The sequence below is a fragment of the Gracilinanus agilis genome, chromosome 1 (assembly GCF_016433145.1).
Source record: "Gracilinanus agilis isolate LMUSP501 chromosome 1, AgileGrace, whole genome shotgun sequence".
Classification (NCBI taxonomy): Eukaryota; Metazoa; Chordata; class Mammalia; order Didelphimorphia; family Didelphidae; genus Gracilinanus; species Gracilinanus agilis.
The window spans coordinates 157536873-157608961 of NC_058130.1; positions in this window are offsets into that span (position 1 = coordinate 157536873).

Below are 72089 nucleotides of genomic sequence, written 5' to 3' on the forward strand. Positions count from 1 at the left end.
CCTGAAGCCGTCTTACTTGCTGCGTAGACCTCAACAGCAGTCAACAACCATGCCCTAAAAAAACAATATCACAGATTCGTTGTGCAATTATTATTTTAAGTCGAGTTCTCATTCATCTGCTGTCCTACAGTAGCTTTTATTTTGTACTATGTATAGATGTAGTTGTTAAGTGTTTCTAGTGTCTCCCCTCCAGAAATGATAAAGGAGTACATTTCCTTCCGTACAGAACCTAAGCATCTAGGTTAACATGTAGGACTGACTTAGAGCATCTTGTTCTTAAGAAAAGAGATTCTCAGACTCCTTGAGTAGTCCATTCTAGTACATTTGCAAATCACTGCTGGGAAGCCTTTTCTGCTGCAGTAGAAGGGAGAGAAATATCCTTATCTTCTGCATAGCCCTTCATTTCTCCATCCTTACTGACTTCTCAGCACAAGTGGCTTGTTTTAGCTTCTTTAAAAACTTGTCAGTTTAGACACTAATGCTTGTTAATAGAACAAAATTGAATTCTTTGTAAATACCATTTTGTCCTTGTTTGTATACACCCTCTGTGTGTATTTCAGAAAGAATAAGTAGATGTGTGTGTGTGTGTGTGTGTGTGTGTGTGTGTATGTGTGTAACATGCAGACTGCAGGAACTTACTTAATGTTGTCATTCTCCTTCCTGTCAAGTCATTCTAGGACAACCAGTTCAGTGAATAGCATATTAGACCTGGTGACAGGAGGAACTGAGTTCAAATTCGACTTCAGAATTAACTAGCTATGTAATTTTAGGAAAAACATTTAAGATCTGTCTGCCTCACTTTCCTCATGTGTAAAAAGGGCATGGCAATTAGCAACTATTCTCTCAGGATTGTTGTGAGCATAGAAATGAGATATTTTTAAAGCCCTTTACAAGGCTTAAAGTACCAGATAATTTCTAGCTATTATTATTAAGATAGGTTTTTTTTTCCATGTCAAGAGGACTTGCAATTACGGACTTTTGTCACTTTTTCATTAGCATAAAAAAGCCTGTCCCTGCAGAGATCCTAGTGGCATTTCAGTTTGCAGCTGATTCCCTCCTCTGATTATATAATGGTGCTGAAGTCTCACTCTTCTCTATAGTCCAATTAAACTCATGTTCCTTGTCCATAGATTCTAGATCTAATCCATGATGGTTGTCATTTTTATCAAGGAGATTCAGACAATAAATTGTGAAAAGATTCCATCTCATTCAATACAAAAATTATTTAAAAGAATCTACCACATACTTCTACATGAAATATTAAGACACATTTAAACAAACAAATAAGCAGACCCTCTCTTCAAAGTACTTATAGCTTGTTGTGGTGACAGAACATGTAAATAGATGACCACATAAACAATGACTTCAAAAGAGAGAGACAGAGACAGAGAGAGAAAGAAAGAGAGAGAGACAGAGACAGAGAGAGAGACAGAGAAACAGAGAGAGACAGAGAAAGAGAGACACAGACTGAGACAGAAAGACAGGGATAGACAGAGGCAGGGAGAGAGAGAGACAGAGAGAGAGAAAGGGAGAGAGACAGAGACAGAGACAGAGGTAGGGAAAGCAAATGTTAGTAGGACCATTAGTCTGGAAAAAGAATTAAAAGCTCTTTAAATGTCAATGTGAGGAATTTTTATTTTATCCTACAAATAATAGGGAGTCATTGAAAGTTCTTGATCAAGGGCATAACCCAGTAAAACTTACATTTTTGAATCACATCAAATTGATCCACACAGCTGGGGGAAAGCAACAACTCATAACTCATGACAGCACAGTGTTGTCTTATTTAAATCAAACTCAGAAACTGAAATCTATTCTAATGTAAAAGATGTTTTAGAAAGGATTTTTGAGAATTTTCTAGAGCAAATCTGGATAGTAAAATTAAGAAAGTAGTCTAAGACTTGAACAATTTCTTGTCTTGCTTAGCCCATTTCTTGGAAATCACTTCTGTTCTTTTTCTATAGACAAAAGCCTCATAAGGAAACTGAGGTTTCTTTCATCTTTTTTCTTGGCCTCCTCCAAGAAAACAAAGGGTTTATCTTTCTTCATTGGGAAAATTAATGTTTCTATGAGGGTTATTTTGATTCTCAAAGTTGTATTTAGAATAGTTCAGCTCTGCTACACTGTTTCTTATTTTGTTTTCACAAAGAAATACAGAATTTCAGAGTTGGAGGAGAGATCATCTAGTCCACTGTATATCTGAATAACAATCCTCTCTACAACAGAACAGAGAAATGGTCCATTTGAAAACTCTCTAGTGATGAGGAATCCAAAACTTCCTAACTTATCCAATTTTGCTTTTGGATAGCTTTAATTGCTAAGCATTTTTTTCTACAACAAGCCTAAATTTGCTTCTTTGAAATTCCATTTATTAATGCTATTTCAGCCTTCTGGAGCCATGTGAAGAAAATTAATCACTCCTCTCCATGACAGTCTTTTTAATCATTAAGTGTCAAACATGTGGCCTATGGCCAGCTCCACATAGCCCACAATGATCTTAAGTATGATCCAAACCATATTAAAATGTAATTGGGAAAAATTTAACTAAATTAATAAAAATAAAATAAAACATAGATAATATGATATTTTGAAAATAAATCAATATGTATCCTGAATTGTTTCAGTTGTATAATTTCATTCTACCCTCTGAACGCCCACCCCTGTTTCTACGTGAGTATGACACCACCATTTTAAATGTTTGGACCCCACCCTTCTTTCCCTAAGTCTTATCTTTTTTACAGGAAACATTCTCAGCTCTTTCAACTGATTTTTTTTCTCACTTACTATTTGTGTGACTTTAGGAAGGTCACTTAACCTATCTAGGCCAAATTTTTCATGAGTAAAATAGAAGGACAACATCAATATATATGTTGATGGGATGCGAAGCTAAGTTGTCCTTCCATTCTTCTTGGAATAAAGGGGATTTTATTGATGACATCCTCTTGTTGAGGCTGTATGGCTGAAGGCTAAGGAATGCCACAGTCAGAATTTAAAGAAGAGTATCCTTAAAAGAGAGATGAGGAGGTTTGTGATTGGGGCAACTGGGCTGTAATACATTATGAATCAAGAATTAACACATTATGAACCAGAGAAGTAGTGTATATACCTCAGAGTCATGTGAGCCAGTTAACTAGAAAGAGCATGAGGTAATCAATGGATAATGGCTGTGTTTAATCACCATGTAGGTAAAATCAAGAGATCTTGGGGAAAATTCCTAACATTTTTTGAGTTCCTGGAGGGATCTATGGTAGCACAGGAGCAAGTATTACCCAGCATTAGAAAGAGTTGGATAGATTGTGATCTCACTGAAAGACCTTTGGAAATGAATTTGAAGATCCATAGAACTATTAAAGTATATTTCAGCAGAAATATTGCATTTGGTTCTGGGATCCTAGGGAGTAGTATACTCTTCTGAAGCATTTTATGGCCACCACAGGGAATTAGTACAACATGAATAGGTGGTTCCGGCCCACATCATGTTGCCACTGGGAATTTGGGCATTCTGACTCCTTGGACTAGAAAAATTCAGTTTACAATGAGCTTGGAAATGTATAAAGGATCATCCATCCCAAACCTTTTACTTCTTCCTATTCTTTGAGGATAATTTAGTTCTCACTCTAGTGAACTTTCACCTTGAGGGCAGAACCAAGGTAGAAATTTCAGGGAAAAAAGATTAAGATCCAGTGTCATCAGTCAAGGTAACCACCACTTACTAAGCACTTACAAAGTGCCTGCCATTGTGCTAGTGGAATCACAAAAAAAAAAGACAAAAGTCATCTCTGCCTTTAAGGATCTTACGGTCTAATGGGAGAAACAACATGCAAACAATATATGTTCAGTATATACAATATAAGGAGTGGGGTAATTTCATAAAAATGAGAACTAGCAGAATTGGAATGGACTGCCTCAGGATATGCTGAGCTATATCTCATTGAAGGTATATCCATTTGGGGGAATGCTGTAGCAGCCATAGGGGACAGGCAGCTAGGTGGTACAATTCATAGAGTGCCATTCCTGGATTCAGAAAAACTCATTTGTATGAGTATATATCTGGCCTTAGACACTTATTAGCTGTATGACCCTGAATAAGTCACTTAACCTTGTTTGCCTCAGTTTCCTCATCTATAAAATGAATTGGATTGGGGGCAGATGGGTGGCTCAGTGGATTGAAAGCCAGACCTAGAGACAGGAGGTCCTAGGTTCAAATCTCACCTCAGACACTTCCTAGATGTGTGACCCTGGTCAAGTTACTTAATTCCCGTTGCCTACCCTTACCACTCTTCTGCCTTGGAGCCAATATACAGTATTGACTCCAAGATGGAAGATAAGGGTTTAAAAAATGAGCTGGAAAAGGAAATGGCACACTGATAAGAAAATTCCAAATGAGTTCATGAAGAGTCAGCCATGACAGATGACTGAACAACTATAACAATGACAACAAAACAGAATTGCTATTTGAAGTAGACAACCTCAAAGATTCCTTCTAACAGACATTTGCATTTTTTGTGATCGTTCATAACTTTTCTCTCTTCCTCAAGAGATGTAGGTGGTCTATTCCGAGGGACTTAGGAGTCTGGGTTCATTCTGGCCGGAAGGGATTTGGGTGGGGATGCTTGTTTTCCTTTTAGGGCTAACCTCTAGTTGTAGGCAATGGACCTAAAGGGAGTCTTGATTTATATTGGGGATGATGTTTTGCAAATGCTTCCTCCATTCCTTCCTGCTTCACTTTGTTTTCCTTTCCTTGATTTTTGAAAGCCTTGGTTCTTTTCCTAAACTTTCTGTCCTGATTTCTTCCATTCCTTTATTTTCATTTCCCAAAGAGGATTGAAACCAGCTGCCAAAGCTAAGACTGTCCAGTAGCTACTGCTAGCTTTTCCTTTTTACTTATTCAACTAATACTTATTGAGTATCTATCATGTGTGAGGTACTATACTATACATGCTTTGATTATGTCAAGAACAAACAGAAATTCCTCAATTCCAGTATTTTTTTGTTTTGTTTACTATAATTAAATATATCTACACAAGGTCTATCTAGAAACCTCCCCAATTTGTTCATGCATCTACTAAATGTTTGCAGAATACCTATTATGTGCAAAGATACATATATTTTTCTTAAACATTTCCTCGGGGCTAGCTAAGTTCTTCTATTTAGAAATGGACAAACATCCTTGAATTCAGTGGTCTGTTCTTCTCTGGAAAGGAACGCTGTCCTCATTTGTGGGTTGTCAGTGTTTTAAGACTATTGCCCAGTGACCTCACAAAACCTATTTACACAGCCTGAAGTAGGTACTTGTAGTCTCCTTGAAAGTAGAGACTATTCATGTCTTTCTTATGGAGCAAATAACACTCTGCAAGCTGAGGACACATAATAAATGTTATATAATATTACAGAATTATTCATACACAGGGGAAACAGAAACTGGCATGAACTGCTACCTACAGATGCTGGGCTTTATTTATTTTTTTTCAATCAACCCGTAAGTCATTATTGTCATTGCGATGTTGGCAGGGAGGAGGGGGGAGGCATAACTGATATAGGGGATTGCCACATGGACCATTTTTGTGTTTCATTTTTGGAGTAACAAATGAGTAAAAGCTGGAATAATTTTGTTTCAAATGTCCCAACTAATAAGCTCTGGAGTTTCCACCCAGCTTTGCTCTCAGAAAATCATCACTGTATCTCAGCCCAGAAGTATTTCCATGTGCAATTAATTCAAATATAACATAAAAGGAACAGACTTCAAGATGAAAGGACAATAAGTCTCCACATAAACACATTAAACCACAAACCAAGGGCATAGTTTGGGTCTAGCCTTTGTCTTTCTGATCTCAGGATTTATCTTTTATTTGTGTTTTTCTTGGGCTGTTTTCAATGTCTAAATGAGTTGGAGGAAACATGATGTGCATTGGAGAGAAATGCAATAAAATAATTGAACATATTTCCTTTGTCTCTGGGTGAATTTACACTTGTACACACAGAAACTTTAAAAGGGCTGGGAAGGCTTCAAGAGCAGCTGTAAATTATTATCCTGTGGATGTTGGCATGCAAGGGCAGCTCACACACTAAGCTGCAGACTGGGTGTTCCAAGGAAATTGATGGTCCTCAGAGGCAGCGGAGAAGTAAGAATAGTTCATGGAGAGTAAGTCTGTTAAGCTCTCAAAAGATCTACAGAATGAACCAAACCAACATCTATCCCTTTATCAACAGGAGCTTCTGGAGAACCTTCCAAATTTAGAACCAGACAGAAATCTTGCAATCTGATGGAGAAGGAATTGGGGGGCTGCTATGGGGAGAATCAGAGAAAAAAGAAGTTTCTAACAAAGTTTGTAGGCCTTGTTGGTCACTGTACTTTAAAACTTGATTCTGGTGAAGAAAGGTTCTACATTTTGAGATTTAGCATACTAGAATCCCAGAAGTTCATAGCTTTCAGAGACAACAGAAATCAGCCAGTCTAACTTGGACTTGAGCAGAAATACCTGTAAAATGACCTTGCAGACTCTACCTGTAGATCACCAGAGATGGGGAACTCACTAACTTGTGGAGAAGTCAATACTTTTATGCAGTATTTGGTTAATACATTTTTCCTATTTGAAACTGAATTTCATCTCTTTGTTCTTTCTAATTTGTTCCTAGTTCTGCCATCTGAGAACAACCAAAGAAAGTTGAAACCACCTTTTACAATGCATTATTTCATTACTTTAGGATAGCTATTATTAATTCTTCCCACTGTAACACTTCCTTGCCTATAGCCTCCAGTGAGTCCCAGTATAACATGGTATCCAGGCCTTTCACCAGCCTGATTGCTTTTCTCTGGACATCCACCAACTTGTCAATGCCTTTCTTAAAGGGAAGGCTTTTATTTTGGCCATCTTCCATAAGGAAGGGATTTAAAGACATCTTCCATTCTGACCCTGAAAAGGCACTTTTGATGAAATGAAATTATGATATTTTATAAAAAGTCACCTAAGACAAGATCAACATACTTTTTGTTTTTGAAAAACCTGAACTAAGTACACAGCTGAGACCAGAGAGACGACTTCTAATTCATTATGTCTCTGATTGTTTCGATATGTAGGAGAGATGGTAAAGGTTCTTTATTTCCTTTTTCCTTAAACCCAGTACCCTTGCCATGGAATCAGATTTGAACTTGGTGTTTCTGCAGAGAGGAGGAGAAGGAGGTTTTTTCCAATCAGCATTATGATAACCTAAACTGGTCCAGGTTCTCCAATCGACAAGAGCTACGATCTTTACCAGGGACTAAACTCCTTGCATACGGAAGCTACCAAAAAATTAAAATTAATGAAAAACCTATTAATTTTTTTATTTGGTCAGATTTGATAAGAATGTTTATTAAAACAGAGCATGTAATGAATTTTGTCATCTAGTCTTAAAAACATTCAGTTCCTCGTTGGCAATGAACTGATTGGGTAACTTAAGCAATCCTCTGTGCAAAAGAGATGCAGACTGCCTTTCCCATTTTTTTTTTATCATTCACATCTATTCCTATTGTGTTGTTTCTTCCTTAGTATTATGACAGCCCCAAAGAGAAGCTCTTCATTCCATTTAGATATGATGCTAGATAATTGGACAAAAGATAAGAAATAGACATGTTAATGGTGTGGAAGAGACTTAAAATTGTAGACATCCAGTTCAACAAATCATATTTGTTTTAATAAGAGATCAACAATTCAGCAAACAATATTAAATACCTACTGTGCTGCTTGATACTATTTAGTCACAGTCATATAAATTTATTTCAAGACAGAGACAACACTAACAACTTGGAAATTCAATCAATTAATCAACAGGCATTTATTTGATATCTACTTGATGGCAGACAGTATAGTAGACATTGATGTGAAACAATCTGACCGAATAAATCTGAAATTCTAGATTTCATTTAAGTTGTGGCCTGGGATTCTACATGATTGTAGTAATGATGAACTGCATCTTATTACTTTTTTAAGAAGTTATTTTAAATTATTGTGCATCTTCCAATCACCCCCAAGCCTTTTCCTTTTCATGGCATTCAACTTATTCTAATATGGCAGGGTGTTCATTTCCTTGTGGTTGAATTTCTCTGGACATCCTCCAGTTTACCAGTACCCTTCTTTATGAGAAGGTTTTTGTCTTAGCCTTGGAAGACCACTTGAACCTACACATCAATTCACATGGTGAATCCAGCCTAAAGTATATCCAGTTATAAATGGAATAGAGGAGGCTTTCATGATCCTCAGTGGATGGAAGAGAAGTTTTCATAACCCTGGGGAGTGTTCTGCCCAGAATACTTTCTAAAAAAACAACACTATTGGAACACAGAAGAGCTAGAGCCTAGAAAAGTGTATTTAACCTGCACATTTTTTGGATGCAGAGGGCTTTTCAGAGTTTGAAGGGGGCGGAGGTGAGAGAAGAATGTTAAAAAAATGATTTCTATTTGGACTGAAATCTTATAGCTTAAATTTCTGGCCAGAGGGTTCTTGTGGCTCAGGGCTAAGCCTTGGAAATCAAGGCTTGATCATTGAATGAATGACCCTGTGGTTCCTGGAGAGCTGTGGGATTGAATTATGCTCTCTGGAGCCTCACAATCAGTGAGAGGATCATCAAATGAATGAAGCCAAGCAGTTTTGCTGTTGGCAAGGGCAAGAATGACAGACATCCCTTAATTCAATTAAAGGCACCTCCAGGAACCATATAATTAAATTATAACCACATTTATATAAACCAAAAAGTTGACTTTTGTTTAACTCCCAGTTCCCACTCATCTTTCTTTTTCCTTTTTACTAAATGTCCCATTTTGCTTGCATGAGCAAGTTTCCTGTGACTAGAGAAAAACAGGTATATACCCTTTGAGTCTTATAAATGGAAATGTTTAATTGGGTTAGGTGAATGACCTTCATTTATTGCATTAAGCCATGAATTTACACATGACCTTTTCTCTTTCCTTCCCCGTTCTCCTGTTCTTTCTCCTTTCTTTTCCCTTTCCTCCTTGTAACCCTTAAGGAATCAATTTGTGGGAACACAGGGTTGACATCATATACATGAAGTATACTATTTCCTCATGTAGTTTATTTCACTAAATCACTGATGTTGGGGAGCAGAGATTCAGAGGATTTAATATCAACATGACAGCTAAAGAAGACCTTTGGGATAGGCAATCTGGCTACTTTCACAGCAGAGGAAGCAGAGATTTGAGAGAGATAACTGATGAGGTCCTGGCTACAAGAGATAGAAAAAGAGTTAGGGATGCTAAGTAGAAGGATGGATGGAGGAAGCAACAAGTGAAAAGGGTGTCTTATACTAGAGAAAAATGGGAGCTATGTGGTATAGTGGATACAGTGCTGGGCCTGGAGTCAGAAAGACTTTTATTTCTGACTTCAGATCTGGGCTCAGACAACAGCTGTGTGACCTGGGCAAGTCGCTTAACCCTATTTGCATAAGTTCTTCATCTGTAGAATAAGCTGGAAAAGGAAATCGCAAACCACTCCAGTGTCTTTGCAAAGAAAACCCCACAGAGGATCATGAAGAGTCAGACATAACTGAACAAAAGCAACAAATACTAGAGGGAAACTATCCATGTTCTGACTCATAGCAAAATGTAAACAAAAAAAAATACATTTCTTTTTCAAGACAATGCCATTTTAAACTCTTGTGACAAGGAAAAATCATCAATATCAAATTTAACTATAATCTAATCCTTAATATAGAATAAAGAATTGCAATCGAGCCTGTGATTTCATCACTATAGGGAACTAAGTGGATGAAGAAGATGTCTCTACTAGTGAAGGTTATTCCCTCACTTGTCATTTTATAATCCTAGAGAGTTCCCTAGAGCAGAGGGATCAGCTAGGGGCTGACATGGGGCCCACAATACTTTTGAGTGTGTTCTAAAAGAGATTAAAATATAATTGGGACATATTTAACAAAATAAACTACAATAAAAGATATTAATTCTTAAAACTGAGTCAACATGAGGTTCAGAAAGATTCCTATGTATGGTTTGATGGCCCTATTTCTTATTTGAGTTTGACACCAGTGGCCTAGAGTCCTAAAAAAGTCAAGAGATTGCCTAAGAGTCACAAAGTCAATATGTGTGAGAGAAGGAACTTGAACTCAGGACTTCCTAACTTTAAGGCCAATTTACTATTCCATTATACAATGAATTAAATGGCTTCTTATGGTATAGAAGAGTATTGCAAACATTCTATTTTATGGGATCCACACATATTTTATTGATGTGAAGGTCTCCTCTCCTAGGGAACTATCACTAAGTTCTATTATTAGTTATGTAGTTAGTTTAAAGAATGTCCACACAAACCAAATAATGTGAGAATGTCTCCTCCCATCCCCATCTTTTTTTTTTTTTTTTAAAAGTTTATTTCATTGAAATTCTGGTTTCTTTGTTAAATAGGTGGTTATATTGCATCTGGTAAATACTGACAAATGACCAATAGATTAGATGTTTTAAATTTATAACTTGTTAGGTATTATGAATATAACACCAATGCATGGTTATAGAGCCCAATCTCCTTTATCTCTTTGTATTTCTCTGTCTCTCTTTGTTTTTCTGTCTTTGTCTCTCTCTTTCTCTCCCTTTCTGTCCCCAATCCCTTGCTCACCACTCCTATCAATATATTGATATTCACATGGCTGCAATGCACCCAATTGTGGTAGTGCTGGTATGGGAACTTGGGGAATTTACTTTTGCTGACAGCTCACAGCTGTCAGAATTTTCCAACATTCCTCATGTCTGACATATGTAGATCGGATGCAGGTAAATAAGATGGCTTCGACCATCATTAGTTGAATTGAATCTAATCTCTTTGGGGTTGCTTTTTCAGTGTTTCTTGCATATGACTGCTTTTTCTCCTATCTATTTTACACAAATAAAATAGTGCCATTCAGAAAGGGGCACCCCCTTACATGAAAATAAAACTTAAAGCAATGTTTCTAAATATTTCACATTTTTGGCCCAAGTACCTGATGAAATAATGGGAGTTTTTTTCTGATTGAACTAGGTCATGAATCCAGTAGAGAATAGAGGTCACTGTACCTTACACTGTATCTTGAAGGACAATTGTAGCTTCTAAGAAATGGCTTTGGAAGTCCTAGTCTTTGTCCTTAAATGCCATAGTTGAGCTCTCAATAAAATATGAAGTTGTTTATTTGATGAATTAGTCATTCTCTGAAGGGCAGAGGACCCAGCTTCTCTCCCTAGATAGCTTTGAATGTAATTCCTGTGTTTACTTTTCATAGTCTGTAGAGAACAGCTCAGGAAACAAAAGGGCCCTCTTATCATTCTTCTTAATATGGTCATTGAGAATCTTGAGGGATTTGCTTTGGTTTGACAATGTTTGCCCTCCTACAGTCCTGGTTTGTTTACTAATCAAACAATTCATGATCACCAATGAAAGACCCAAATGACCCAAATGACATCTACTTTACTTCCAAATTCAGTTTGTTTCCCTCTTCTTTTTTTTTTTATGAGGAGTAGTGTAGTATTATGGAAAAATATTACATTCAGAAGACCGAAGTTTGACTCCTGGCAATTTTATGGGGCATATTGAAAAGAGTTCTGAATTTGGACTCAAAAGACCTGAGTTCAAGTCCTGACTCTGTGACTTACAATCCATTTCACTTTTAGTAAATGATTTATCCTCGCAAGGCCTCAATTTCTTCATTTGTAAAGAGGTTGTAGATGGTAATTAAGAATCTTTCTTATTCCAAATATTATGAAACTAGGCACTTAGTTACTATATTCATTGGGAAAGGATACATAAGGGTAGCTAGGAAGTATAATGGAAAAAGTGCCAGCCTGTGGTCAGAAAGACCAATTTTCTCAAGTTCAAATGTGGCTTAAGACATTAGCCATATGACCTTAGGTAAGTTAATTTACCTTATTTGTCTCAGTTTCCTCATCTGTAAAATGAGCTGGAGAAGGAAATGAACAACTCCAATATCTTTGCCAAAAAAAAACACCAACCCTTAAATGAGGTTATGAAGACTTGTATATGACAAATGCAAGAATGACAAAAAAATTGGGAAAGCCAATTAAACTTTGTTCCTCAGTTTCCTTAACTGTAAAATGAAGATAATAATATTTTCATTACCATTAAGGTTGTTGCAAGGGGTATTCTCTAAAACTAAAATCATTATATAAATGTTAAGTTTCTTGTTATTTTAGAGGTGTAGAGATAAGTTAAAATGATTGATGGCAAAAATAGTTATGAGTTCCTTTTCTTTGAATAAGGCTTTCTTTACCTAAGAAGTCTTAGAAATCGTGGATCTCAAATCTTACTTGGATCACGGGAAGTCCCTGAAAAACTGACAAATGGCTAACCAGCCCTTTTTTCTTCTTTTTTTAAAAAAAAAATTTTAACACTTACCTTTCATCTTAGAGTCAATAATATGTATTAGCTCCAAGAAAGAAGAGTGGTAGGGGCTAAACAATGGGAGATGAGTGATTTGCCCAGGTGTGTGTGTGTGTGTGTGTGTGTGTGTGTGTGTGTGTGTGTAACAAAAATGCTCCTTTTCACTCTCAGACACTGAAATGCACACACACATATATAATCTCACAGCTAGGAAGTGCCTGAGGGCAGATTTGAACCCAAGACCTCCAAACTCTAGGTTAAATAGTAAATGTCAGGGAGTAAGGTATAAGAAGACTGGAAAAGTAAGAGAGGGTGGATAGGTCATGAATGACTTTAAATGCTAAAAGAGCATTTTGGATTTGATGCTGAAGGCGATAGGAAGCCATTGGGATTTATTGTTTGGGTATGATGGTGACATGATCAAGCCTGCATTTTAGGAAAATGACTTTAGTGGCTGAATGGAGGATGGATTAGAAGAGGAAAGACTTGAAAACTTAGGCAGAGGTTAAGTGATTTGTCCAGTGACGCATCACTAACTAGTAAGCATCTGGGGCCAGATATGAATTTAAGGCTTCTGAATCCAGGTCCAATTCTCTATCCATTATGCCATCTTGCTGCCTTAACATAGCAGGATGCAAAATACATCTCCTCCAGGTTAGGAATGAGCAAAGCATACGTTTTCAGATATGACCAATGGGTTGATACTGTACAACATCGATTCATTATTTTTTGTTGTCATTTGGTCATTCAGTGTTCTCTGACTCTTTGTGACCACATGGACCATAGCACACATCTCCCTTCTATCCTCCATTACCTCCCAAAGCCTGTCCAAGCTCATGCTCATTGCTTCCATGACACTTTCTATGCATCTGATCTCTGCCATCTCCTTTTCCTTTCCCCTTCAATCATTCCCTATCTGAATCCTTTCTAGTTAGTCCTGTCTTCTCATGATGTGGCCAACGTATATAAACTTTAGCTTCAGTAATTGACCTTTCAGTGAAGAGACTGAATTAATTTCTTTAAGTATTGACTGATTTGATCTATACTGGCCAGATTTGCCATAAGTTTCCTTCTAAGAAGCACTTTAAAAAATTCATGGTTGCAATCTCCATCTACAGTGATCTTTGAGCCCAAGAATACAAAATCTGACACTGATTCCATTTCTTCTCCCTCTACTTGCCAGCAAGTGCTGGGATCAGTTACCAAGAACCCATCATGCAGGGTTGTTGTGAAGATCAAATGAAATAATATTTGTAAAGTGCTTAACAAAATTCCTGGTACATAGTAGGTACTACAGAAATTCTTATCTCATCAAAGCAATAAATTGTTCAAGTTTAATACTTTGAAAATTCTTTAGGGTTTTAGAACATTTCATCATGTTCTCTCTTTACATATAGGAATATTTTTGTCTTCTTGGATGTTTATATCTTTACTTCTGTCTTTATTTTATCCATATTTGTGTAAGGAAAATTAATGTTTATATATTACCAACAATACTTGCTATTGGTTTTAAATGTATATTTTTTATTGTTTCAAAGAAGAGTATTTCAAAGCCTATGCATTTTAGATTTTGTAATATGTGTACTATCATTTGCAAAAGATATTTTCGTATCTACTAAATTAATCAAGTATTTTTTCCTGTTTCTTATATTATTGCTTATATAATTATTTTCTAATAAAGAAATAATCTTGCAAAGTCAAATGATTCCTACTTGGTTTTGATGAATTATTTTCTGTATATTGTAGAACAATGAGAATCTTATATTTAAGTTTTTTTTTCTGATGCACATCATTGATATAGGTTATACTTCTCTTTCTCTGTTCTGTTTTTCCGTTTTTCCTGTTTGGGGCATCACAACTGTAAGTAGCTCATAAAAATACTTAGAATAAATGTCATTTCTGTTTTTTGGGAACATTTTTCAGTTTAAGTATTAATTGGTCTTCAAATAATGAATACAGTTCTCTTGAAAATCCTTCTGGCCTTTTTTTTTTCTTTGACTACTCATTCTTGACTTGTTTGATTTCTTTCACTAGAATATGGTTATTTATATTAGCTATTTTTTATTTTGAATATTTTTGTAGATAATTATTAATTTTCTGTAAATTTTGTTTTGCTGGCATGTACATAAGTATAAAAGTTCTATAGTCTTTTTTGAGTTTCTATATTTTTCCTCTAATTTTCAGGATTTCATCATTTGTACTTCTTGTTTTCAGAGCCACAACATTTTTTCAGTTTTGGAAATCTGTGGGAAGGAAACTTCCTCTATCAGTGGAGATCAGCTATTCTTCAACTTATGATCTTAGTAAATCTTAGATCTGGTCATTGATAAGACTGAATAACTTTCAATGTCAATAGATTTCAGAAAAATCTAGAAAGACTTACATGAACTGGTACAAAGTAAAGTGAGCAGAACCAGAACATTATACACAGTGACAGCAATATTTTGGGACAAGTAACTGTGAATGACCTAGTTATCCTCAGCAATACAGTGATCCAAAACAATCCTAGAGATTCATGATACAAATATTTGCCCTTTGAGAAAAAACTGATGAAGTCTGAATGCAGGATGAAGCATACTAAATTTTACTTTATTTCTACTTTTTTTCACTTGTGATCTCTTCCACAAAATGACTAATATGGAAAAAGGCTTTACATGATTTCACATGTAAAATATATATTAGATTGCCCACCATCACTGGGAGAAGGGAGAGCTGAGAGTAGGTGATGGAGGGTGAGTAGGAGAGAGAATATTTGAAACTCACACCTTAAAAATATGAATATTAAAAATTGTTTTTACATGTAGATGGGGAAAGATTATTTTTTAAAAAATGTTTTGTTTCTGATTCCCACCTCCTCCAGTATGCCTTCCTTTCTATCCCACCTTCTCCCTTATTCTCTTCTCTTACTTTCCTATGGAGTACAAAAGATTTCTATCCCCACTTGAGTGTGTGTGTTCTTCCTTCTTTGAGCCAATTCCAATGAGAATAGTGTAAAACCCCTCCTTTCCCTACATGACCCATCTTCCCCTCCACTGTAAAAGCTCTTTGAAGCCTTTTTTATGTGAGATAATTTACTGAATTCACCTCTCCCTCCACCCAAATGCACTCCTCTTCCTTGTCTCTTCATTTTATTTTTTAGATATAATCTTTTCTTATTCAATTTATGTCTACATATAATTTTTCCAAATACCATAAAGATAATATATGTCTTAAAGTTACAAGTACCATCTTCCCATCTTGGGATATAAACAGTTTAACCTTATTTATCTTCTTATGATTTCTCTTTCCTATTTACCTTTTTATGTTTCTTTTAAGTCTTGTATTTGTGAGCCATATTTTTTTTATTCCACTCAGGTCTTTCCATTAGGAATACTTGAAAGTCCTTTATTTCCTTAAATGCTCATTTTTATCCCCTGTAGGATTTTACTCATTTTTGCTGGGTAGGTGATTCTTGCTTGGAGTCTTAACTCCTTTGACCACCGAAATATCATATTTCAAGTCCTTTAATCCTTTATTATAGAAGCTGCTATATCTTGTGTTATCCTGACTTTGGCTCCATATTTTAATTTCTTTTGGGGGTGTTTGCAATATTTCCTCCTTGACCTAGGAGTTCTGGAATTTGGCTATAATATTGCTTGGAGTTTTCATTTTGAGATTTCTTTCAGGAGTTGATCAGGGATTCTTTTAATTTTTATTTTATCAATTGGTTCCATCATATCAGGGCAGTTTTACATGATAATTTCTTAAAAGATGGTGTCTATGCTCCTTTTTATAATCTTTGTTTTTAAGTAGTTCAATAATTATTAATCTCTCCTGGATCTATATTACAGATAAATTGTTTTTTTCCAGTGAGATATTTCACTTTTTCTTCTATTTTTTCATTTTCTTTTGACTTCCCTTTAATATTTCTTGATGTCTCATAAAATCCTTAGTTTCTACTTGCCCAATTCTAATTTTTAAGGATTTATTTTTTCAGAGACCTTTTTTATACTTCTTATTTCATCTGGTCAATTCTACTTTTTAAAAGATTCTTTCCCTCATTGAATTTTCATATCTCTTTTTCCATATGACCAATTCTATCTTTTAAGGAGTTCTCTTCAATGAATTTTTATATATGTTTTCCTTCAATTCTGCTTTTTAAAAAATTATTCTCTTCAGTGGATTTTTGTGTCTCTTTTATCAATTGGCCTATTCTATCTTTAAGGTATTTTCTTTAGCATTTTGTGCCTCCTTTACAAAGTTCTCTACTTTTTTTCATGACTTCCCTGTATCAATCTCATTTCTTTTCCTGATTTTTCTTCTATCTCTCTTATTTGATTTTAGAAATTATTTTAGAACTCTTCTAGTAAATCTTTTTGGGCTTCAGACCAATTCACATTTTTCCTTGAGGCTATGAATACAGCAGTATTGACTTTCTTGTACTCTTCTGAATTTGTGTTTTGGTCTTTGCAATCTCCAAAGTAATTTTCTATGTTGAGTTTCTTTTTTTCTTCTCTCATTTGCTAGTCTTTTTTCTTGTATTTTAATAAAAAAAACTGTTACAGGTGGGCTCTGTTCCTGTGGCAAGAGGAGCACTTTTTGTGCAGCTGCCTTCAGAGCTAGTTCTGGGGAATCTATAAGTTTTCAGTTCTTTTAAGGTGGTATGATCTAAGGAGAGGTATGTTTAATAGCATCTCAGCCTGTGTTTTGGTTTTTGAATGACCACAAGCACTCTTTTCCACTATCCTCACCCCCTTTCTGGGGTCACACAGATGACATCATCTATTGCCAACTACCTGGCATGAGCCTGATCTTGACCTGAAGGCAATGATATTGTGAAGGAAATCATTGAGTGAATTGGGTCATGAGGATAGAATGGCAGCTGGAAACAGGCAGCAATAGAGTCAGGATAGCACGAGATAGGGGCCAGGGTGATGTCCCTTGCACTGTCCTCTGAGCAGCCCAGGCAAAATAGAAAGCCAAAGTAGACTCCCAAGACATGATGTGTGAGAGTTAATGGGTGGAGAAAATTTTTGATAAACCAAGGCAAGAGTGGATTTCGCTCTCTTCTCTTCCGTGATTGTTGCTGGCTGGACTTCCCTGTGAGCATGGCTAGGGGACCTTAATGTTGGCCACAGAATAGCAAGCTAAATGGAGCAAACAGGAAATTAACCTATCTCTCTCTCTTATTTTTCCATCTTTTTCCGCTACTACTTTTTGATCAATAAAATTATTAATTTATGGCATGTCTTGTAATTTTCCATCTTGTACCACTCTAAGAAGTATGACCATGGTCCCTGCTCCCCTGAGGCTATAAGTACTGATAGGTACAAAAGCTCCTCCTCCCCTTGGGACTGCAACCTGGATCTGGGAATAGGCAATTCAATACAGTCTTGCACCCAGAGCCAACAAAGCCCCATGATCTCTTTCTGACCAGTTGTCCAATCTCTTACCTCCTGTAAGGGGTTTGACTGGGTGAGGTCTGTCTTGGTGGACTAGTCTGTGCTCTACTCCCTCTCTGGTGCAATAGACCTTTTATGCCACCTTGTAAAATTATTTTGTACTGAAAAATTGTTTTATCTTGACCTTTTGTGGGTTTTGTCATTCCAGAAGTCATTTTGAGGCATTATAGTCTCATTTGTCATCCACGAAAGGAGTATCTGGAATATCTCATTATCTTTAAGAATTTACCCTTGATGTGTAGGATTGGAAGACTTGGATTCTACATTCTATCTCCTCTATTATAATGGTGAACACCTGTGGTAATACTCTAGTGTTTTTTTTTTAACTTCATTTAATATTTGTTTTCAGATGGTTATGAGCAGTTATATTTTTCTCATTATATCTTTAAAGGAACCATTAATATTCTAGATATGGGAGGTGCTTATTTTTAAAGAGCCTATAAGACAGTGCTTTAATGAATAGAATGCTTTTCTTATAATCAACAGAGAGTAAGAACAATGGAATCATTTTTCTCTACATCACTCAATTATGAGAAAATTATATAGCCCATAGTTGAAAGGAACTTTTGAAAGCCTACTAATTTTCATTGGTTGGTCATCGGTTGGTTGGTTGTTGTCCTTCATACTGGAAGAAAACCAAAATGACATTCAGTGTTTTCTTTGATTTGCCTATAAATAGGATTTTAAGCTAGGGTAGAGCTGCACAAAGTTATCAGCTTCCATCCCTCTTCCATTCATCAAAGTCCAGTGGCAAGACAAAAGTCAAGATGACTTGCAATGGCCAGGAATGCAGTGGATGACAATGATTTCTTTGAAGTCTAAGGAAGCTCTGAGTGCTCCAGGGATCCTGCTTCTACTACCTTCATGGCCCCTGGGATAAATTGTTCTCATCTGCCCATTCTGTAGGGGGAAGTTTTCAAATGCCTCCTCTAGAAATCCCTTTAACTCATCAATGAGTTTGAGATCTGTCAATTTCCCTCAACGTGTTTTGAGATGGTTGTTGGCAAATTAAAGCTCATGGGCCAAATTTGGTCTGCTGCCCATTTTGAATAACCTGTGATCTAAGTATGGTTTTTACTATTCTTATAAAAATAGGAAGAAGGTCACATTTGTCTTCTTGGAAGCAATTCTTGATCCCCTACTATGAACTAACCTTTGAAGCTCTTTGCATGCATATTTATCTCCTCTATATAATCCAGATATGTAGCACAATGTATGGACATATACAATAAATCAAATTTTAATTTCAAAAATCTTCTTTTCACATTTTATTGATGGAATCAATATTATTTTCTTGAAATTACTCAGCACAATTTAAAGCCCTTGGATGTAAGTTTGATTTTTGTTTATTCTAATATGGAGGACCTGGAAAGAAAATAATTTTAAGCAAAGATAATTCCTCCCTTAAAAGGGAAAGAGATAGTCAATTAAAGCTTCTAGAATTGCAGAAATAACTGGTATTCATGTATATATAAAAATATCATTCAAAACCAAATGCATATTATTTTCTATACCATTTTCTATTCATCCAAATATTATTATTTCACGCAAAAAGGATAATCAAGAGTTGACTACATATGTTCCATAGCTATGTTAATAGGGGCATTCAATAATTTATAAATAGGTTGTCCCAAAGATGCTTTGTTTATCAGTTATTTGAAATTTGAAACACATTTTCCCATTGAAACAGGATTATAAATGGTGTTTTTATTTCCATGATAGCACATGAAAACTTATTTAATTTTTAGCACAGCAAAACTAAAGTACTAATAAATACATCTGAATTCTGAGTCATGAGAGGAGGGCAAGAAAAAGGAGAAAGAAGAAAAGAAATGTTCTCCTTTTCCTAGGTATAAGGCTGATTCCAGGCAAATTTTTAAACAAAATTTGTCTTTGCTCCCTCTCTACCCCACTATTTTCCTTTTTGTGTTACTTATTTATCTATGATATGCTTCTTCATAAATCCACGGTCCTTCATGTTTATGCTATCCTAAGATTTGCACTAAGTATCTTTTAACTAGTCCTGTTCAATTTCCTTTTCTAAAGCATTCTAAGCATGGAAATTATTTCTTTCTCTCCAACCTGGATCCCCAATCAAATTCTTATCTCTTAGTGCAGGTAATCTCCATTATGTATTAAAATAACTATTCAGATTAAAAGAATTCATATTGAAATGTGAAGGACTGATAACCTCTAAATTCCTTATTCTCTTTTTGCATTTTTTTAAAGTGAGATTTTGGTTAAACCAAAGAAACCTCTTTGGAATTTCAAATAATGCAACCAAGTTAAGTAAAGAAATTCAGGCATCATGGCCTTAGATATATTGAAGGTGCTCACCTCTCCTGGAAGAGCTGACAAATTTGGTACAATATTCTCTGTTAGTCCTCTTTTTTAAATGATTCCTCTATTTTCTTCTCGTGAACCCCCCAATTCAAAATTCCAAGGATTGCTTGAAAACTTTCAATGTGAATGTGATGACAGTGAGATTTTGATCATGCAAATAATGAAGTAAAAGTGGTAGCTATATATAGGTCCCTTGGAAGTTTCGCATTGTCCATATATTCTTTAGCCTGTGATTAAAGAATATACTTAATTCAGAAACACCTTAGCACATGCTTTGTGTTTATGAATATTTCATTTTGTAAAAAGGCTAGTTGCATATAGCCTCTCTCTTTCTCTTTCCATCCCCCCCACCCTAAAGGAATTCTATCTTTGCCACCAACCACAACCTACCCAAATCAACCAAGCTGTCTCGTGCTGATGGTACCACCTGATGGCTGGCCTGTAGAATGTGTTTTTCATGTCATATCCCATTTTCTTTTTCTACTTTCATTGCTCATTTAATTTCGCCTTAGGCAATCATTTTTCTCATAAATATACACATGTAATCTTTAATATCCCTATTGTTTCTCTTCCCTAGTCCAAATCTAGAAAATTTCTTTTTCTTTTTTTTTTTTCCTTTCATTTTGTGAACTAATACATGACCTTAATCATGGCTAATAAGCATGAAAGTAGAATTGCAATGAATATTTATCAAGGACAAGAGAAGTCTGCCTTGAACTTCTATTCTACCTCAATCAAAACCAAAAATAAATAGTACTATAACCACGTAAGCCTTTAAAAGGGACCAGAAAGCCCCCTTCAGACTTTTTCAAAAGAGAGAATGTAGTATAATGGATAGAGTACAGAACTTGGAATCAAAGAGACCTATATTTGAATGTTTACAAGCTATATGACCATAAGTAAATCATCATCTTTCTCATCTTTAGTTTCCTCATGTGCATAATGGGGATGATAATATTGTCTACATAGGTACATTGTGAAGCTCAAATGAGCCTAACACATAAATAACTATACAAACCTTAAAGTATTACGTGGATTTTTGTCATTATTTCCTCATCCTCTTCTAGTCTGCTCTTCTTTCCCTCAAATACCTCCACTTAGGCCCTACTCTAATGTCTCATCATCATACGAAGGTTGGTTATCCTGAGTTCTCAAAGTTGATGCCAGTGGATTATTTGCTCTGGCAGATCCTACCAAGATGGAAAGGCTCCAAGTCCAGGCCTGGCAGCTGACCACTTGTCTATCATCTGAAGGCCAGCCTGTTTGGAAAGGCTCATTGCAAGAAACTTAGCTTCCAAATGATTTTCTTTTCTTTTTTTGCCACAGTAACTCTTGAAGACTATCTTTCTAAGTTTTATGTGTTTTTCAGTCTGTATCAGTGAAGGAAGCAACACCAATGATGAATCCATTAATCCTTTAATAATTAAAAATATTTCTTCAAGCTTTTATATAGATGAATGAAAAATAATTTCTTCTCAAAATTTTCTTTTTTGTTTATTAGCATCCTGAAAATAATGATTTTATTATTTTAACTACACTATGAATCACTAGTGAAAATAATGATTTTTTTAAAAAATAAATTAATAATATTTTAACTACATTATGAATCACTAGCTCTAGGTTCAGAAGACCTGGCTTCAAAATCCACTCCTGACTTGCTTTGACTTGAACGAGTTGCTTGGTTTTGCTTTGGCTTTAATTTTGTCAGTAGTAAAATGGATTAAAATCCCCCTGAGAGTGCTTTCCTCTCTATATCTATGACCTTCTGACTCTAAACAGGATAGTTTAGGAACTGAGCAGATCCAGTCCAATCCAACAAATGTTTATAAGATATCTACTCTACTGTGTATAAGGTACTGTTAGGTGCTCAGGAGATAAATACGAGCAAAAACAACAAATAAAATATCCTTGCCTTCAAAGAACTTATATCCCAATTGGTGAAATAACACATATGGATAAGAAAACATAGAATAATGTCAATATTAATTATTTTAAATGGGAAAACATTCTGACTTTCACATAACTGGCTTATGAAAAATCTTTTTGGTGTCTAACATTTGTATATTAAAATTTTTTAGAGTTAAATCTAGAATTCTTTGAGTCAAACGTTCCCATGAATTCATGTGAGCCAATTGCAGTTATGATGCCCAAGGACTTTTGGCTAACTCTCAGTGTAGGCAGTGCATATTTATATATAGTTTTGCACCAGTCTCTCCTGATGTAACTAGATCACCTAATACCTTATGAAAGTGGGGTGTTGAAAGTGAGGCTATTGGAGATTAGAACCTCTCAGGAAGTGGCTTTAGAAAAGTGTCACATCTCAGATCCAAAAAAATCTGGTCCAAGCTTATGGCTTGCATAGCAGACCTATTCCTGATTGTCATCCCAGTTTTTTGATCCTGAAGATTCACTCTCTTTTTACTCTCTAGCTCTGCAGCAGGTCCCTGACTTTATCCTTGCTATAAACACCCTGGTCTCATTAACATTTTACTTGACACATTTTCTGGTCCAAAGACCCATATTGCATATCATGGAATATTTTGACAAACCAGAACAATGATTTTTTCTGTCTGAGTTCTGTTTGTTACTTTTATAGTTAAGAACCGTCTGATGAGACACTGGAAGGTAATTTTTGAGGTACACAACAACACAAAAGCATTCCTGAATATTAGATCTGGGAGAGATGTTAGAAATCATCTAATTTGTCCCTTCCCTATCCATTATACAGATGATAAAACTAAGGACAGGATTTAAGAGGCTTGCTCAAGGTTGCATAGCAGGTATAATGCTAAATGGGGACTAGAACCAAGGTCTCCAGATAGCCAATTTGCTTTTCCTAAGAGATATTTCTCTTATTTCCTTCCATTCCCTTTCTCCTTCCCCTTAATAGTAGTAAGTACATGGTCATCTTTCCATCATAGGCTCCTGAAGATGTGATTTAAAAAAAATCTCTAAATCTTTCCAGGCTAAGAAATGGTTTTATTTGAGAAAAGAATTTATAACAATGGAATTCTCTAGGTAAGTTTCAAATGAGATAACTGCCAACTCAATCTGATAGTGTGTCCTTTGAAATATAATTGCTTTCCTTTCCCTGGAGGATGCCTCTTATTTGTGTGCACTACAAATAACACTGGAGTTTTATGTATTTTATTCCATTATATAGTGAGAATTTGACTGGCCCTTTTTATATCAATGGGAATGAGCTCTGCTTTTGATCAATACTAATCACAAAAGTAATAATATAGTTGGTGCATTTGCTAATATGACCTCCTTTTCTGTGAATTACTGTTAAGTGTATCTTTTTTTCAGTAAGTATTGCTGAAAAGTCCACAGGCCTGGCCATTCAGTGACCTGAATACTGTATTCTTTTGCTACTGACTTGCTTTGTTATATTGGTCAAGACAAAACATTCTTTTTTCTTTCATCTTCCGGTTTGTTAAGAGAGATTTGAATCACCTGCTAGTAAACAAGTCAGAAGCCTCTATAATCAATTAAAATGCAGTCTCTTTCAGCGGCATCTAACTGAAAGCAGAATTTGGCATTTTAAGTAAGGATTTTAATTTTCTCACCTTAGGTAGGCACTGGCTTCTTCCATTCTTCATCCATTTCACCCAAGCCAGTGAAGTCTCCTGTCCATTAGGGATCACACGAATTGCAACAGCAGATTCAGTCCAACCAATGCATAATAGCAACCTATTGTGTACAAAGAATGAGACAACTTGGTAGAGTTGTGAGAAACAAACCAGAATTAGCAATAGGAACATAGGTTCAAGTGCTGCATCTGACACATAATAGTTTTCAGATCATGCACAAGTTCCTCAAACTCTCAGTAACTCCAGGTAAATATTTAAGAATACATATTCTAAAGGAGCCATTTTTTTTTTTATATTTTTAAACCCTTAACTTCTGTGTATTAGTTCCTTGGTGGAAGAGTGGTAAGGGTAGGCAATGGGGGTCAAGTGACTTGCCCAAGGTCACACAGCTGGGAAGTGTCTGAGGCCAGATTTGAACCCAGGACCTCCCGTCTCTAGGCCTGGCTCAGAAGCCATTTTTTTTGCATCATTGGAAGTTGTTTCAATACAAGAGTCCTTATAGATGCAGAAAAACAACAACAATGAATAAAAGATAGAAGGGAATATACAAAGATTTAAAAAGGGGGAGGGGGACAGAATTTGCTGCCAAGAACTCCAAATCAATAAGATTTTAAAAAATCCTTTCTAACGAGTATTTATTTCTTAAGCTAAACATTAACTAAGCTATGGATACAGAGATTGGAGCGGGGGGACATGCCACAGTTTCTGCTCCCAACAGGCTGACAATCTAAGGAGATTTTTTTTTTGTTGTTATTTTCTATTTTGAGAGTCTGCATCTGATCTGAACTAACAGGACTGGATGGGATGGACTTTCAAAGGCAGTCTCTATTCCACTAAAATACAGTCATTTGCTTATAGTTTCCAAATCAGGTCTATGACTTCTGGTTCAGGCTGGGCACTTCTGTTAAATCTCCAAGCTGTTCAGGTTATCAGCCTGGAGGGCAATCTTAGCCCTGACTTTTCCAGCTTCCTGTCCTCCTATCACTACTTAGCGGTACTGTTATCTCATAATTGAAATGTAAGGGGGGGAGAAAAGGGTCAAGCAATGCCTTCCTCAGTGAAGGTTTGATTGAAGTTTGGGTTAATTTCATTTTACCTGATTAAGTTTGCTCATCTCTCCTCTAAATGGGCATCTTTCAAAGCTTTCTGCCTTTGTTTAGAAAACAGGATTTTAAACAATCTTCAGATGCTTGTGGGCATGTCTGTGTGCAAGTTTGACTCTGGGTGCACAGTCCTGAAATCTTAATATGCAACTTTTTTTCCCTCCATAAACAATACGAAGAAGTTGACAGGTCTGAAAGGGGCTTATGTGAAAAGATAATTAAGTGCTTTAGAGAGTGTCAAGAGTCAATAGCTCAGCACTGTCAGCACTCTGGGGTGTTACAGGCTGTAATTAGATGGCATGGAGGTGTAAGGGATGTTTGGCAGTTGATTCCAGCATGATCTCCTTGGAGAAACAAAGAGCAACCTCAAAAGGAGATAGTGGGGAGAGTTGGGAACAGGAATTCTGTATTAAAGCCTCACACGAGTCTGGGAGGCTTTGCTGATGATTTTGTCAGATCATTTGGACAAGAAGAGCCTTCATTTCGGTTAGAGTCCAACAATTAGTTAGAGCAATAGTCCTCAAGGTTCCAGGTAAGCTCTCGGCTATGGGAAGCTTCCTTTTTTCCTCTTCTTCATTCACTTTATTTCTCCCATAAATACAGATTTCTAGACTTTTCTGCTGTGTTGTATTACAGCCTTTAGTGTGTTGGTGTGTGGGTTGGAAGTGCCATTGTGCTCAAAGGAATAAGGTAGAATTGATTGTTAATTGATAACGGAAGGGAATCAAAGTAACTGGAACAAAGGCCAGGGAGATGTCTATAAAAAGACTTGAGAAACTCACATTTCATTAAGACATCCTTAAATGTAAAATATACTTTAATTATGCAGGTCAAATTCCAGTACTACAAAAATCTAAGGAACTGCCCTAAATCTTTCATCCATCTAGAAATGTTTATATCAATTCATGTTTAAAATAAGAAGGCATTAAAATGAGGTTTGGAAATCTTGTTATAATAATAATAATAACTTAAGTTGTATGATAATTTGTTTATACAGAATATTTTCCACTCCAATCCATCCTCCTCTTATGTGGGTCTAACCATGTTAACCCCCACATTAACAAACTGCAGAGGCTCTCTTTTATGCACAGGATCAAATAAAGTATTATATCTGACTTTTATAAAATTAAAAAAAGAAACAACTGATGTTAAGGTAAATGATTTGCCTAGAGTCACAGTTTCTAAGTATCAGATTAGGAACCCAAACTCCAGCTTCCTGACTTTCAGACTATTTTTATGGTTCTATTTTAACAATAGGATTTGACTGATATAATTTAAGAAGAAGTTTATTTTTCCTTTTTAATTAAGGACCTTGTCAAAAGACAGAAATATTAAGCAAAGTCATGATTCCAAATTCACAAAGACCAGATTGCTTGTAATATCCTTGCCTACAGAGATATGTAGCTTGGTGTGAAGCCAGATTTGGAGGGCTATTGGCCTTCATGCATTTATAAATGCACTTATCATAGACTCTTACAATCATAGATTCTTGAGTGAGAAGGAATTATAGACATCATCTAGTCCAGCCCCTTCAAATTACTTGTAAAGTAATTGAGGCCCCTAGAGGTTAAGTGAGTTGGCCAAGGACAGATAGGTGGTAAGTGGTAGAACTAGCATCCGTTGATACCAAGTCCAATGCTATTTCTACTACAATATGCTGCCCTGCATATTGTAAAAAATATTTGAAAATTTTTTCCAGTTTCCTGGTATAACATATGACCATGATGTTCTGGGTTTTCCCTGTCCTTCCCAAAGTCCTTCTGTCTCTCTAGATTAGAGAATATGAAAAAGAACAGATACTCTAAGAAAACAATTTCTAAAAATTAAACAATACATACATATGTTTATATAAGTCAGTGAAAGGAATTAATTATTAAAACAATCAAGTTTAACTGCTCTTGGATTTCAAGAAAAGTGATAAAATACATTAATAGTCCTTAGGCCTGGGGGCAGCTGGGTGGCTTAGTGGATTGAGAGTCAGATCTAGAGATAGGAAGTTCTAGGTTCAAATCTGGCTTCAGACACTTCCTAGCTTTGTGACCTTGGGCAAGTCACTTAATCCTCATTGCCTATCCTTTACCTCTCTTTTGCCTTCACATTCCAAGATTCTAAGATGGAAAGTAAACATTCTTTAAAAAAAATAATCCTCAGGACTGCTGAGTTTTTTTATGATTTCATTCAAAGGCTGAATGAAGCCATTGCAAGATTACAATTTCTGCTATCTCTCATCACTTCGGGAATCAAGTCAAATATATTCTAGATCATATGGATGCTGTGACTTTGAACCTAACAATTTCTGAGCTCACACTTATAGACTTAATGGTAAAACAATGAAATTGCCTTGTTTTGAAAATAGCATCTTGCAAAACTATTCAGTGGTACTTATGTAGTGACTTTTCTTCCATCTTTGTCACTTTGCTGAAGAGACTTTTAATCTGTCATTGATAATTCCTTTTATGAGCCAAATTAACTCTGTTGGTTACAATAGCCTATTTGATTGTCTCAAGTGACTGGGTCCAGTAGCACTCCTGTTCCATGGTCTTCCTTGGAAGGAGTTTTCATCCTTTGAATAGAATATCTTTGTTCCATTATCTTTTTTCTGTCCTTTCATCTCTTTTCTGTTCTCTCTTTTGAGAGAACTCTTTTTATGTCAAGTCTAAGAATGTATCTTAACCCAAAGAACAAGCCATGAATAGTCAATCAGCTATCATTTTTGAGGTTTCAATGGGCCAATAAGTATCATAACTAATAAAAGAAAAAAGATTTATCAGTGGGCACTGAAGATTTTTACCCTATGCACAAGAAGATATCAGTGCCCAAACAAAAAACCTCATCAGTAAGGTAAGATCTGACTCACTTTGGAAAAGGAGCATGGAAAATTTCCCAGAAATATTTAGTCAAACACTAAAAGGCTTTAATGACTTCCCAATATCATAAGTATGAGTATTCTCTCCATCAACACGTACTCAAATATCCTCTACAATTTTTCCCCACATTCTACCATAGTTACTTCCTAGAGGATCTACACTAGTTTCTGGGGTTCTTTATTAGGTTTATTCTCATTTCTTCATTACAAAAGACTCATAGCAAGTCACTTAACTCTATTTGTTTCAATTTCCTCATCTATAAAAATGAGCTGGAGAAGGAAATGGAAAACCACTCCAGTATTACTGCCAAGAAAACCCCATACAGGGTCACAAAGAGTTGGATGCTACTGAAGTGACTGAACAACAAGATGGAAGTAATAGTAGTAGTAGTAAAAGCAGTAGTACTAGTAGTAGTAGTAGTAGTAAGAGGAGGAGGAGGAGGAGGAAGAAGAAGAGAAGGAAGAAGAAGAAAAGAAGGAGGAGGAGGAACTGTAGAAGTAGTAGTAGCAGCAGTAGTAGCAGTAGCAGTAGTAATAGTAGTAGTAGTATAGTAGTAGTAGTAGTAGTAGTAGTAGTAGTAGTAGTAGTAGTAGTAGTAGNTGTATATGTTGGAGTATCATCCTACTTCCCATTTGACTAGTGAAGGAACTCCCATTTGTTGGAACTATCTCCTGAATTTGGATAGTTCAGATATTCTGGATGAGTCATAGGCATTGGTAACTGGAAGAGAGATAGCCAACGATATTCTAAAAAGTAAATAATGTAATATAGTGTAATATAGCATAGCACTCATATAGTATAGTGTGACATAATATAGTATTTTAGCTATTGGTATGTAAAATATAGTATATATAATATAGTAATGTAGTGTAATAATACAATAATATTTAATTTGGCATATTAAGTAGCATATTATATATTATCTTTTATATTAATTATAAATTAAGTATAATATTTTATTACTAAACCATACTATACTTAATATATTGTTATATAGTTTAATATACTATAACTTATATTTAATAGTGTATATTTTATGTTTCTTATAGCTTAATATTTTATATTCTATTTAATATAGTAAAGTTCTATAATATTAGGGCAGCTGAGTTGCACAGTGGATAGAGTTCCAGACTTCAAGTCAGGAAGACCTATCTTCCTGAATTCAAATTTGGCATCAATCACTTACTAGCTATGTGATCCTGGGCAAGTCACTTAACCCTGTTTGCTTGAGTTTTCTCATCTGTAAAATGAGTTGGAGAAGGAAATGGTAAACCACTCTAATATCTTTGCCAGGAAAACTTCAAATGGGGTCATGAAGAGGACTGAAATAACTAAATGAAAACTATATTCATATAGTATGATACATATCATACAAATTAAAAAGTGTCAGTATTATTATGAAATTGTTTTCAACAATACAGTCTCTCCGAAAGGGTCTTGGGAACCCCTGAAATTAACTGGATCATGTTTTGAGAACCACTGATAATCAAAACTCCATGCCTATGATTTCACCAGGGTGGAGAACTCCCTGTATGGAAAGCACCTTCCAAATTTCATACGCTAAGAAAGATGACAGAGCACTCAAGGATTAAGTTCCTTGCAGAGCTAGCTACTATTAAGAGTTCCAGGAAAGCCACCAGCTCCTAAGGCTTCTCTTTTAAAAATGAGGAAGCTGACATCCATGATAGCTTAAGTGATGTTTCCCAGGTCCTGTATGTAGCAGGAGAACAGGAATTTGAACCTAGTTTGTCTGTTAAAACAAAACTCTGTTTTTTTAGGTAGCAGATTCTTGGAGAAGTTGAAAAGGGAGGAGAGGTTTCTGAAACTACATAAACTGTATGTTTTTCCTTGGGAGAAAATTACAGTTCTCCCTCCTCCACCCTTATGTGATTCTTGTAGCAACTACTTTTGATCAATTGTTTTTCAAAGTTCCAAGAAGAAATTTCTGGTCAGTATACTTTAACACATCCATAAATGACCTACATATAATTGCATGGCAACAATGTCAAAATCCCACCAGAAACAATGATTCTTATTACATGCTAACTTGTGTTTATCCTAAAACTTCATCACCTGATGAATATGCAATTAACCTATTTATAACCATGGAACACATCTCCTTAGAAATATGCCACATCCATACAATTTAAAATCCAATCTATACAGGCACGCAGTGGAGGAAAATAGTTTCCCCCCAGTAAAAGATATGATATTGGAAACACAACTGTATATAGCCAATTTTCTACATCGTCTGATTTATTTTAATTAGAGGTTAGCTGCTGAACAGGTCATGTGATTACAGTTATAATTATTACAATACCAGTCATCCTCATTTCCATTAGCATTCCACTTGATAGTTAGCAATAAGCAGAAATAAAATATTAGGACTTTTAAGAAAAGAGATTACCAATTAGTACAATTCTCCATTGGCACAGGATAATTATTAATTATTATCATCATGGTAATTATTCAGTAAGCTAAATTTCACTGGGCTACCTGGGTGCTGCTTCTTCCTGCTCTGCTTTTTAACATCAGCAGCTGTCTTATCTCCTCTGAAATCCAGAAGCAATATCGAATCAAAGACACAGCTGACTGACTGCCCACCAAGTGGAAAAGCTGCCATAAAGGAGTGGAATGGATCTCCATTTTGTTAAAGGGTCCCTTCTCTTTATAGGATATATCGAGGGCTTCTCTTTGTAAGACAATATTCAGAATTATAGACCTTGAGAAAGATGCCACCATTGACACAGATGTTTTCTCTTTAGCCATGATGAAAACAGACCAGAGCTCATGGAGTTTGCTTTTGGGGTTCTAATCCTTTTTTTATATTGACATTATTACACTGAAAAAAAATATCACTCATTATATATAAAGAAATATGCATGAGAGAGTTAGAAAATTATAGAATATTAAAGATATGTGGTCTTAGGGTAGCAAATGGAAAAAAAGAAAGATCTAAGAGGTCATTGTGGACCAGGAACTATTCAATAATCTACAAATATTTATTGAGTAATTAATTGCTATTATGCCAGCTAGCAAGTAATTTTATATGTCAGGCATTGTGCTAGATGCTGGCATGCAAAGATAAAGCAAAACAGTCTTTTTAAAAACAACAAAATCCTTTTATTGTTGCAAAGGATTCATTTTATTAAAGATTCATTGTCATAAATAAAAAAAACATACCTTTTGTAAGCTGAATATCTTTTTAAATATATGTAGAAATTCCTGATTTAGAATCAATATTGTGTATTGGTTCCAAGGCAGAAGAGTGGTGAATTAGACAATGGGAGTTAAGTGACTTTCCCAGGGTCACACAACTAGGAAGTGTCTGAGGACAAATTTGGACCCTGGACCTCCCATTTCTAGACCTGGTTCTCAATTCAACAAGCCACCTAGCTTTGCCTCTCCTACAAACCCCCCACCCTTGCCTACTACTCTTAAGACACATTCTATTAAGTGGAAATAATATATATTCTTTTAAATGGAAATAATATATGTGTTCATTACACGAAAGAAAGATATGTCCATGTAGGTTATCTAAATATATTGAAATAATTCTAGGATCTGGCCCATCCCTCTTTAATGGGGTCTATGATTTCTACCTTGAGAGTGTCAAGAGAAAGGTTGTGACCAACTGAGAGTTTGTGTCTTCCCTCAGCTTTCTCCAAGAGAGATATTAGGCTATAATTTTATTTGTTTTCCCTTCCTCAAATATCTCGGGTAGAGGGGCATGCGTTTTGGGGGTTCAGGAGAAAAATTCCTTCCTTGGTCACTTTTAAAAGAGAAAAAAGCCTTTACCATGTAGTTAAGTTGTTTGGTCTCTTTCTACCAAATGCTGGTTATAGAAAAGACCTTCACAAATAGCAAATAGTGAATAACCCTATTTATCTCAGCAAATAGCAAACAAATTGGATGTCCATAGACTATATTACAACAGAATATATAGGCATTACTGAACTTTTTAGCTGGGAGCAAGGTGAAACCTCAGCTTAAATGGAGAAAGGACCTGAGCTCACCCAAGGAGGTCCACTGTGCAGTCCCTAAGGAGGCAGACTGGAATTCTAGCAGGTGCTGAAGATCTAGCTTCCCCTATAAGTCTCTCTATATGTGTCTCCCCAAAACAAATGACTGCCAAGAAGCTCAGGCACTAAATCTACCCCTTGTGTAAGTATTTAGACTTTCATCATGCTTAGCATTTTCTCTGCCAATTGAAAGCCAAAACTCTCTCCATACACATTTTTTTTAATTGGAAGCCTGGTGACATAAGCAAATACAATATACATATAGAGTAAATACAAGATAACTTGGAGGTTATTCAGAAAGCACTAGCAGCCACTTGGGGAATCAAAAGAGGCCTCTCATATGAGGTGATTTTTGAGCTAAGCTTGGAGGGAAGTTAAACTTTTTAAAATATAAAGTTCAGGAGGGATGACTTTCCATGCATGGAAGTCAAAATCACAGAGGTGGAACAAGGCATGTTTCATAAAGGCATAGGCTAGTGTCCATTCTCTATCACGCACTAGGGAAGAAGGAGGAATAGGAATGATGTCAGTAGCTCTTCCTGTAAATGAGTTCTTATGATGTTGATGTCTGAAAAGTTTAAGGATAATTCTGTACGAAGGCAAAATATATAGAGGCACAAAGGATAGAGAATTAGTCCTGGAGTCAGGAAGAATTGAGTTCAAATCTGATATAAGCTATATTTGAGTGAACTCATGTAATAATATGTTTTAAAGGAACAAAAGTACATAATGTGGTTTCATATTAGATAATCTTCCTATACAAACGATTTTACTTAAAGTATTAGAATCGTATTTAGATCTGATAGGAAAAGAAATTTACAAAGAACTTCAGAGAGGGTTCAAAGGAATATGCTTAAGAAAAGGTTAGGGGATAGGTCTTGTGAAGGAAGCATAGCAGAACACCAAAAATATGTATTGACCCGTTGGGGATTTGAGGTATTACACATGCTTGACAGCTTTAAGTAGGTTTTATCAGTGAGATTTATCAAGTACCCTATATTTTAACTTAGCAGGGGACATGAGAGAACTGACTGAAATTGCAGCAAAAAAGACTTAGGTTAGACTTTAAGAACCTGCTGAGTTTGAGAGCCTAGGGATGATTTGCCAAGGGATCTTCTTGTTCTCATATTCTAGAGATTTTATAGAACAAACAAGATAATCGTTTTTCTAGGATTGAATAGTTTAAAGACTTTCTTGATTAAAGACAGATCTTTGTCTGTCTCAGTTTCCTCAACTGTAAAATGGGGCTAATAATAGCACCTGGCAGAGTTGTTATAAGGATCAAATGAGATAATATTTGTAAAGTATTTCGTAAACCTTTAAGTATTTTTTAGGAATAATAGCAATCAACATCAGCATCATTGCCATTGCTGTTGTTTTTACCAGAATTTCGCCTTCCAGATCCTTCTGATTTTCTGAACCTTCTACTACATTCTTCTTTCTTATAATGCTTGTGTGAACCTATGTAGTAGCTTCGCACCAATCAACTTCTTGCTGATTCTAAGTGGGAGAAAAAAATAAAGTAAATTTCAAATGATTTTTCCCCCTGCTGCTAATGTTTGCTGCCAATGTTTGCTTCTGGGCTTGAAAACATGAGCAAAGATTTGTCTTTTTGGAGGAGACTCCATTTCATATGTTTAAATAGATGTTGTTTGAGTGGGGCCCGAGAAAAGGTGGAAGAAGGCCACTGCCTGGTCAAGGAATGAACAGACCTCATCAGGAAGATGGAAAGAAGGCCCACAATAGCATAATGGGATTCTGGCATTTATTGTTTCCTAACAACAGCCCTTGGATCATAAATAAAACCCACAAGATTGGAATCAATGACAAATGAGATTGTCTCAAATAATCCTCAATGGGAATATAATTTTTAGTGTTGGGGAATCCCAATTTATATAATCCTTATAGTTACATTGATATTCCAGTGGATCAATGTAGATTTCCCTTCTATGCTGCAGATTGCAATCCATTTAAGGTCTTCCCACACTTTGTGAGTATTGTTCATGTTTCCCTCCACATGGGTCAAAAGGAGTCTCCCCCAAAGTGTGCGGGGCCATCTGTTAATTCTCTTGATATCATTATGGTTCGTTTTGGCTGATTACTTCTACTCTGTACAAAATACTAACACATCCATTATTCCAGGCCAGATTTCAAGTATATCTTTTGGCTAGAAAAATGCTATGCTATATAGATTATTCACCCCATGAACTGAATATTTTTAGCAGCTTTTATAAGCATAATAACAGTAATTATAGCAACTAATTTATCTAAAACCCCTTTTATTCCAAAAGATCTTAAAACTACCCCCACCCCAACTCCACAAATATAGAGGTAAAAAGGTGCTCTTTTTCTTTAAAAGGTTCAATCAAAACAATGTTGCTAGCTAGTTTGGAGAGGAGAAATGAGGGTTCCTTAAAGCTTTTGAATGTTTAGTAATCTATCAACTGGGTGGGGAGGTGGGATGGGGGAAGAAATCTGCCTGTCATAAAGGAAAAGAAATTAAAGAGCAGGATTTTAAATTGCACCTCCTGACATCAATAAATACCGAGAGAAGAAGCAATGCCTCTCCTTTCACATTTGTGAGCACAATACAATAAGCAAATCTGAGTCATCTGCCAGGATGATTGCTTTGTTTAGGATTCCACTGTCACAGGTAAGGTGGGGGTGAAGGGAGGTATGCAAATCAAGCCTTCCTGATTGAAAAGAAAAGTTGGGTTACCTGAAAACCCACAACTTTTCCAAAATCATTTGAAAGTCAGTCAGAAGTGCTGTCATTCCCACACCTTCTTTGAAGAGGAGTAAGTGATTTGGAGCTTACTGGTGCAGCTTTTCAATATATTGGTCCAAACCCAACCCATTCCACAGAATTTTTCTAAGCATGTACTCTGAGCAAGACACTGTTAGGTGATGGCAATATAAAGATGAGAGCATAAGAAGTTCTCAAGGAACTGAAATGCAACTGGGGAGGGAGGATATAGCATGTAAACAGAGAAATTTATAATGATAATTTATAGTATGCTACAATAGTTATAATAGATATGACTTATATATTATGTATGGCCTCCTTGCAAGTGATGCTTTATCTTTCTACTCACATCTCTTTATTTCTGGAGTGCTCTTCCTCCTTGATTCTCCCTCACAGAACTTCTTTCTCCCTTCAAGAGATTAGTTCAAGGTACCACTTTCTATAAAAAAAAAAGCCTTTTCTGATTCCCTCTCCCTCAATTCAAATTCTCTTCCACAACTTTCATGTATTTATTTAATGTTAATATACATTTGTGTTGTCTTTTCTTGTGGACTATGAGCTCCTTAGGAATTGAGATAGTCTCATTCTTTGTATTTGGGATCTGGATTAGTCTGACCCTAACCAGATTTTTTTTTTGTATTATAATAGCCATCTTTTAAAAGTTTCATCCAAGAGCCCCACCAGTCCCGTATGTATAGCTCATAATGCAGTCCCTGAAATCTAGCAGCAATCTTGCTTTTTGTGTGTATATATTCAGAGTGTAGGATAGGACTTGGCACTTACTAGATGCTGATTTGTGATTGATTGATTGATTTGAAAAAGAGGGGAAAAGGAACAAATTAGCGTCTCATAAGATATGACACATTATCTACCTGGTAACCTTGCCTATGAATTCCCACAGATATCATAAGAAAATAGAATTTCAGAGCCAGAAGGAATTTTAAATGAAAGAAATTAATTTTTTAAAAATATTAAAAACTTAATATATTCTAGGCTCTTACCTAAATCCTGGGTATACACACAAAAACTAAGGAATTTCCTGTCCTCAAGAAGCTTAACAATAGGGAAAGACACCACATATTGGAGAATAAAGCACAGAGTTGATTAGTACACCCTTTCCAGGACCATGGTTAGAATTGATTTAATTTTTGCTCCCAAGAGAAATAGAAAGTGGAGGGTGGCATGACATAGAGATGAATGGAGAGTACCAGTCTCAATTATGTGAGTCAGGGCAGTTATGGAAAATTTTCATTCAGAACCATTGGATTCCAAGGTTTCCACATACATTGTTTTAGTCATTGTGTTTGCTGTTCTACCTACTTTACTTTATAATGGTTCATAAACTTTTTCTGGTACTTTTAACTCCCATATTCTGGACTGGTAGGACCCTTGGATGAAACTTTTAAAAGGTGGTTCTAATAGTGTAAAAAATCTGGTTGGGGCCAGACTACAAAATACCAAAAAAAGCATTTTTCTGATAGCTTATAGGATAATATGAAATTCAATCCTTGAGTTTTCAAAAGTGGGGAAGGGAGAAGCAGAAGTCTTTGAAATTTTGTCCAGTGGTCTGCCATTGTTGGAATTTTTCTACTCCATTCTGTAGACGTGACCAAATACTGAGACCAATTATCTGATCTGGTGGTACTCAACCCTGAAGTTATAACACCTTTTTATGTCACCAATAAAACCAAGAAAGGTGACAAGAAGGGAGGTTCTAGAATTTGCAAAACAGTATCAATTTCTCTACTTATTTAAATACTTAAAGTTACCAATATTTCATTGGATATGGTTAATTCTTTGGCCAAAGAAAATCAAAGATGATCTAGACCTGAGCAGATAGTCCTTGTGGTCCAAATTATTCAATATCTTCATGTGATAAACCTCTCCAAATAGACTAGTCTTTAAAGACTGAGATGTTGTCAATTGGTCTGTGGCTTGGTATTTAAAGATTTCCTAAATTGATAAGGACTATTTGGGTTTTCGTTTTGGTAGCCTAGCCTTCAGGAACATAGGTACTCTACATCATGATGAGGTGCCAAATTTAGACTTTTTATGGAAGAGTTTTCCTTCTACTGAAATAATCTTTTTCTATGTTGCATTCTGGGAAGAAAGAATACATTGCAAAATCAAACACATATAAAGAGTACTACACCTTCAGAAAGGAGGTGTACAATGGATAGAGAACAAGGTAAGATCTTTTGTAGAAGTCAGATGCATGGACCAAGGTTGACTCACACATGGAACTGAACAGGAAGGGTTCCAAAGAATGTGAGGAAAGGATTTAAGGAGACTAAGAGTTTGGAGTGGGAAGTGTTCCTGTCTCTTCTGGAGTTTGAAGGAATCACTTCCTTCCTGTATTAACAGACTTTCTGTTGGAAGCCATTGGTCCTGTTCCTGAGATTTCTCCTATCAACCATCCTGTCTCTGAGGAAGAGATCAGATCCATCCGGATTTCTCCTGTTCCCTTTACCTGATTCCTGAATTTCAATACCCTAATATATTTCATCTGTTACTGAGAAGTATGGGATCCACACAAGTTTGGCCAGTGAGCCTAGGATTTCTTTTTCTGAACCTGAGGGTGAAAAACTTCATCAGGGCCAACCTTATTAATAGAATGATTGTTACTCTGGGGTGCTCTGTGGTACTGCTGTATGGTCTTTGGAAGGCATGTTCAACTCTATGGCTTGTGACAATCCCTCAGTTCTTTATGGAAGTTATCAGAGTGTATGATTCATACCAATCGCTGACCATACCCCTGGGTGAAGCTCTAGCCTATGTACCATCAGGGATGGCCATGACAGTGTCATTTTATGATATTGGGGAAGGTTTTAAACTTTACATTTGGAAAAGCAGAAGTGACAAACCTGGCTTTGGAAAAAATTAATTGAACAAATGAAAGTATTAATTGAGATAAACAAACAGATTTGGGAAGGCAAGGAGCTAGATGCATGAACTATCATGCATCTAGAAATTATTGAGGGAACAGTTTTGCCAAAGAAGAAAGAAAGCAAACAAAAGGCCACTGCCACTACGAACACTGAACAACAAACTGCAGGGGCTAAAGCAGCTCCTGTCACCATTTTACCCATCACGGACAGGACTGTGGTTCAACCAGACTCAGGGGGTGATTTAGAGATTTTAAAGAGGAGGTTTCCCCAGTTCTACACAAACCCACATAAATCAATAAAAGAATATAAAAGGGCTATCTGGTTATGTTGAGTTGCTTTTATCAGAACTTTACACTCCTAGTGAGAAGGCAAAGTTTTTGCTGAGACCAGGAGCAACCCCAACCTAGTCTCTTGGCCTGAAAAACATCAAGACTTTGAGCTATCATCCCATGCCAACATGGCATATATCTGAAACATTTTAGGGAGGATTTGGCCGATTTTATCCAGCAATATGGATCCCACAGAAGAAGCCAACCTGACCCGAGAAATTTGTCTGTTTGAACCTGAAGCTGAGCCTTCTTTGGCTGGAACCACTAGGGTGACTTTGCCAATTTCTTCACCTTATACAACCTATCTATCCAACTGAACTATTATCTAGTCAACCAACAATATTTGGGGGGCCAGTAGTCAGGAAACTAGATAGTAATTTGGGGTTCAAGGCAGTCAGTTTAGACTAAGGAGCTTCAAGACCAGAAGACAGATCCATAAGGATCTCACATTTTGGAGGGAGGAGAAGTTGAAATTTAGTGATTAGGGAAATCCCTGGCCCTTCTTTCTTTCCCCTGCTGAACTGTATAATAAATCCATATACTTTTATAAAAAAATCAGTAGTAGTCAGATTGCATTTCAACAGACAATTGGGTAATGAGGTCTATCAGACCAATCCACTACCTGTTACATACAGAGAAGATTACTTTACTAGAATACCATCTGTATAGGACAAGTAAGATATTTATTTCAGAGGGAAACCAATGTGAGTACCATGTAAATGCCAATTATGATGGTAATGAAGATGGTGAAAATGAAGTTGATGGTGACATTAAGAGAATGATCTTCATAGAATGGTAATTGAAACAGAAGGCAGATTGCAAGGAGTTGAGAACAGAATGGATGGTGAGAAAATGGAAGCTGTAGGTATAGATTATTTCAAGAAATTTAGTGGTAAAGATAGAAGGAAGCATAGAGATGTAACTATACCCCTATGTCAGAAGGATCAAGAGTTACCTTTGTTTTTTATAAAGATTAGGGAAAATTTACTATGCTAGTACAGAGATGAGAATGAGACAGTAGATAGAGAAGATTGTAAACATATGACAGGGAGAAGATTGTTGTGGAACCAAAGTCCTAGAGAAAAGTTTTAACGAGAAAAGGAGCGAATTCCCGCATCATGTTGTTGGTCTTATTGGCAAAAATGAAAAAAAAAATTAAAATAAAACCACTAGTCTTTTCCCTCAAGGAGCCTACTTTTTTTTGTTCTGTGGATCATAGAGTATAATTTTGAAATTCAGTATCTAATGGGATGTTTCAGTGGTTCAGTTCTATAAGATATTTAGGTTTTAGGTGTTACTATATGATTAATTTGCTGTTGTGAAATTAAAAAGGAGTCCAGTGCTGAGCCCAGTGGCCTATGGTTGTAATCCCTGTTGCCAGGGAGGCTGAGGATGGTGGATCTCTTGAGTTCAGGAGTTCTAAGGTGCAATGGATTAAGCTAGTCCAATGTTGACACTGTTTGGCATTATTACATCGAGCACATTGGGGTGGAGGGAGATAGTACCAGGTTTCCTAAAAAGAGTAAACCAGCCCTGGTCAGCAAGAGAATAGGTCAAAGTTTATGGGCCAAGTTTAGCATGATCAGCTTGTGAGCATTCTCTAAACTTCCAGTCTGAGTGAGCTAGGGCTAGGGAGACCCAGAATTAAAAAAAAAGAAGAAGAAGAAGAAGCCCATGATATTGAGAAGTTTGAGAAACTGGGCTTGGCATATAGTATAGTAACTTTGGTTAGAGAGTGGAAGACTTGGATTCCCTTCTCAATTATAATACTAAGTATGGGACCTTGAACAAATTGCTCAGTTTTCTGAGTCTCAATTGGATTAAGGAAAGGGGGAACAAGTGCTGATTATGTGGCAGGCTCTGTATATTTTAAATATTATCTCATTTGATCCTCATAACAACCCTGGAGGTAGGTACTATTATTATCCTTATTTTGTAATTGAGGAAACTGAGGCAGTTAGAGATTAAGCGACTTGCAAAGGGTGGCAAGGCTTGTAAGTGTCTGAAGCTAAAGCCAGATTTGAATTCATATCAAAACTAAATGCTTTCTCTTCAGGATTCTAATATGATCATGCAGAATCAAGCTAAAGAAGGAAATAGCCAATTAGTTTAGCTAAAAAAAATCAAGGTACCAGAGGTACTCATTGAATTGAATTGAATTTCCTATCACATATTCCAAGAGTATTTTGTCTAGATTGTGTAACTAGTGACCCAGTGAAATTTAATGCTTGCTATGGAAAAATTTGCCTTTTATTAATACATCATTATGAAGAATGAAATAATTTTCTAACTTTATTATTCTAAACATTCTGTTTTGTTGTTACTTTTATTTTCATTTATGTTGTGTCATTGTTGTTTCTTAGCTGGGTAATAAAAACATATCTCGAAATACTTAGAGCAAAGTCCAAAGGAACCTTAGACTCAGTCATAAATATTATATAACTAAGCTCTCCTTCAGTCTGCTTTGCTTGTTTCCTAAGTATGCTAAGAGTTATTTGATGAATATTTTACAAGTCTTAACCAGCATTTATTCAATGATATTTTAAACAGTATCCATGGGGTAATATATATGGATAAATGTTTAAGACCATTTCTGGAAATGGAGTAGTGATCTTATTGGAAATAACATTGTTGATATTAATCTCACTGCTAGATTTAGTATCATTCAGTCAATCAAGAAATATTTATCAGGAGCCTACTATGTGCCAGGTGCTAAGGATACAAAAACAAAAGTGAAATAGCCCATGCACTCAAGGAGCTTATATTCCTTTTTTTTTTTTAACTTTGTCTTCTGTCCTAGTATCAGTTCTAAGTCAGAAGAGTGGTAAGGGCTAGGCAATGGGGGTTAAGTGATTTGCTCAGGGTCACAAAGCGAGGAAGTGTTTAAAGTCAAATTTGAACCCAGGTCCTCCTGACTCCAGACTTGGTATTCTATCCTATGGAGGCTTATATTCTAAGGTACAATTTAATGTACATATACATACGAGAAAATAAAGTAATTTTGGGAGACCTGGAAGCTGGAGGTAGGGGCAACAAAGACTTTGTGAAGAAGGTGGTGCTTGAACTGTCTTGGAGGAAATCAGGGACTCAAAAAAGTGAAGGTGGGGAGAGAATGGTTTCATGTTTAGGAGTCTGCAAATACAAAGGCTTAGAAATGGGAGATGGAGATTCATGTATTCAGAATACCAGATAGATGTGTGTCTCTGGAACCCAGAGGACAAAGAATATAAAAAGATTAGAAAGGCAGAAAAGGGCAAGGCTATAAGGAACTTGGCATGTCAAGCAGTATCTATAGTTAATCTTTGAGCTAATAAAGAGGCAATGAGTTTGTTGAATGTGTGTGTGTGTGTGTGTGTGTGTGACTGTGTATTTTGGAGGGAAGATAATCAATCTTGGGCTTTAGGCAATTACAGTAATCCAGGAAAGTGAGAATGTGCACCTGAACTAGAGTGGTAGCTTTATGAGTGGAGAGGGGATTTATGCAAGAGATATAAAAATCAAAACTGCAAGATGTATGAAATGATTGGATATGTTGGGTGCATGAATGTAAGTGAGGAGTCATAGATGATTTCAGGACTAGAAACCTACCTGAGTAACTGAGAGAAAGATGATATAGCCTTGATTGTAATAGGAAAGTTTGGAAGAGAAAACATTTGGAAGGAAAAAATAATGAGATCTGTTTTGAACATGTTGACTTTGAGATTCTTCTGGGACATCCAGTTTGAAATATTGAAAAAGGCAATTGATGTTGTAGAACTGAAGTGCAGAAGAGAGATTAATACTGAATGTATGAATATAGGACTGGATTACTGGTCCAGAGATGAATTCATTGGAGGCAAATCAATCACCAAGAAAAAATGTAAATAGAAAAAAAGATGGAAAATAAATTTAAAAAATAGAAGTAAAAGGGGGACCAGGAAGGACATTGTGGTAGCCATGTAAGTAGAAAGAAATTGTTGGATGTCAGAGATGTCATTGAGGTAGAAGCACCAAGATTTGGCCACTGATTAGATATTCGAAGCAAGAAGAGTAAAAACATCTTCCAATGAGGACAGCTAAGTGGCTCAGTGAATTGAGAGCCAGGTCCAGAGATGGGAAATCTTATGTTCAAATATGGCCTCAGATACTTCTTAGCTATGTAATTTGCTTAATTATCATTGTCTAACTCTTACTACTCTTCTGCCATAGAACCAATACATAATATTGATTCTAAGATGGAGGGTAAGGGTTTAAAAATAATCAACCAAGAGTTTCATCTTAGGTGCCTGGGAAGGCATTATCAAATTTGACATTATCAGAGTAAATAGGAATTTAGTAACAGGGTAATGACCAGCAGGAGAAGGTTCTATGTTCTCTTTTGACTCATTAGTAAGTACTTTTAGCAGTAGAGAAATCAAATATTTTAAGATTGAGATTTAAGTATGAGTATACAGAGCAATGGAAATTAGAAGCAAAGCTGGGAATTTTAAATTTATTTCCTCTGACTCAAATCTAGCGCTCGAGATTCCTGCTGCATGATTCCATAAAAGAGGAGAGAATACAGAGTCAAACAAGGAAAACTGTTCCTATTTCCACTGAAATCACTCAAAGTTTTCATAGAGTAACTGAAATTTTGACCTGATTTACCAATTCTCAATCCCGTAACCCTTTATTTTATTTATTTATTTTCTCGGGCCCTGTGGTGGTGCTGCTCCTCTCCCCAATTATTTATCTTTTCCCACCTACAAAACATGGGCTTAAACACTTGTAAATCTATTGGTGAAGTGAAACAGAAGAGTAATGGCAGATGCAGAAGTTCATCTCGGGATGAATAAATTATGAAAGCTCAGAAATGAATGACTTGTGAGAGAAAGAATATGTCATTTTCTAGATATATATGGATATGTTTGCAGGGGGATGTACAGCAAAAGAACAAGTTCATCATTTTAATAGATCCACAGGAAGATCTGAGAGACAACAGGAACAGGGCCTTGACAGGAGTTCTGTCCAGAGTATCAGTTTAAAAACTGGTTAACTAGTTAGTGCCTGAAGTTGACTGTGCTAAACACTTTTTTTTCTTTTAAACTATTTAAACCAACCCAATGTAAAGGATAAAGAGTCCTATGTCCACATGAATCTGTTATTTAAACCATTCATTAGCTGCAATGAAGGAGGGAAAAGAGCCCTTACAGGAAAAAAAAAAAGTTCATTTCTTCTTCCCATCAAGAGGGTCAAACTTCAAACTTCCATTCACGAGAGCATCTCTGTCACATGGTGTTCAGGGTCTATTAGAGCTTATGCTATGATAGGATCTATTAAGATTTCTAATTTTAATGCCTTTTGAAAGGGATCCAAGAAGGATTTGTCCTCTGTTATTGTTAGTCCTTACTAGGCTGTTGATAAGTCAAAGAACTGTGCTTTCTTTGGCATGGTCTTATTTCACTGGGTCATATAATTATCTGTCTATAACTCACTGTTTTGGAGAGTCAGAATGGTTAAGGGTTATTGCCCATGCTCATACAGCGAGGAAATACATCAGAGGTAGAACTGGAATCCAGGAGAATGTATATCTCTCTTTATGGATACAGGCATGCATGTGTGCATGCATGAAGATAGATATTTATCTCAATCACTCTCTCTCTGGTGAGGGACAGAGATCTGACCTAAAGAGACATGAGTTCAAGTGCTGTCTCTGGCAAGACCCTCCCAGCATCACACACAATCCTCAGGCTATCAGCTGTAGGGCAGGTGCCAATCTGCAATCGGGTAACTGGCTATTTCAATAAATAGCTCACTTGCCATGGAATCAGGGTGTCTGAGTTACACTCTTGCCTCAGACATTAAATGTGTGACATTGATTAAACCACTCTCTCAGTCTCAGTTTCTTCATATGTAAAATGGGAATATAGTAATAATACAGGGTTGGTGAGCAAATCAAATGACAAAATCATTGTTGAATTTTATAAGCCTTTAAAGCACTATATAATGAATAATATAATATAATATCATTACTGATGTAACTGTGATAAGAGCTAACATTTGTATAATAGCTAACAGATATTTACTCTTATCACATACAGATACATCTATAATCATGATAGCTAGTGTTTTTCTAATGCTTTTTTTTTAAACCCTTAACTTCTGTGTATTGGCTCTTAGGTGGAAGAGTGCTTTAAGGATTACAAAGTGTTTTACATGCATTATCTCATTAAATCTTTACAAACAGCTGTGGGAAGTAGGTGATATTATCATCCCTCATTTTATAGATGAGGAAAATGAGGCTGACAGAGGTTATATGACTTGTCCAGGGCCACATAACCATTAAATGTATGAGGCAGGTTTTTTAAAATCCTTTTTTTCTGTTTTAGTAACAACTCTAAGACAAAAGGGCAAGGACTAGGCAAATGGAGTTAAGGGACTTGAATACAAAGTCACACAGCTAGGAAGTACCTGAGGTCAGGTCATCTCAACTTCAGACCTGGTGCCCTATCCACTGACCCACCTAGCTACCCCTAGGCAGGTCTTTTTAACTCCAAGATGTTAGAATTGGAGTCAGGAAGAACTGGGTTCAAAGCCTGCCGCAGATGTTTACTAGCTGTATGACTGGGCAAATTGCTTTACTTCTCTTGATCTCAGTTCCTTATCTACAAAATCAGTAAGTCAGTCAGTGGTTCCCAAACTTTTTTGGCCTACTGCCCCCTTTCCAGAAAAAATATTACTTAGCACCCTGGAAATTAAATTTTTTTTTAATTTTAAGAGCAATTAATAGGAAAGATAAATGCACCTGTGGCCATTACCGCCCCTCCTGGATCGCTGCAGTACCCACTAGGGGACTGCAGCACCCACTTTGGGAATCATTGGACACTAGATGCTCTCTATGGGTCCTTCCAGCTCTAAATCTACAACCCCTGTGACTTGCAAAGTTAAAATTCTATGATTCTCTCTAGAATTCTACTAAATTATATCACTGCCATTAGAATCCCCAATAGGCACTATGTATGGTTAATTGTACTGCAAAATAGGAATTAATTCTTGGGCTCTGAGTACATGGAAAGAGTAAGGATCTTCCACTAGGGGAGTAATATGGATGAAAGTTAATTCTCCCTACTAGTACACTGAATCTGGGGGCTCCCTTTTTTCTAAAGGAACTAGGCTCAAACCCAGATTCAGAAGGAATGTGATAAATTATAAGAAAGCCCCTGTTTTCTATGGAATTAAGAATGATGGGTTGGTTGGCCTTAAACATTCTGAGCTGGAGTGGACTATATAGCTTGTTGAGTGTCCACATGAAGTCAAGCATAAATATGGTGAACCTTTGGGACTTGGGGGGCTACCAGTCTGCCTACAAAGAGGTGAAGTTGTCCAAGTTGGGAGGAGAGCAAGTCAAAGTTTCCATGCTAATTTCAATAATGCAATCAGGCTTTTGAATGGTCATTGAGTTTCCAGAGTTAGGGAGACCCAATCTAAAAACAAACAAACAACAAACCCCAAATCACACAATAACCAAACAATGAGCTTTGAGGTTAATTTTGTTTAAAAACAAAACAGAATAAAATATAGTTTTTAACGTTACTCTGTGAATACAAAGAAGTGAAATGGGTTCAGTATATCTCTTGATCATATTTTCATATTCATATATATGTGTATGCATTTTTATATATCTGAACAGAGAAATATAGTTTTCTACTTCCTCTTTAATGCCTTTTCTGTTACAGTTATGTTGTTTCTTACATCATGCTAAGACTCTTTTTGCCATATAACCTTGCGGTTTGAGCATTAACTAGGAAGAGGGTGACTGGAAACTTGGCTTAGGATTTGAAAATCTAGATGATACGTGCTGATAACATTCATACTCCTTTAATGGTGTTGTTCAGTTGTTAATCTGTGTCTTAACCAATGACCTTGTGGACCAAACTTTTCATGGGGTTTTCTTGGCAAAGAAGTCGAAATCGTTTGCCATTTCCTCCTCCAGTGGATTAAGATAAACAGAGATTAAATGACTTCCACAGGGTCACACAAGTAGTTAGTGTCTGGGGCTGGATTTGAACTCAGGTCTTTGTGACTCTAAACCCAGTGCTCACTAAGCCATCCAGCAGCTTTATATTCACTTAGTAAATAAGACTTAACGCTGCAAATAATTAGCAAGATCAATTAATTAAAATAGGAAGCACCAGATGGTACTTCCTTATTACCTTCTGTGGCTGGGCTGCTTCTCCTCTGAGCTGTCCAGTATCCCAAGAGCTCTTCTCCATGGAAGTCCCAGATCCCAACAACAGTGCTCTCTCTCCAAGGTCCTTCTATCTTTCTTTTGACTAAATTTGTCTTAAATTAATTGAAATCACCATTGGTCAAGCCTCATAGTCTAGTGCTTTCCCTGGGCATCAGCATATCTAGTTATACCTCTGTTCTACTTTTCTGAAGTTTTTTACTTCAGATTTTAGATCCTAGGTTTTAGAATCCAGATCTGATTCAACATGGGCCAGTGGGCTGTAGCTTTAGTCAGGTACAAAAACAGATTATGTTATGTTCACACTAGTGAACACAAGATAGTTTGTTACACATAAAGATATGTAACTTCCTATGTTGTAGCCATAGAAATTTATCTTTGAATTCTCATCTTCATTTGAAAATGGGCTTATTTCTCCCCATTCCTACCCAATTAAATAATTTATATTATATCTGGACAAACCAAAAGCATGGAGTAGGTCATCAAGTAGGTAAGTTTTGCTACTTTAACAACTCCTCTTTTTCCTCAGACTGTTTATTATTAATGTGATCTACAAATTCCATTTTAATAAGACTGAAAATTCTATTAGTCCAACTCCTTCATTTACACATGAGGAAACCAAAGCCTAAATGATTTTACATAGCATAAATGATTTTCCTACTATTGTGTAACTTACAAGTGGTATAGCCAAGACTAAAATTTTTTTGTAATTCATTAATACTAATTCAAAAGCAGTATGGCATGGTGGAAAAAATACTGAATCTAGTCTGAAACCTTGGATTCAAATCTTATCTCTGTGTGAGCTTGAACAAATTACTTAACTCTCTAGGGCTCAGTTTCTTTATCTATAAAATGAAATATTAGATTTTTTTGGTCCCTGAAACTTTCCAGTTTTAGATTTAGTCTTATGAACTGTATAGCAAAGTAGATAGAATGGTTTAGTACAGGCTAGCCGTGGAGTCTGGAACACACATTTGAGTTCTGTTCTTGGCACATAATTGATTAAATTTCTTTCCTGATTGATGCCTATAGTCAACTCATTAAGACCTGTAAGAGTTGCTCATCTGCCTTGGAAAGAGTTTATACCTCAGGAACCACCTTCGCCAGTAAATTTAAAAATCCAGATATCCTTCCATGCCCCAAAATGATTGTGAGAGCAGCTGCTACCACCACCAACACTACCTCCACCACTAATTTATTTTGTTTATTTTCTCCCTCAGAGACTGTCTATCCCACTGAGAGCTGGAGCTATTTAATATTTGTCTTTGTATCCCCAGGGGATAAAATAATGGCATGCATATAATAGGTACTTACTAAATGCTCTTTGATTATTTGATTATGAGGCAGCTATATCTTGTACTCTTTCTAAGAAGACTTATTAGTAGAAATCTTACAAGAATCATAACAGGAAATGTTAATACAGAGAAACAGCATGATATAGTGAAGATGGTACTGAACTTATGGTCAACTGAGACCTAATTTCAAATACTGCCTCTGACACATAGTAGCTCTCTAATCTTAAGCCATTTAACTTCTCTGTACCACAGTTTCCTTATTTGTCAAGTGAAGATAATAATGCTTATAGTATCTCTTTCTCAGGATTGCTATGAGGATCAAATGAGATAATGTATGTAAAGCACTTTGCAAATCTTAAGTTGCTATAAATATCGGTTATGATTATTGTACATGACTTAATTAATTATACAGACATGACTTTAATTTCTCTCTTGCAGTTTTTTCTTCTGTAAAATAAGATTAATAACTCCATATGAACTGCCTTTTGGTAAATGTTATAAGGATTTAACTTTAAAAAAATTATTAAGTGCTCTGATTTCTTTGACTACACATACCCTTATGATTATTTTAATTTAAACCAGTATTCAAAGAATGTAAATAAATTTGTGCTGAGAAATCTCAACTAGGGAACAGAAAACTATTTGTTTCATTTAGAATTCTCTAAACAGTGAATGGCATTCTAAACAATAGAGTGTTTAGGAACTCACGCCAGGATTGGACATTTGTATTTTGGCCTGGTTTCCAGTGAATAATATGAATCCAAGACGTATGTTTCTCTGAATTACACTTTTGAAAGTGATTACATCATATGCAGATGCAAAAGTAAGATATGAAAGGGAGTAGCAGTGATGGCAGCAGGTTCACTGATAAGGAATCTGCAGACCTTTATCCCAGGGACTCGTGAGGCTGTATGGGACAAAGCTAGCAAGATTTAAAAAAAAAATAAATTACCTTTACCTCTGGTCCTATGCTTTTTTTTTCAGCTTGTGCTCAGTGACATCAGCCCTGGTACATATGAAGATATAAACATCAAGAAAAACTTCCAAACACTTATCTTAGCCAACAAGCAGGAGTAAGGTCATGTCATTAAAGTGGCTGCAATAAGATGACATCAGAAGAGAAGACTGAAAATGGTCAGAAAATGGCAAGATTTGGCATTGGGGGTTGTTGGGGTGATCACTTTAGCTAGAAAGCCCATGGATAACTTCTAAGACAATCATATTCATTCATTCATAATTGATTCATTCTTTCATTTATTTGACAAGTTTTTAGTAGGTATCTACTATGCCAGATGGATAGCAAGGCAGATAAAGTATGGGACCTAGAGTCAGGAAGATGCCTTTTTTGGAGTTCAAATCAAGCTTCTGACACTTACTAGTTGTGTAAGCCTGGGCAAGTCAATTAACCTTGTTTGGCTCAGTTTCTTCATCTATAAAATGAGTTAGAGAAGGAAATGGTAAACTATTATAGTATCTTTGCCAGGAAAAGACCAAAAGGGGTCATGAAGAGTCAAACACAAATGAAAAAATGACTCGATATTTTAAAATGATAACAACGATAGTGAAATAAAGAGTGTGCTGGACCTGGAGTCAGGAAGACCTGAGTTTGGATTTGGTTTCAGATATTTAATAGTGTCTGTATGGCCATGGACAAGTCAACTAACCTCTGTCAGCCTATGATAGATAAATAAGGTCACTTATGGGAAGTATGAAAGTTTGATTGAAAGGTGTGTGAGGGAGATCTATGACAAACAAATCTAGAGAAGTTGGCTAAAACTAGATTATAAAAGTTTTTATGTTGAAACTAGAACATAAAAGTGACAAATAGAGGAATTTATATTTGACCTCAAAGTAAGCAGGGACCCAGTGAAGCTTTTTCACTAGGGGAATAACATAGCCAAGCCTATCTATGAGAGTTATAAGTTTGGCACTTATGTTGAGGATGAAATGGAAAGAAGAAAGACTGGACAGGGAGCACAATTAGGAAGCTATTGCAATAGTCCAACTAAGAGCATCTGACAACCTGAACTGGGATTGTATTGTTGGCACAGTTCTACTCCTAGTGCCCTCTTAGTTCAGTTTTGATGTCGAGAAGGAATAAGACACTACAAGTCATTGAATGTTTAACAAAGAAGGAGGTTCACACTGCCCTAATGTAGCCAGAAGATATAACAAGGACACAGTGGCATTCAAGGTCTCTGAATTTGTGGAGTGATTTATCAAATCAGAGAGACCCAGACTACATTGACCCCAGGACAGGAAGCTGGATTAGGAAAGTTGAGGACAGTCAAGCTGTGGGGAGGGAGCAAGCTATGTCAGGGCAATCAAGGAAGTTGGCTCTATAATAGGTAATGATCATGAAAATGAGGAGAAGGTGGATGAGGAAGATATGGCTATAAAATATCAGGCAACTGACTAGATACTGAGTATAGGATAGAGGGGGAATACTTAAGAATCAAAGATCACTGATATGGTGATGTTAGGTGACCCAGGCATGGTAGAACTCTTAACAGAAACAGGGAAATTATGAATGTTTATTAGGTTTAAATTAGGTTTAGTAGGGTACTATTTTAGATATGTTGAGTTTGAGAGACCTATGAGACATGTGGATGGGAATTTCTACCAAGTAATTGGTAATTCAAGCCTGGACTCAGGAGAGAGAGGAGACTTGAAGACTTGCATATGTAGATTTGGAAATTATCTTAAATTCAAAAATATGTGTGTGTGTGTTGTGTGTGTGTGTGTGAGAGAGAGAGAGAGAGAGAGAGAGAGAGAGAGAGAGAGAGAGAGAGACACAGAGAGAGAGAGAGAGAAGGGAGACAGGATTAGAAATCATTGTTAGGGGGCAGGGTATGGCTGTTGATCTAGTTTCAAAAAAGGAAGACCTAGAGAGCCCAGCAAATACCAAACCAGAAGCAACCAAATATCCAGAAGTGGATAGTGAGCAATGTCAAATATTGCATAGAAGACTTCTATATTTCTATGAAAGGTGCCATCTTCTAGTAATTCACATTTGCAATCTCAGACTGACTCATCATCCACTCTCCCCTCTACTTCTCATCTGACCATCTACCAATTTCATCAGTTTCCAAATCCTGTCACTACTAACGTCATAATATTGTTCCTATCTTCCTTGTTTCTACTCATAGAAATCACCCTATTTTAGGTTCTCATCACTTCTCTTGTGGAACATAGATATTTGATCCTACCCTCCCTAAACACTAACTGGTTAATTGTTTTATGAAGTTTTCCAAGTCTACAGAGTAGGAAGCATAGTTTGAATTAGTCAAATAATTCTCTGGCTTTTTGTTGGGGGCTATTTCAATATTTGATTCTCTTTGAAACAGCATAAAATGCTTCATGCTTATCTTGAGTTTAATTTTGCCTGCAGGCTAACTAAAATAAACAACAGTGAAATATTATGTTCCTAAATATTCCCATAGTTTTTCAAGGGCTCTTCAGTGATGGAGAGCATTGAGGCTGTGTGCCTGTTCTCTCCCACTGTCTTAACACATTGTTTATGCTGCCCAGAATAGTTCTCTTTAATTGATACTTGGTTTGATATCCTTTTAAATTATTAAGGATTGGAGATGCTCATTAAATAAGAGATTAGAAGACATGGTTGATGTGGCTAATTATTAAAGGCCCAAGAAGGGGACATGAAATGCATTTTATCTGAGACTTTAGTGGATTGTTAAAGTAAATTAATGGTTTTGTGATAAACTTCTTGGAATTAATCAATTGAGCAAAATTATAGGGAGGTTGTATAAATAAATCTGAATTTTAAGGTGCTTGTAAGAAGTCATATAGTCATAGCTGTGACATATCTTTGTAATATTGGATTCATTGGTCTGTTCATGAAAATGTAGTATAATAAAAAATTGATTTTATAGAGCATTTTAAGATTTTTAAAGTGTTTTCCATATGTTATTTCATTTGACCCTCACAACAACTTTCTGAGGTGGATGGATGCTATAATTATTCCCATTTTACATATGAGGAAATTGAGAATGAAAGAGGTTAAGTGACTTGCCCAAAGTCTCACTAGTAAGTAAGTGAATGAGGCAGGAATTGGTTTCAGATCTTGTTGACTCCACATCCAATATTCCATCCAGTGTGCCACCTACTTACCTGTTTTGCTTGAGACTAAATCTGGGTATCTCATGAATTGGCAGGTAGGAATGGGCCCTGGTGCTCCAAATCAGTAGGTCCAAAGTGGAATGGATATCATAGTCTTACAGCATATTGTAAATGAAAGACTTCAGTGAGCTGTTCTAAAAGCAGGTATTCCACCCTTCCAATTTCCTAAACTAATTTTTCAGTCCCTTAACTGCTCCTGTAACTTCTCCAAATGAACAATATCCTGTTTTTATATTCTTACTAATAGGGAATACTGGCTATTGGCAGCATCATTCCTGATTTGGAGGATTAGTTATATGAGATGGGGATATTTACCACTTAAGTCATGAGCCCAAACATGGCTGCAGAAAGGTAATGATTAAAAGTTATTTCAGCCTGACAGCAGTTTAGTGGTGTGTATGAAATGAACTATTTTTCAGTCTACTTCCAGCCATGGACTGGTTTTTGCTACAGATTGCAAACAGCCTTCCTAGCTGGAATCCTGCAGAGCACTGAGGAGTAGAGTTGAGTCATCCCAGAGACTAAAATAACACATTCTCCTAGAATTAAGTGCACTGGCTGGCTTCTTGTGTGAAAAGGGGTTTTTTAGCCATGTAAGAAAATAATACTGAGCCAGATTCTCCCCAGAGTCTAAGTCACTCTGATTGTAAGCTTAAGAAAAGCCATTAACTAGTCTAGGCCACTAGGGTACCATTTTGGCAGGTATGACTCTTAATCATCTAATGTCTCAGATATGCCCTGTTCTTGGGCCTTCAGTAATTAGCCACTTTGTCCATTTCTCTTAATCTTTTATTTAATGAGTATCTGCCCTAATCTTTAACACACCTCTGATTTACTCTTAGGGAAAGATGTAGACCTTAGGGAGTATCTGACTCAGCAGATTTACACCTCTGGAGAACTTAGTACCTTTCCAGAGCAAAAACGTATGCTTTTCAAAACTACGTAATTCAGAGACCAAATTCCAAAGTCAGCCAGGCAGAAATTAGGGCAGAAAGGGGAAAAAAAAGAGGTCTGTAAGAAAAATGAAAAGGTGAGGGAGAGCCTAATGATATCAGAATTCTAACAATACATTCTGTGATTTAATCTTGCCTTTTATTGCCAAACCATAATTGTCAGATCCAAGGTGCATCTATTGTAAGAAATGTAATAACATATATGGTTTTCATATTAAGTTTTTTGTAAGTGGAGTGAAACATGAGGATAGCTTTCATACATACATTTTAATTCTTTTGTTTCTAAAAAAAAAAAAATCATTATCCTAGAAGAGCACTGGTTGCCCCTGAAATTCCAATTCAGTCATTTAGTGGTAGTCAATTCCTTTACCCTCAGGCCATTTAAATCAAGTCATTGAATCAAGCAATAAACTACAGCCTCAGGCACTGGACTAACTAAAAAAAAAAATTTTTTTAAATCAGAGTCAATAGAGGGTAGTAGAGAGCTATTCAAGGCAGGGCATATCTCATTTAATAAACCTATTTAATCTGGGGGTCATTTCCTAATTCAGTTTGGGAAGACACTGGAATGGTTCTGTGACAATTTAGAAATCAAACCAACCAGGATAATTCTCAGAAACAAGAAATCAAGTGGAATTAGGGATTAGGAGGTTGGGGTGAAGGATATATATATATATGGGAGGTAGCCTTAGTAGTTGAAGCAAAGGGGTTAAACCAGAGTATGAGATTTATCGGGGGGAAAAGCAGGACTGGCAGGATTAAGTTGTAACAATTTATTTGGTTCCTGTTGGGAGAAATTTTGGATGGCTTTGCCTAAACCTGAAGTTGTCACTTTTTTTAATCTTTAAAAGGTTATCTCTTCTCCTAGACCTGATCTGGGATCTGATCAGCTACCCCTAATTGGCNCAAGAATTTACCCTGCTTGGGAAAATGACAAACATTTAGTGTATAATTAATTTTTTTTATTTTACATATTTTTCTGTCTCTTTTTTCTATTGCCAGTCAGGTATACCTGAAATTGCATGAAATAGTATTCCTTATTACAAAAAGGAATAATTTGGTTTTGTAGAAAAGAGCCAGGTAAAGAGTTAGTTGGACTCTGGTCTCAGACACTTCATAATTGTGTGATCCTGGACATGTCATTTAATCCCAGCTGCTTAGATCTTGCTGTTCTTTTATGTTAGAATCTTTTGATTCTAAAATAGAAGGTAAGAGTTATTTTTTTAAAAGAAAGAAACAAAGAAACAAAGAAACAAAGAAAGAAAGAAAGAAAAAAAGAAAGAAAGCAGACACAGACAGACAGACAGGTAAGCAGGCAGAAAGAGACAGACAGATAGATGAATGAAGAGTAATTCTTCTAGAAAGCATACTTTTAAATATTTGCTATTTTTTGAAGATAGCTATAATATTCCTTGCTAAGTCTTGCCTTCCTTAAGCCAAACGCTTCCAGATCCCTCATTAAATTCTGGTATGGCATAGTCTCCAGTTCCCTATTCATCAGGATCAATCTCCTCTGGACTTTTCAGTTCATTGATATCCTTCCTAAATGTGGAACCTAAAAGGAAGTTTAATAGCAATGATGTGATCTACCTAAGTCAGAGGACAGTGGAATTATCATCCCTGTTATTCTGGATATAATGCCTCTTATATTCATATAACCTAAGATTACAATGTCTTCTTTATATTTGTTCATTCATTAATCTACCTATCTACCTTTCATTCATTCATTAATTTATTTAACCTAAAGCCAATTCACTTAAGGATCAAGTCACCTAATGACAGATTTGCCTATAGATTCCATAAGGTAACTGTGTACACTTGGAAATAGAGAAATGTAGTCTTGTCCATGTTCTGTGGTTTTCTGATGTCCCTGTTTCACACAAGAAAGATTCTCTGGGAGCAGTTATAGGAGTCACTTGGTAGCTTCAAGGAGGAAGACGATCTGCCAGAAGATTGAATAAAATCCAAATTAACAAATATTTATTAAACAGCTATCATGTATAAGGGCCTGTGTGTCGACATGGAATCTTGTAGCTTAGTGAGATATGATGAACCCCAAGTTTAGAAATAGTTTGTAGGTTGGAGACCCCCAAAGCTTGAGCTTGTTCCCTGTTCCCATGGGAATCCACCCTGAAGGGAATCTCAGGCTAGCAGTTGCAGACTGAATAATGGACCCCAGGGTAAATGCTAAATACCCTTTTGTCCTAGGTAGTCTTGCCCATTGTATCAGAGACCCTGTCCCAGGAAGGCACACCTGGGCAGGAACTATCTTTTAGTATCCATTGTGTAAGTAGCCCCTTCCCCTACACCCTAGCCTCTAGCTATGATCCCTTTCTCTAGCTTGATTGTATCCTGTCAGTATAATGTCAATCATCTCTCCCAGCCCCTGGATCTTCCCAAAAGGTATATAAGTTCCCCAATTTCCTTTGTCCCTAGGAGTGGTCATCTAGCGCGGTGTCACTCCCAGGGGGATCAGGGAGCAGAGCGAAGCAGTGTTCCTTTAGACTCTGCACAAGGCGCAGCTCTGCATAAGAGGCCAAGTAGCCCTCATCCCCCTTTCCCTTGATTAAAGAGTGGTTTTATGACTATTTAATAGTTCTGCGTTTTTTTCTAAGTTAACATGTGCTAGGTGCTGAGTATAAAGGTATGAAAATTATAAAATATTAATAATTAATAATGATAACTAACATTTATATAGAGATTTAAACTTTGCAAAGCACTTCACAATTTTTTTTGCATTTTGTCTTCACTTCAACCCTGGAAGGTACATATTATATTATTATCTCGACTTTATAAATGAGGAAACTGAAGAAGATTAATTAAGAACTCAGGGTTATATAGCTAACATCTGAGGTCTGATTTGAACTCAGGTCTTCCTAACTCTTTAACTCCAGTTATCCTTTATGTCACCTAATTGCTCTATCCTTTTTGTTGCCTAATTGCTTCCCATGTGCACGGCTGGGTACAAGTAAACTTTAAGACATTTCTAGCAATCCCCTGCAATGAGCAGGAAAAGAGATGGAGGTAGAGGTTAGTCCTGTGATTTTACTGTATAGGGAATTCATGGATGAAGACACTCACTCTACCAAAACATATCAGCCAAGGAACTTATAATTTAGCAAGGGTGAAAGAAAAATGCAAATATATGCATGCAAGGTAATAAAGAGGGATATATATACACACACACACACACACACACACACACACACACACACACAGACAGGGAAGGTAATAAAAGAGAAAGATGTAGAAAAGAGGCAGAAGAAATTTGAAGAATCCTTGAATCCTTCCTTAAACACTTCCCCTTCCTCTTCTCTGGCCACTATTTTAAGCCCAAATCAACTTCTCTGATCTTGGAGATAAATATAAGAATGAGTCCTGAAACAACTATAGCTGTTAAGCAATGGAATAGAAAACCTCAAAGGACAGGAATCGCTCCCCCATCTGTGAAGGTGTTAAAACAAAGGCTAGATGACCATTTGTCTAGGGTGCTGTGGGCTAAAAGGTGCATTATGTAACAAGGAATATGCATAAGAAATGAAGGGGTTTGAATTAGATGACATCTTAGGTTGCTTTCACTTGTAACAGTATATAAATCTAATAGTACTTTAAGGTTTTATTATTACTGTTGTTTTAGCTGAAAGAATAATTCTACAGTGTTGTCTTATGGTTTTCATTAAAGTAGCACATAGATGCTACCCAAAGCAGACTTTCAAAACCTTTAGGCTATGCTCAAGTTGGGTAGCAAAATCACAGTACCCTATATCATTATAATAAGGGACGAATTCATTAAATTCAATTATAAACAAAGAGAGTAAAAGAATCATAAATATGATCAGCAAATAGATGTTAGTCAGACAAGGTAGCAGTTGTCTAATATCACTAACAATCCTATCAGCAGGAAATCTTGAAAATTAGTGGAAAGTGACTTAAACTTGACCTGTGGTTTACCAGGAATTACTTATTGGAAGGCTTGAAACCTCCACCAGCTTTCATTTTGTTGGCAGTGTGATATAATGGAATCAGTGGACCTGTGATGCAGCCTTGCCTGAACCACCAACTCTTTGTAAAATCTTGGGCCTTACTCTTTCTGGGATACAGTCCTCCTTTCACTAAATCTATGAACCTATAAACTTCATCTGTACATATCAGAGCCAGAAATTTTGCTGAATATGAACTGAAAGAAGATTTCTGTAGCCATATGCAAAAATTCTGAGTTTAAATGGTGTGGTAGAGGGTTGGACTTGGAGTCAGGAAGACATAATTTCTGAATTTTTTTTTAAATTTAAAAATTTATTTATTTTTCTTTTTTGAAATTAAGTTCATTTATTTAATTAATTAATTTAGAATATTTTTCCGTGGTTACATGATTCATGTTTTTCCTTCCCCTCCTCCTACCACTCTCCCATAGCTAATGAGCAAATCCACTGGGTTTTACATGTTTCATTGATTAGGACCGATTTCCATATTATTAATATTTGCACTAGAGTGATCATTTATAGTCTATATCCCCAAACATATCCCCATTGAACAATGTGATGAAGCAGTTGTTTTTCTTCTGTGTTTCTACTCCCAGATTTCTTTCTCTGAATGTGGATAGCTTTCTTTCTCATTAGTCCCTCAGAATTGTCCCAGATCATTGAATTGCTACTAGTAGAGAAGTCCATTATATTTGATTATGCCACAGAGTATCCGACTCTGTGCATAATATTCTCCTGGTTCTGCTCCTTTCACTCAGCCTCAGTTACTGGAGGTCATTCTAGTTCACATGGAATTCCTCCAGTTCATTATTCCTTTGAGCATAATAGTATTCCATCACCAACAGATATCACAATTTGTTTAACCATTCCCCAAGTGAAGGGCATTCTCTCATTTTTCAGTTTTTTACTAGCACAAATAGTGGGGCTATAAATACTTCTGTACAAATCTTTTTTTTTTTTTTTAAATTTTAAACCCTTAACTTCTGTGTATTGACTTATAGGTGGAAGATTGGTAAGGGTAGACAATGGGGGTCAAGTGACTTGCCCAGGGTCACACAGCTGGAAAGTGTCTGAGGCTGGATTTGAACCTAGGACCTCCTGTCTCTAGGCCTGGCTCTCAATCCACTGAGCTACCCAGCTGCCCCTGTACAAATCTTTTTTGAGGTATAAACCCAGCAACAGTATGGCTGGATCAAAAGGCAGGCAGTGTTTTAAAGATCTTTAGGCATAGTTCCAAATTGCCTTCCAGAATGGTTGGATCAATTCACAACTCTATCAGCAATGCATTAGTGTCCCAGTTTTGTCATATCCCCTCCAACATTTATTATTTTCCTTTACTGTCATATTAGCCAATCTTCTAGGTGTGAGATGGTACCTCAGAGTTGTTTTGCTTTGCATTTATAAGAGACTTAGAACACTTTTTCATTTGCTTAATGATAGTTTTGATTCCTTTATCTGGAAAAATTGCCTATTCATATCCCTTGCCCATTTATCAATTGGAGAATAGCTTGATTATTTGTACAATTGATTTAGCTCCTTATAAATTTGAGTAATTAGACCTTTGTCAGAGACTTTTGTTATAAAGATTTTCCCCCCAATTTGTTGCTTCCCTTCTAATTTTGGTTGCATTGGTTTTTTTTAAACTTTTTATTTTAATGTAATAAAAATTATTCATTTTACATTTTTTAATATTCTCTATCTCTTGCTTGGTCTTAAAATCTTTCCTTTCTCTGACTGATCTGACAGGTCAACTATTCCATGTTCACCTAATTTACTTATAGTTTCCTTCTTTCTATTTAAGCCATTCACCTGTTCTGAATTTATCTTAGTGTAGGGTGTCAGATGTTGATCTAGACCCAATCTCTCCCATACCATTTTCCAATTTTCCAGCAGTTTTTGTCAAATAGTGGGTTTTTGTCCTAAAAGCTAGTTTATCATACCCTATTTTTCTGAGGCCATTTTCCCCAAGTCTATTCCATTGATCCTCCCTTCGTCTTGTAAGGATTTTTAATAGCAGCCATGTTGGGTCAAGCTTGATTGTCAGTTACCTGAATGGAATCAGAATGACCTGAGGTGGCATGACCCTGGCATGAGCCAAGGGGGGCAGTTGGAAACTGCCTATATATGAAGGGCAAACCTGGACTACTACTGATCTCAAGCCTTGAGATAAACTGGGTAAAGGAGGGAGCTGTTTTAGGCCTAGGCTAGGCAGAGTTAATTCTGATATTACTCTCAATCTTTATCAACTAGAAATACATTCAACCTTATCTAATAATTTCAATTTTCTAATATTTACATCATTAAGAAGATTATTCGAACCAAACCATTGTCAGCAAAACTTGAATCAAAAGGGGTCAGGCCTTCATGCCTGGCCAGGCTGTCAATCCATCCAAAGGCTCCTGATTATCAATTGATTATCTGGGAGATTCAACAACTACTCATCAATTTATATTCAATTTAGAAATCATATTCCCACTTTCCAACATTAATTCCATTTTCCCTCTTCACCTATATTTACCAACATTAAATCATTTACAAAGAAGCCATCTTCAAACCTATCTGTGATTCTGAAGATTCCAGAAAAAGGGTTTCAGTTGAAGGAGCCATCTTAGTTGTTAGGGAAGAAGATTTCAAATTTATTAATCCTCAAATCATATTCTGAGTCAATCTGCAGTCAGAACCAGTTATCTAAACTAATTAGTCTTGATAAACCTAAAACACAAGTCTATTAGTTTAGTAATTAAGAGAATACAGCCATCTTTGTTAGTTTCTTAGGGATTTAGTTGGAACTGGTCAGCTGTGTTTACCAATCAACTGATTCATTCAGTTCTCAAGCTGCAGGACCAATCAACTGTTAGAAAGTCATTTAGTTATTGAAGTAAGAAGATTCAACACTTTCTCCTATTGTGCCAAACTACACTTGGGGTTGAACTTTTGGGATCATTACTTTATATTTGTGACCCAACAGGATCTATAACTCCCAGATTATCATAACAGCTTCTAAGTCAGTATCATATGGTTTGGATGACCACTGCTTTATAGTATAGTTTAAAAACTTACTGCTGGGCCCCCATCCTTCACATTTTTTCCATTATTTCCCTTGATATTCTTGAACTTTTATCCTTCCAAATGAACTTTGTTATATTTTTTCTAATTCAATAAAAAAGTTTCTTGGTAGTTTGAAAAGTAAGGCACTGAATAAGTAAATTAATTTGAGTAGCATTGCCATTTTTATTATGTTAGCTCATCATACACATGAGCAATTAATGTTTTTCCATTTATTTAGATCTAGTTTTAATTGTGTGGAAATTATTTTGTAGTTGTGTTCATATAATTCATGTGTTTGTCTTAGCAAATAGATTCCTAAATATTTTATATTGTCTTGGTTGATTTTAAATGGTTTTTCTCTTTCTAACTTTTGCTGCTGAGTTGTGTTGGAAATATATAGAAATGCTGATGATTTATGTGGGTTTATTTTTTTTTTTTGCTAAAGTTGTTGATTATTTCCACTAACTTTTTACTTGATTCTCTAGGATTCTTTAAGTAGACCATTATATCATCTGCAAAGAGTGATAGTTTAGTCTCCTTATTGCCTATTTTAATACCTTCAATTTCTTTTTTCTCTGATTGATACTGCTAGTGTTTCCAGTACAATGTTAAATAATAGAGATGATAATGGGCATCCTTGTTTCACACCTGATCTTATTGGGAAGGCTTCTGATTTATTGCCATTGCAAATGGTGCTTGCTGATGATTTTGAATAAATACCCTTTATTATTTTTAGAAAAGGTCCTTCTATTCCTATACTTTCTAGTGTCTTCAATCGGAATGAGTGTTGTATTTTGTATAAGACTTTTTCTGCATCTATTGAGATAATCATGTTATTTCTGTTGGTTTGGTTGTTGGTATGGTCAATTATGTGGATAGTTTTCCTAATATTAAACCATCCTTGCATTCCTGGTATAAATCCCACCAGATCATAGTGAATAATCCTCATGATCACTTGCCAGAGTCTTTTTGCCAGTATTCTATTTAAGATTTTTGCATCTATGTTCATTAAGGACATTGGTCTGTAGTTTTCTTTCTCTGTTTTAGATCTGCCTGGCTTTGAAATCAGGACCATATTTGTTTCATAAAAGAAATTTGGGAGCACTCCTTCTTTGCTTATTTTGTCAAATAATTTGTATAGTATTAGAATTAGTTGTTCTTTAAGGGTTTGATAGAATTCACTTGTGAATCCATCTGGACCAGGGAACTTTTTCTTAGGGAGTTCTTTGATGGTTTGTTCAATTTCTTTTTCTGATATGGTATTATTTAAGTATTCTATGTCTTTTTCTGTTAATCTAGGCAATTTACATTTTTGTAAATAATCATCCATATCATCTATATTGCATATTTATTGCCATATAATTGGGCAAAATAGTTCTTAAAAAGTACCTTAATTTTCTCTTCATTAGAAGTGATGACACCTTTTCATCTTTGATACTCTGTTAATTTGGGTTCCTCTTTCCTTTTTTTATTAGATTAACCAGTACTCTATCTATTTTATTTGTTTTATCAAAGTACCAGCTCCTAGTCTTATTTATTAATTCAATAGTTCTTTTACTTTTAATTTTATTAATTTCTCCTTTAATATTTAGGATTTCCAATTTAGTTTTTATCTGGGGATTTTAAATTTGTTTTCTTTCTAGTTTTTTTTTTAATTTGCACATCAAATCATTAACCTCTTCTTTCTCTGAATTTTTGAAATATGCATTCAGGGATATAAATTTCCTCTGAATACTGCTTTGGCTGCATCACATAGATTTTGATATAATGTCGCCTCATTGTCATTCTCTTCATTGAAATTATTCATTGTTTCTATGATTTGTTCTTTAATTTTGGAGAACCATATTATTTAATTTCCAATTAATTTTTGATTTGCCTCTCCATGTACTCTTTCTAATTATTACTTTTATTGCATTATGATATAAAAAGGTTGCATTTATTATTTCTGCTTTTTTGCATTTGTTTGCAATGTTTTTATGAACTAGTACATGGTCAATCTTTGTGAATGTACCATGTACTACTGAGAAAAGGTGTATTCCTTTTTTGCCCCTATTTATTTTTCTCCATACATCTATTAACTCTAATTTTTCCAAGATTTCATTCACATCTCTTACCTCTTTCTTATTTATTTTTTGGTTTGATTTATTTAGATCTGATAGTGGAAGGTTCAGGTATCCCACTAGTATAGTCAGAATTTATTCAACTGATAGTAAGTTTTAAATATTACCTATTAGCACTCTCTTCCTCTCCTTCTTATAATAGTATTCTTTCCCTCCCCCACCATATGCCTCTTTATGTGGGATAATTTATCCTATTTTTCTTCTCACTTCAAGTTTCTCTTGGTGCCATCTTCTATTCTCCGCCCCTCCCCTTTTTATATATCATCTTAAACCACTTAGTACCCTAATTTCTACCTTTGAATAATTTTTCTAACTACTATTATAGTGAAAATTGTTTTTGAGAGTTACAAATATCATTTTTCCATATAGGAATATAAAAAATTTGGCTTTCCTGAAGCCCTTAATTCCCCCCCCCCTTTCTTGTTTACCTTTTTATGTTTCTCTTGAATTTTGTATTCAGACATCAAATTTTCTGCTTAGTTTTGGTCTTTTCTTTACAAATTCTTGGAAATTTTCTATTTTGTTAAATGCCCGTATTTCCCCCTGGAAATATATAGTCAGTTTTTGATTGGTAGGTGATCCTTATTTGTAGACCCAATACTCTTACCTTTATGAATATCATATTCCAAGCCTTGTGGTCCTTAAGTGTGGAGGCTACCATATCCTGTGTAATCCTGATTGGGGCTCCTTGATATATATGAATTGTCTCTTTCTGGCTTCTTGTAACATGTTCTCCTTGGCTTGGAAACTCTTGAATTTGGCAATTATATTTCTGGGGGTTGTCTTTTGAGGATTTAATGTAGAGGGTGATCTATAAATTCTTTCAATGTTTATTTTGCCCTCTTGTTCAAGAAAATCTGGGCAATTTTCTTGGATAATTTCTTGTAATATGATGTCAAGGCTTCTGTTTTTTTTCTTGGTTTTTCAGGTAGACCAATGATTCTCAAATTGTCTCTCCTGGACCTTTTTTCTAGGTAAGTTGTTTTTTCAATGAGATATTTCATGTTTCCTTCTATTTTTTAATTCTTTTGATTTGGCTTTATTAATTCTTTCTCTCTTGTAAGATAATTAGCTTCTATTTGCCCAATTCTAGTCTTTAAAGACTGGTTTTCAGCTGTGATCTTTTGATTTTCTTTTTTCTTTTTTTTTTCTTTTTTTGGTTAATTCTAAGCTGCTTTTCCTGGCTTCCAGCAGGTTCATTCTGGTCTCCAATTTGCTTATTATTTCATGTGATTTCTGTGCCTCTTTTTCCAAGTGTGAGATTCTGTCTTTTTAACTGTTTTTTTTTTCTTTTGAATTATTTGCATTTCTTTCTCCCACTTTTCTTCCCATTGTTCCTCCATCTTTCTTACTTGGTTCTCGAATTCCCATTTTAGTTCCTTGAGAGCTTGTGATGAATTTCCATTTTTTGGGGGGAAAGTTTAGATGTGTTTGCTTATTTGTTCCCTCTTTGCCATCTCCTCTTTACTCTGCTTCTTTTCTCCATCAAAGTTATCCAATGTCAGAGGCTTTCTCAGTTGTATCTTATTTTTTTGGGTATTTGTGGATTGTAGTTCTTGGGTGTTGGTGTCCATTGCTGTGTTAGTTTTATCTTTCCTTCTCAGCCAAAAGTCTGAGTAAAGAGGGCAGGCAGCACTCAGTGTAGTGAGCTACAGAGAGGTTTTTGCCTGGCTATTTTTTGAGTCTCTGTGGTGTCTTCTGTGTGCAGCCTGACTCTGTGCTATCTCCACTCCCATGCTCCACAGGTTCCAAGTCTCACTGCCAAGGCTTTGCACTCTCCTTGGGGGTAACATTGTTGTGCCCTCAGCCAACTCCCAAGAATTTAGAGATTGCTCAGGCCTTTGCTCTGACTCTGGCCTGGTAGTTGATATGTGTGTGTGGGTGATCAACTCACACATTGGTAGCTGTAGTTTTATCCCCTTATAGTATGGAAATGCCCAAACCCTGCCTACCTTCAAGGCTGTACCCTATGGTAGAGCCTCTTTCCTCATCTGATTTTGATTTTTGTCCTTTTGAGATGCTTTGTTGTGATTGGTAGTAGGAAGTGTTGTGAAGTTCCTTCTACACTGCAGCCATTTTAGCCCAGAAGTCTATAACTTCTGAATTTGCCTCTTGTACTTACTAGCTTGATAACCTCACATAAAGTCACTTAATTTCTCTAAGCCTCAGTTTCCTGATCTTTACTATGAGAATGATAGTAGAATCTACATCACAAGGTTACTAGGAGAATAAAAGGAGTTTTATATATACATAAATGTTTATAAGGCAATGTTTACATTGGGAAGTATTGCTTAAGTGTCAGTTATTATTAGTATGGAAAATCATGTCAAGAAACCTCCAATGAAGCCAATTTATTTTTATTTAACAGTTAATTTTTAATATCTCTTACCTCTCATTTTAGGATTAATACTGTATATTGGTTCCAAGGTAGCAGAGTAGGAAGGGGTAGGCAATGGGGGTTGAGTGACTTGTCAGGGGTCACATAGCTAGGAAGTGTCTGAGGTAGATGTGAACCCAGGACCTCCCATCTCTAGGCCTGGCTCAGTGAAGCTACCCCCCTCAGTGAAGCCAGTTTTAGTGGCTGTGCCCTTGTTTTTGCTGTGAACCATTGTAATTTGTCTGTCATGAACAGGAAAGTGGTAGCTTTTTTACCCATCAATTGGACAATGAAAATGGGCTAGAGTTGGGAGGAAAAAAATAACAGTATTGGTAGAAGGAAAGGCATCATCATTTTCAATACTCAGAAGAATTTCTAGGGAAGCAGATGTTGTTGGGAGCCATGGGGGTGAATGCAATCAGGCAGCCAGTGCTGCTCACATAAAAGCAGAGTATGTAATCACAGCTATTTGTGAATCTGTTATTAACACTCCCAATACACCTGAACATGGTGTATCTTCCAGCTGTGGCTAAAGCTGGTCAAGCTGTTGTGGCACAACTCCTTGGGGTGTCCAATAAAAAATGAACAATAAGAAGACTATATCTGAGAACAACCAAATGGACCCATTGTAAACCTAGTCATCTTCATGACATCAAGCTTCTGGAAGAATATGATAGAACCTGAAGAGTCCTTTTTAATGCTTTCCAGACCTTAAGATACCTCCACACTCTTATACTGAAAAACTTCCTACAGATTTGAGGATGCTGAGAGTCCTGGTATGTGGTGGTACCTTTAAGGCTGCTCCATTGACATTTAAGTCATTGTATTCCTTTTAAATATAAGAAAATGATCAGAGTGTATTTGAGTGTTCAGGGAGGACTAGCACCTTGGAGTGAGAGTTTGCCAAGCCCTTTTCAGGTCTGCTCACCTACTTTTGGTGTTTACCTTTCACCAAACTCTAACCTATGGTTCCAAGAAGCTATTAACATGAACAGTGGCCACACCTTGGTAAAACCCTCTTGGCAGAGGGACTAAACCAGGCCAAATAAAACTGACAGGACTCAAACCTGTGGGTGGATTAAAGTAATGTCTAACCAAAGCATATGAACACTTCCCCCAGAAGAATGAGCAGATGAGAACAATTTGCTCCAGTGAAGGAGGCTAAAATAGGCACTGTGGAATGCTTAGAGCTTGGTCAGCTATCGAAGATGCCAAGGTCATTCACTGCTTCCTGGGTCATCACCATACTTTGTCTTGCCACTGTACTTGGATGACTGGAAGACTACATTGTGCAACTTTGCCTTAAGTTTCATTCATGAAGAAGTCAAGATATCACCCACTGATGCCATTAATCCTCTTTGGAAGGAAGAACAAATAACTAGAAAAAGATAATAATAATAATAATAATAATAATAATAATAATAATAGCTGTTGCTTATAGAACATTTTAAAGTTTGAAAGTATATATCTTAACTGGTTCTCAAAACTTCATGAAGCGAATGCTATTATTAACCCCATTTTACAGATGAGAAAAAAAAAACTGATAGACGTTAAACAACTCGACTGCTTGGTGAACCACACTATCCTCTACATTCATTCCCTTATATTGGGAAGCTGGAGTAAATCACAAAACTATGCCATTTATATCCTCTACTAATTTGCTACATAATCTCAATTTGGCTCTCATTGTAGCAAGAGATTTCTTTTATACTTCCCTAATCAATTCACTGCCTTTCCTCATTGGCTATTCAAAATCTTTTCAATCCTCCTCAAGACTTCCAAGGCACCCTCTATGTCCACCCTTTTACTAAGAATATTGTCTCAGATTTCATGAAAAAAAATTAGGCATTTACCAAGGTTTTCCTCTTTTCTCCTCTTTATCCCACATTACTCAGATGCCTTTTTCTACTCTATGCCTTTACTAATCTCATGTAAAGTCAACCTTTCTCCAAATTTCTCTATATGTATAAGTGGTTTCCTTCCCTTCCTTCTTTTTTTAGCAGATTGTCCCCTTTATCATTTCTACATTCTCATTGGCTGGTTGTTTCCCTACTGTCTATAAGCATCCTTATATCTTTCCAATTCTTAAAAAAAAAAAAAAAAAAAAAAAAAAACCAAACTCTTATTCCATCTAATTATGTCTGTAAATTCTTGTCATATCTTTGGAGGGCACCCAAGCCAGATATCTCTTCATGTCACATATGAGCGCACTTCTATTCTCCTTTGAAATTCTCCATCATGCCTCTATGCCAGCTACCTTCACTCCTCTTTATTCTCTCTCCACACTTTTCAAAATTTTTAAGTCTTTTGTTCGTGATCTTCCCCCCCTCCCCTATTAGATTTCAAGTTATTGAGGACAGAAAATATTTTATTTTTTTAATATTTGTTTCTCTGGCATTGAGCATAGTGGGACAGTAAGCACTTAATAAATGTGTTTTGATTGACTAACTGCTAGCTATTGGCCTATAGCTCTCCTCTATCTAAGTCAAACTTTAGAAACCTATCAACAGTTGGGGTTTCTACTTTCTCACCTCTCACTCTCCTCTAAATCTTCTTCAAGTTGGTTCCTGATTTCTAATGCATTATTCACAGTTATGGTTAGCATCAGGATTAATGGTAGTAGTGATAATTTCTGATCAATTATCCCTGTAACTCTCCTATATAGGTTAGCTCAGCTAGACCCTTCAGGGGAGAGAGAAAAGAAACCTATCTCTATAAAACAAACCGTAGAGACCATCCTTTTCCTGAAGTGAATAGACCATTCCCCATCCAAGCCCCTCTTGATTATTGGTACTTCTTTAAAAGTGGTCAGATAAACACCTTTCCTTTCCTTTATTATTAATTTTCAATTGACTTGCAATGAGCATTTCAAGGGTGAAGACAATAAAATCCCTTGGAAAATTATAGTACAATGAGAGTCCAGTGAGAAGGTCATGGAGCCTAGGAGGTATATAGTCATGAGAATTAATCCTCCTATCTGAAAAGACTGTGGCCCTGGCCTTGCACATTCCTGAAATAATGCCAAAACTAAGAAAGTGTTAATTTGAGAAATACTCCTATGATTCAAAGAGAGCTGGGAGACTCTAGGAAGGAAAGACAAGATAAAAAGAATATAACATATTCAGACATTATGTCACACACAGGTGTTGGGTAACTCAAGGCACCATTGTATTAATTTCCTATACATTCTGAATTCATTTGTACACCTGGAGACACTGCTGCTGAAAGAGTACTCAAAGCACTGCTCCCTGACCACTCCCATTTTCCCCCACTCCCCACTGTCTGCTATTTTCTCCTTTTGAAATAAAGCTGCAACCTCCAGCATCTTATCAATTTTCCTGTCTGCTCATTAGAGTGATTTCTTGGAGGTACAAGCTCCTCCCCAAATTCCACTCCAAACAGTGGCAATAGCTCACTCCAAAGTTACTAATGATCTCTCTTTTTAAAAATTTAATAATATTTCTTCCTAATTACCTGTAAAATAATTTTTGACATTAATTTTTTGTAAGTTCTGAGTGCCAAATTTTCTCTCTCCTTCAAATTCCTCCCTCACTCTCAATTTTCTTTGTTCCCTGAAATGGTAAGCAATCTGATAGAGGTTTTACATGTTCTAATCATGTAAAACATTTTTATATTGCCCATTTTGTGAAAGGCTTCTCAAAAAAACCAAACAAAAACCAGAACCAAAAAAAGAAAATGAAAAGAAAGTATGTTTCTGTATGCTCCATCATTTCTCAAAGGGCAAATGATATTTTTCACCATGTGTCTGAAATTGTCTTGGATAACCACATTGCTGAAAATAACTAGATCATTCATAACTGTCAAAAAATTTGATGTCATTGTGTATAATGTTCTTCTGGTTCTGCTCACTTTACTTTTCATCAGTTTATGTAAGTCTTTTCAGATTTTTCTGAAATCTAATGATCTCTTAGTTGCTAAATCTAATGACCTTTTCTCAGTTCTCAATCCTTGAAACTATTAAACATTATTTTTTAATTTTGTATACTCCCTTCTATCTAGATCAGTGATTACCAAAGTGGGCACCACCGCCCCCTGGTGGGTGCTACAGTGATCTAGGAAAGCAGTGATGACCACAGGTGCATTTATCTTTCCTATTAATTGCTATTAAAATTTAAAAAAATCTAATTTCCAGGGGCACTAAGTAATATTTTTTCTGGAAAGGAGGCGGTAGGCCAAAAAAGTTTGGGGACCACTGATCTAGATTTTCATGACACTACTTTCTCCTAGTATTACTCCTATCTGTCTGATCATTCTTTCTCAGATCCTTCTCAAACCCTGCCAGATCTTCATCCAGGGCTTGCCTACTAACTGTGAGTATCTCTCAAATATATATCCTTAGGTCTCTTCTCTTCTTATAAATCTTGAATGTTGATTTCATCAGCTCCAGTAGTTTCAATTATCTTCTCTATAAATATTCTCAGATCCACTTCTCCATCTCTAAAATATCTCCTTACCTCTTTTCTTGCATCACCAACTGTTGATTGTATATTTCAAACTGGATATATCTTTTACATCTTAAACTCATCATGTCCAAAGCTGAAATAATTATTTTCCTTCCACACCCTCCTCTCTTTCAAATTTCCCTGTTTTTGTTAAGAGTATCACTATGTCTCAGTCATTCAGGGTCATAAAAAAGGTGTCATTCTCAAAACTTTACTTGAACTCATCCCACATAACTAAATTATTGTCAAGTACCAGTGCTTCTACTTTTGTAACATTTCTTTGAGAAGGCAATCTACAATAGGCACTTTCACTTCCTTTTCTCTCACTCTCTTCTTAACTCTTTATAGTCTGGATTATGACTTTATTCAACTCAAACTTGTTTCACTAGCAACCTCTTACTTATCAAATCAAATGAACTTTTCTCAATTATCCTTCTTGACCTCTCTGAAACCTTTGATACTATCAAATTACTCTTTCCATGATTATCTCTTCTTTGTAGGTTTTTATAACACTATTCTCTCCTGGTTCTCTTACATATCTGACTGTTCAATTCAATTTAATAAACATATGTTAATACCTTAAATTAGCCAGACTATGTGCTAAACATAGGGATTAAAAAAAAGATGGCAAAGATAATTCCTGTTCTCTAGGAGAACAATTGAACAATTCAATGAAGGCAACAACATTCTAACAAATATATACAAAGCAATAATAAATATATACAAAGCAAGCTACATACAGAATCAAAAGGAAATAATTAAAAGAAGGAAAGCACTTGAATCAAGAGAGGTTAGGGCAGACTTCCTGTAGGAGGTAGGATGGAAGTCAGGGAGGTCAATAAATAGAATGGAGGAAGAAGAACATTCCAGACATTGGGGAGAGTCAGAGAAAATTCACAAAGCAGAGAGATGGAGTGTTTTGTTTATAGAATACTTAGGAGGCCAGTATATGGGTCTAGGGGTAAGGTATAGGAAGATTGAAAATGTATGAAGGGCCTTGATTATGGAGGGCTTTGAATGACTAATGAGCTTTTTGTATTTGCTCCTGGATTTAAGAGAAAGCCATTGGAATTTATTGAGTAGAGGATGAGGCATTTGTTTTAGAAAAATCACTTTAAAGGCTAATTTGAGAATTGATTGTAGTGGAGAGAGACTTGAGGCAGACAGATCCACCAGAAGACTCTTTCAATTATCAAGGCATGAGGTGATCAAGGGCTGTACTAGAGTTGCAACTGGGAGAGGAGATAAGGGGGAATATTTGAGAGATGAAGAAAAGGTGAAATCAAGTCAAGAGTTTAGAATATAAACTAATTCATAAAACAAGTTTAGAATGTTACTAAATTAATAAAAAAGAAAACAAAGTTGGAATATTAGGTAATTTGTAAAACTTCACAGAGAAATATAATTATGATTAGCATTACTTCATAAGATAAAGACAAATGGTAGAGGGGAAAATGAAATTGTAGAAAGCTTGATGTGAGATACAAGCCAGATCATTCCAAGAATACTTGAAGGTAAAACTTGAAGGACAACATAAAATTAAAAAAAATCTATCACTATTTCTATAACTGCTTTCTTCATCCTTTAGAGTAGAGTGATCATATTTGGACATTAAATTCAGAATCACTGCTGAGCTCAAGAAAAAGTAGAAGTGTCACTAAAGAAAAAAAATGACCATAAAAGGAGGTGGAATAGATTAAGTAAAACAAATGAGATACTTAGGAAGGTGATAGTACTAGTGATTTTCGTCTTCATCCTGCCTTCCTTTAAATTTCAACAAAATCTTAACTTTTACACAAGGAAGCCTTTCCTAGCCACTCTTAATTTTACTATCTTATCTGTGGTAATTATTCCCTATTTATCCTGCACATAGCTTATTTTGTATATATTTGTATGCATATTGTTTTTCCTTTTAGATTTAAAACTCCTTGAGGAGAGAGAGAGTCTTTTGCCTTTTTTTTTATATCCCCAACACTTAGCATAGAGCCTGGCACATAGCTGGCTCTTAATACATGTTTACTGATTGATTAATACAATATAATAGGCCACTGAGGACTGAATTCTCAGTCTATTCATTCTTTTCAAAAGTTTCTGGGGAAAGTCATGGTTCATGTTATTATCAGAAACCACAGTGAGGGGGATATCAATAATGCCTCCTTTCTCATCTCAACAAAAATTTTAAGAATGGGCTATCCATATATCAAAGGTATCCTTGATGAAAATATGAGGAGACAGAAAAGCTAGCACAAACTATATTCATTTGCAGAACACATCTCTACAGTGACACAATTGTCTAACATTTATAGAAGTGTTTGGTAATAGAACAACAAAAATAACTCCTTTTTTAAAGTACAAAATGTTACTTCCCTAATGAGTTGTTTCTCATGCATACACTGTATACATTAAAATGAAGCTAGATCTTAACAGTATGATAGTTATTTTCAAATATTTAAAGGACTGTTAGGTGGAGGGAAGATTAGAAGGAGCTAGATGGCAAAATGGGTAGAGTAGAATCAGGAAGACCTGGTTTCAAATCCACACTCAGGCATTTACTATCTGTGATCCTGAGCAAATCATTTAACTTCTAGATGCCTCTGTTTCCTCATTTATAAAATGCATTTAATAATAGTACCTACACCCTGGGTTCTTGGAAGCATTGAATAGATAATAGTAAAAAGTACTTGCAAAATTTAAGGCAGTCAGTATAGATAATTATTGTTATTATTGTCATAATTATTATTATTTTGTTTTGCTTCATTCCTGAGAGTAGAACTTGGGACAATGGTTAGAAGTTTCAAAGAGGGAAATTTAAACTTGAGGTCAAATTCTTCTAATAATTAGGAACTAAGGTAGAATAGGTATTTTCACTCTCTTTGGAGATCTTCAAGCAGAAGCTAGATGAAAAGTTATCAGAAATGTTGTAAAGAAGACTTTCAGACATAGAGTGTATTAGACAGGTATCAAGGATTTTTCCATCTCTGAAATTCTGAGATCTGATGATACTGTGGAGATTCCCTGATAGATGATAGCACTTTATTCAATGATTCTCTTATTAATATCAAGTGATGTATAATTGGAGGAGGAACATGCTTACCAAAGACATTTCCTATTATTATAAAAGGATGTCCAGAGCTTCCATCTTCTCTTGTGAAAGACATGATGATATTAAAAACTAGTTAGCAAAAGCCCTAGACCACTGCAAAGAAAAGTAAATGAGACACAAAACCACTTCAGGGTTTGATCTTCAACCTACAGAATAAAAATTAAATTCATGAAGAAGGACTACTTATTTTAGACCATGAAATGTAGTTGAATGGACAGTCCATTGAACTTACCTATCAACATTTTAATCAGCATGATGTGATTGATGAGCTATCTTGATATAACCATCCCTCACAACAATAGAAAACTTATGACATAAAAAAAGCAGGAACCTCATAGTGAAAGCAAAGCAGGCAGCCTTTTGAATGTTTCATCAAAACTTTAGCATTACATAAGAATCTTAAACTTGATCTCCAAAGCTGAAATGAAAATCTGTAGGAAGAGAAATGTTGTTCTTTAAAAGATTCAATTTCCTGAACAGTGTGCCCCACAATTAGCAGTTAGTTTTGTTTGAAAGTATCTCCTATAATTACAAACTTTTCAGATATGTAACTCTTATTCCCAAAGTAAAATATCTATCCTACATCAAATTTTTTCTTCAAAATAATATCATTTTAGATTAAAATAATTAATAAGTGCTATAGATGCTTAGTGGAAATATATATATGTATGTCCATATGTACAGCTATCTATCTCTATCTA